This window comes from Oryctolagus cuniculus, chromosome 4 (genome assembly GCF_051225735.1).
Source record: "Oryctolagus cuniculus isolate XC-2025 breed Fujian yellow rabbit chromosome 4, ASM5122573v1, whole genome shotgun sequence".
Lineage (NCBI taxonomy): Eukaryota > Metazoa > Chordata > Mammalia > Lagomorpha > Leporidae > Oryctolagus > Oryctolagus cuniculus.
Genome location: NC_142870.1, coordinates 31,456,202 through 31,528,290, shown reverse-complemented (window position 1 = coordinate 31,528,290; position 72,089 = coordinate 31,456,202). Strand labels below are relative to the sequence as shown.

Below are 72,089 nucleotides of genomic sequence, written 5' to 3'. Positions count from 1 at the left end.
AAGTGACATCTCAGCACTCTGCTTCACTCATTAGAATTCCACATTCAATGGAGAGGTGTCATATAGGACGCACTCGTCAGGAAATTACCACTAGGGCCTTCTAGGACTTTGCCTACCACAGGACAAGCATTAAGGGGGTGGACATCTAAAGAGTGGCTTCAGTAGATTTATGAGCATCTTGGATCATTAGTGTTCTCTGACAACTAGATGAATCTTAAATGTTCATTCTATTTCTATTGGACTAATCAATACTCATTGTTCTAAGTGCATTTATCTGTCCATTGCTAAAGTCTTATCATAATAAAATTCAACAATTTTGAAATTAAAAAATGGGGTAACATTTTACTGCTAAGCACAATTTTACACAATGTATCCACAATAATATTCTACATTCATTTTTTAATATCCTAATGGAAGAGCAATATGATGGATTGCAACATTTATAATAGGTTTACTTGTGACACAGTGGGAAAGCCAGTGCTTGGGATGCCTGTATCCCGTATCCAAGCACCTGAGTTTGAGTACCACATCTGCTTCTGCACCACCTTCCTGTTAGTGTGCACCCTGGGAGGCAGCAGGTAAAGCTGCAAACACTTGAGTCCTTGCCATTCACGTAGGAGACCTGAAATGACTTCTGGGTGCCTGGCTTTGGCCTGGCCTAGTCCAGGATATTGTGAGCATATGGGGAGTGAATCAGCTAATGGATGATTTGTTTCTCTCCTTCCTTTCTTCTCTCTCTCTCTCTCTCTCTCTTTCTCTCTCCAATTACTCTTTGAAATGAAAATAAATTAAATTAAAAATAAGAATACTGAAGTATCATTTTAATATTTTCTGTTTTAGAAAATGATAAATCAATTAAAGGGAAACCCCAATAAGAAGAAAATGAAATATTTGTTTCTCCAAAAGAACGAATATATTAAATGGTGGACTGGAGAGAAAGGGATTTTTAATTATTGCTTGATATGTATATATAATTCTTTGATATGTTTGCTTGATAGCTACACGAAACACTGACTTTTAATAAAACAAATTTATAACCATTCTTGAAATTCTTCTCCAAATTGTAGTAAACTAAATATATAAATCATACAATTTAACACCTGAACCATTTGTAAGTAAACAGGTCAGTAGCATTAACTACATTCACATTGTTGTGTAATTGATTTCCAGAACTTGCTTCCTCTTACAAAAGTGAAACTACATCCATTAAACAACTCCCTACTGTCCCTTAACCTCCACCATTCAAATTTCTGTCTCTATGAATTTGACTACACTGGGTACCTCCTCTAAGTGGAATTGCAAGTAGTTTTCTTGTTGTGACTGGCTTATTCCACCTACATAATGTTTTCATTTTATCCAGGTTGTAGCATGTGGCAGAGCCAAATGACATGCTATCATGCCACATTGTATTTATCCACTCACTCTCTAATGGGCATTTGCTTGCTTCTACCCTTGGCAATTGTGAAAAATGACACTATGAATATGGATGTAAAAATATCTGTTAAAGTACTAGCTTTCACTTCTTTATGGTGTCTGTGTATATATATATGTGTGTGTGTGTATGTATATATATGCATATAGATATGAATATATGTATATATGTATAAATACATGTGTGTATATGTGTGTGTATATATATATATATAAAATGCAATTTTGGGGTCATAGAGTAATAGTATTTTTAATTTTTTAGGGAACTTTCATACTTTTTTTTTTTTTCAGGAGCCAGGTGCTTCTCCTGGTCTCCCATGCGGTGCAGGGCCCAAGTACTTGGGCCATCCTCCACTGCACTCCCTGGCCACAGCAGAGAGCTGGCCTGGAAGAGGGGCAACTGGGACAGAATCCGGCGCCCCGACCGGGACTAGAACCCGGTGTGCCGGCGCTGCTAGGCGGAGGATTAGCCTAGTGAGCCGCGGCGCTGGCCTAGGAACTTTCATACTCTTATAAAGTGATTGAATCATTTTATATTTCCACCAATAGTGCAAATGTGATCTTGATTTCTCCACATGCTCACTAACATTTGTTTTCAGTATTCTTTTTAGTTTTATAAAAGCCATCTGGATGGGTATTATGTGATATTTCATTATGGTTTTGGTTGGCCCTTCCCTTAAGACCTTGAGAATATTTTCATATGCTTCATTTTTGAGAAATATCTATTCAAAATACTTTACCTATTTTAAATCATGTTGTTCGGTTTGTTATTGTTATTTAGTTATACAAGTTAGCTGCATAGGCTACATATTAGCCCTTTATCAGACATTGGAGTTGCAGGTATTTCTTCCCAATTCATAAGTTAAAGTGTCTATTGATCTTGCCCTTTGATGAACAGACGTGCTTAAGTTTGATATTCTGGAAACATTTCTCTTAGTTCTGCCAATCAAAAAGCAAGAGTTTTCTAAAACTTAGAATATAGCAGTGTAGTGGATGCATAAGTTCAAGACTAAATCGGAGTTTCAAAATTCCTATGTATGTTTGATGAACTTTTGCCAGGTTCCCCACACATTACTTTACACAAAGGATTTTGATTTGCCTTAGCATGTATATGGCATCATAAATGATGACAGGAGGAAGAAAGTACATTGGAAATAAGTACATACTGGACTAGGAAATTCATGAGTCACATGGCCCTTCTGAGGCAGCCACGAACCACTTTGAAAGGTGCTGGGTTAAATCATACAGCATCTGTGATTCCTTTTCATTTGTCACTGGGCACAATGCAGTTGCCTTGTGTGCAGTTACTAAGTAAATATTAGTTCTTTCATTTTATATTTTGCCAATTTGGTGTCCACGCCTTGTATTGGACAGAATATGAGCTCCCAGAAGGCAAAGGCCATGCCTAAGTACCCAGTCAGATAAAGCAGTGTTTTACAACATACGGCTGATGGTAATGACAGATACAATGTTTCAGAGAACAAGGCATTTGGACAGCGTGGAAAGGTCCCTGGGAGAGCCAATCAGAATTTACAGGGGCCAATTCAAATGGAAAAGACATGGCCAAGTCAGGTAAGTGTTTGATGCCAGGGATTCTGCCTTTTTGTCATGATCCTGTTACCAACTGAATCCCTAAAGAGGAACATCTCTACTTTCTTGATTCTAGTCTCCTAAGTTCCTGACTTTGGTTTATTGATCTTGTTTTAATCTCCTTTGTTTTTTGCCTCTATGAGTTTTATTCTGCCTGTATCATCCTATTCTTTTCTTTCTGCATTGATGGCTTGAATAATTATTAGAACTTGGTATGTATCAAGAACATTATAATCAAAACAAAAAAGTGATTCTTGCCCTAATGGAACTTGCGGACTAATGGGAGATAAAAAGACAAAAATAGAAAAGTATAGTAGAATGTGACACATATTATGTAAATGAAATAAAACATTAATTTTTGTGGACACAAAAAGAGAACCAACACCCCCCCCCAACCAGTTTATAACATCAGAAAGGTTTCTTAAAGGAAGTTATGCCTAAGTGACACTTGGATAATATATATCATTTAGACAGGGAAAGTATATACACATGTGTGTGTGTGTGTGTTTGTGTGTATGTAATGAAAAACTCAAAAAGAAGAGGCAGTGGGAAGATCTGAAAGAGAGAGGGAGAGAAAGAAGGAGGGGATATAGGACGCACTCGTCAGGAAATTTCCACTAGGGCCTTCTAGGACTTTGCCTACCACAGGACAAGCATTAAGGGGGTGGACATCTAAAGAGTGGCTACAGTAGATTTATGAGCAAAAAGAAGAGGCAGTGGGAAGATCTGGAAGAGAGAGGGAGAGAAAGAAGGAGGGGATACTTGAAAGTCTAACCAAGGTGCAGTGTGGTTGAAACATTAAAAGGCAGACAGAAGACTGGCAAGGAGAGCCCACGAGATAAAGGACCATAAGAAACATGAAAAGGAAATTGGACTTTACCCTCATGGTGACAAAGAGCCATTGAATGCTTTTAGGCTTCATTGCAACACACACATCAGATTTTGGTGTTGGAAAAATCATTGCTGTAAAGTATAAGTTGAAGGGAGATCTTGGTAAAGAAATGGAGACATTTCATGAAGCTGTTGACAGCAACATGATGGACTGAAATAGATATCAGAGAAGGTGAAGGAAAAAAGTAGTACACTGCCCCATAACAAGAATACTAAAGCAAAAAAGGGAGTGGTCAAAGACGATGCTCAGATTTCCAGTTTGGAACCCATGTAGAAGGTCGAAGAGTACACGCTGATAGAGAAGATGACCTGTGTTATGTGACTGCTGACTTTGATGGACCCATGGAATATTGAAGACACGTATTATAGGAAGAGAGATTTGCAGATGTGAAAATAAAGAGAGAAATTTAAAAAAGAGATGTATTTATTTTATTTGAAAGTCGGAGTTACAGACAGGGTTAGAGGGACACAGAGAGAGAGAAAGAGATCTTCCACCCGCTAGTCACTCCCCAAATAGCTGCATGGCCAGAGCTGGACCAGACCAAAGCCAGGAGCCAGGAGCTTCTTCTGAGTCTTCTACCTGGGTGCAGGGGCCCAAGGACTGCTTTCTCAGGCACATTAGCAGGGTGCTGGATCAGAAGTGGAGCAGCTGGGTCTGGAACTGGTGCTCACATGGGATGCCAGAGCTGCAGGCAGAGGCTTAACTCTCTATGCCACAGTGCCAGCCTTGACAGATGAATGTGGGGGTCTTCAGCACACAAAGAATTATTAAAGCCACAACAGAAAAGGAGGGAGACATTTCCTAGCCAGTGGGCAAATTGAAATAATACAATCTAAGACAGAACGCTGAGAAATACCAGTATCCTTCCAAAGGATTCTGTGACTTCAACGGCGGTGAAATAGCATGGGAAGAGTGTAAGAACATGTCGCAGTACAAAGTGGAGCAGCGAGATCAACCAGGGGAAGGTTATATGGATCTAGCAGGAAGGAAATTGTTGCTGGTTTTGTCAAGACCAGCTGTGGGTGCTGAGAGCAGAAGCCAAATGGAAAAGGGTTGAAGAATAAACGGAGCTGAGAACCAGATACATTGAATCCAGTCTCACAAAAGGTTTAGTTGTAAAGTGGGTTGAGAAAGTAAAGTTTGAAGAAGGTATAGACTGAGCAACCAGTGTTAAGAAGGCGAGAGCACTATGTATATTTATGGACTGTTGAACAAGAGAAAGGAAATAAAGCCTGAAGAAAAAGGTAAGGGTAAACGTGGGAAGACAGGAAACAAGACTACGAGTACAGACACAGCGATTAATATTCACCCTAGAAAATAACTTTTCTTTCTTGGGACTTTTGTATGTCGATTTGCTGAAAAGAAGTTAGTCTTCTACTTTCTCTCTGAAGATATTAGTCAACTTAATCAGCCGATAGCAAAGATAACAGAATGAAAAGTTTGAGGGTACATTGGAGAAAGCTCATCCGGTGCTCCAGTTTCAATGCACCTCCTCCCTCCCAAAAAAAAGTGATGTTGAAATCGAATTGCTACTGTGACGGTGTTGGGATATGGGGTCCTTACAGGGTGATAAGCCCATGAGGACGCTGCTCTCATGAATGGACTGAGGCCATTATTGAGGGAGTAGGTTAATTATCAGGCGAGTGGCTTGGTTACAAAGGGACTGTGGTTCCTTGGCTCTCTCTTGCTCCTGTCTGTTTGCTGTCCTGCGTTCTTTTTCACCATGCAGTGTCCTCTGCCATATGATATTGCAGCAAAAAGGCTCTTACCAGATGCAGGCAGTTTGATGCACTTGCTTTTTAAATAACAGAGAAAACATGGAGAAAGACATTTGAAATATTCAAAGACCCAGATATTTAGAATTATTCAAAAGAAGGTCTGAAAGTATGCTATAAACATTTTTTTTCTATAAAGCAGTTTAGTCCAGTATCTATCAAACTATCCGTGACATTTTTTTTTTCTTTCTAATCCAAAGATAGATAAATTCTAATCTAGTGTTTATGGAAAAAAAGTTACTTGAAAAAGATAAAAAGTCTTTTTTTTTTACTATTAAGCTGAATAAACAATAAAATTACTCTGCCAAATTGCTGTAAAAGTCTATAAATGTTTAGTCCCCATTTCTGCAATTCAGCAAGAGTTCAGAGGATGTCACCAGACCATAAATCACACTTTGGGTATCACTGCTTAGTGTCTCCATCCAAGGTATTTACAGAAGTTCACTGCTAATTCCAGTAGAGACCTTTGTTTTGTAGAAGAGAAAGCAAGTTAACATACAGATGAAAATAAACGCCTCCCTCTTAAAAATAAAAATCATTTTTAAATGCATATTGCTTTTGTGTTGTGTTTTCTTTTACCAAGTACTTTCTCTGCATCTCTGGGAGAAGAAAGCATGAAAATGGCAGAATGAAAAATAAAGTCCTAGGAGATATGCTGTATCATTGATTTACAGTCACGTGGAATATTTACATCCCATTTTCTATCTATTTATTCAAAGCAAGCACAATTCTTTCTAGCAATCAGCCTCCTGAGAGTCAAATGGCTGGCAATATTTCCTTGGGAGCAAGAGTATTCTTTTCCTGCTATTTCTGATGATAGACCATTGATTCTTTAAGGAACGTCAAAAAACTACTAGGGATTTTGACTAAACCAGTCACGTGAACAATAAGTGTGAGAGTACTTTGGTGATTCATTCTAAAATTGGAAATAATTTTAGTGCTTTAATAGTCAGATTTTCTATTAAAAGCGATGATACTGGCTTAGAATTATATTTCCTTTTGGAGATCCAGGATGGCCCTAGGATATTTTAACGCTACAGGGTGGGCTTGGCATTTGAGGATGCTGTCACATCCTTCCATTCCTACCTATGGCAATATCATGCAGCTTGCTTGCTCTCTGCCTTGTCCCACAAGCCTTCCTTCCCTCACATGGCAGCTGTCTCTCTGTCTATAGCTGTGATAATTTGGAATTCTTCCCTTTGTTCTCACTCCCTGAATCACTTATTATCTTCCTAATTAAAGTGCCTCTTTCATTAGCTTATGATGAAGTGTATAGAGCAGTGCAGGGTACCTTGTATTGAAAGGTTCATCATTGAAGAGCAGTCTTATTAACATAAAGCAGGACTCTCTCTCCTTTTACAATCTACTTCTCTGTGACTTATAATCTAGTCCTCTCTCTTGCATTTTATTTATTTTTTATAAGTCTACAGCTTTTCTATAATTACAGTCACTTTGCAGTAGAATAAGGAAGTATGGAAAATAAAAAAAACATTAAATTGTCAATACTTTTCTATATTGGGCTTCATACGACTGGAATATGATGAGCTAATCAAGGATCAATATTTTTAAATCATATATTATATGGTTTAATTTTTTAACAACAAAGAAAAAATTAAAGTTGAAAAATGCACAATGCATGACCAAGAAGTACTATAACATAAATATAGATTATAGATCATATTTATTTTGTTCATTAAAAATATTTAGTCAGCACTTAGTATGTTCTAAGTCCTAGAGAGGTGCAGTGAACACACCAGAAAAACATATTCCAGAGGATTGGTATAGAGTATTATTAAATAATTCAGAACAGCTTACATACAGAAATAGAATAATTTCAGACCCAACATAGTAAAAACAAGCTGATTTTGTAAAATAATAATAACACACTTGGGTTCTCAGTGAATGGGGATACTCCAACTTGAAATACGGGAATCATGACATTCCGGAGTAACTAGTTAGCTTTGAATTAAATATTACTCAAGAATATTGTGCTTAATATTTTTAGAAATTTATATCTCTAATTATCTCAACGTGCTTCTAAGCATTGAGGAATGAAAATCATATTAAGAAAAATCTAAGAATCGAACATGACATAATCATCATTTTTAGTCTAAATTTTTATATTTAAAGGTTTTAGTCCCTGAGCAAGTATTTACTAAGAAAAACTCCTTGTAAGTAAAATACAACTACAAATTAAGACATAGTGCTTTTAATCACACATGAGGTTATTTTATGATGCCTGTTAGATGATCGCTGTGCCATATTTCACCAACAGAAATACAGGCACATTATGCAAATGAGAGTTTTACTTCTGGTCAGATACATATCTGAGGCAGCCAAATTTTTATAACAGGGATTGTATTCTTCTGGCCACCTAGGGAAATAAGCAGCCAGAAATGTTTGGCTTGCACTGGAAGGAGACGAATGCACTAATATTTATTTATGAAAGCATCATCTCTCCTGCTCTTCCAGGAATTATTGCGCTAAGAGGTTTACTGCAGTGTAGAGGAGGTGAAAATGGTACCTGCAACATTTCACTCCATGAAAACACCACAACCACCATCGAAGGAAGAGTAAAGGTTTGTCTTTGATTTTTTTTTTTTAATTAAAGCAAGCTTATTTTGGTCTCACTTGTTTTTTAGTTAAGATAATGGCCGTTTAGCAGGGTAATATTTTTTACATAAGCTGATTTTTTTAATAGACTGAAAGAGTGTTCATTGAGGTTGTCTGAAGATTACACAGGACTCTGGATAGACATTAGATTAACAGCATTCAGAGCCACTAGAAAGCGAAAGGCTAAGAGAGTTTAACACCTTTCATTTCCCAAACAAAATTATTCATGTGAATATCCTTGATGAGCTCATTGTTGTCAGCCAAAGAAGGCCTGTATTTTCTTTTAGAGCTATATAACCAAATGACCCATCAAATTAATTAACAGGATTTTAATCTAGTGCAGCTAGCATGCTAATTAATTTGTCAAGTATGTACACAGAGTCTCCAACAAGTTATTTTTAAAAGTCATTAAAAGCATATATGTATGATTGCAAAGGCTTAGACTTCTCTGTAGCAATACACAAGGACCCAAAAGGACCTGAGAAGGAACAGTGGCTGGCTCTGAGTGGGGAGAAAAGCTGGGGTGCTAAGGAGCGAAGGTTGTAGAAAAGCAACATTTTATTATTTTTTTAAGAGGCAGAGAAACAGAGAAAGACACACTGATGGAGAACTTCCATTTGGTGGTTCACTCCCCAAATGACTGCAACAGCTGCAACTGGATGGGGCCAAAACGGAAAACTGGGAGCTCAATCTGGATCTCCCATTTGTGTGGCTGGGACCCAGTTACTTGGAATATCATCTGCTGAGTCCCAGGGTGCCCATTAGCCAGAGGCTGGAATCAGGAGTGGAGCTGGAACTTCAACTCAGTCCTGACCAGCATCTTACGTGCTAGTCCAAATGCCTATAATGAGGCATCTTTATTTTGTCCTTTTTGTATTTCAAGTTCTATGCCATGAGCATACATTAACTATTCTAAAAAGATTTTGAAAATTAAGTCTGTGAAGATATGTCAAAAAAGAGGCAGGGGGGAGGTGAGAGAGAAACAGGAAAAGGAAAGAAAGAAGATTGGAAGAAGAGGAAGAAGAGAAGCAAGGAAAGATAAGCATTCTATCCTGTTCTGTTGCCACGAAATGTTTCTTCCTATGCTTCTCCCCCACAAAGTCAGGATGTGATTCAAGTTCTCATCTCTTCCCTGGTTGCCTACCACACAGTTCTGTCTTCCCTGATTCTGGTGTTACACTCTCAACCTATCCTCCTCCCAGCTACCCCAACAGCTAAATCTCCAGTGGCCCTCCACCAGCCACAGAAATAGCTTTCTGCCCTCCTACCCATCCCTCTTTCCCTTCTCGCTCTTTCCCTCAGTTTCCTGACATAGGAAATGCTGGTGGCACTCAACCACTGATTCTGCCAGTATATACTATTTTCTGCTTGCCATGTTCTTATTTGTGTCATTAATGCCACTTCAAAAGTGTTAAGGCCTCCTCTTCCATTTACAACAGGATTTTATAATTATCTGTTTGTGTAACTCTTTCCTTCCCGGATTGCAATATGTTTTGTTCATATGAGTGTTATCAGGATCCACTGATTGACCTGTCCCATTGAAGATGCTCAACATGTATTGACTAACATTGAAAAAGAGAGCACCCCCATCTAACTCTGTAACCCTACAAGAAAAATTTGACCTGCTAGCTTCTGATATTTTAAATGCAAAGATTACAATACCTAAAGAATTTTTCTCTTATGAGATCAATCACCAGTTACTGTTTCTACTGTACCTAGAACCTAAAGATACTAACATTCATATAATAATCATTGACTTCCTCCCATTGTTCTTAAGGAAATTTCCAAACCTACTAAAATGTAGACTGGCTAATTAATGAATCCCCTGTGCAAACAGCTTGCCTATTAAATGTTTTCTATTGCCCCAATCACATACATTTAAAGCTAATATCAATCACTATACCATTTCACCCACAAATATCTTATTATATAATCTAATCAATAAATTTTGTGACAAAATGATTATAACAATGACAATGACTGATGTTGTATCTACGGTACCAAAATCTATTTGAACATTTTTAATGATCTTATGAAGATATCTTAATTCCAAAATTATTTTTATGCTTAAATAATTAGAGCATTATTCAACTGTGTGGACATTTCTCTTGCCAGTGACTGGCAAGGGGTTGGTGAAGATTAACAATCTGTACTCTTGTAGATGGCCAAGTACTCTATGTTCAGGTCAGGCCTGAAGGGCACTGGAAGAACTCTGAGGAGGTTTTTTCAAACAAGCTGGTTGTGCCACTCAAACTAATGCTGCTAATTCTTACCTCCCTTCTGTTCATATGCATTAAATTCCTATTTCACATTTTTTTTTCCAGGTAATCTTAGTCTCCCAACTTGGTTAATCAAAGAGAATCCCAAAGCAATGAAACTGTTCCACAAACATCACAATGATCCTTATCTCACACTTTACTGTGATTGCCACCATGTGGCTCTTCTCTAAATGGACAAATTGTCTTAAATGGCTCAGGACACTAGAATCAATGTTATTTCAATCAAGGACCTTAAAGAAAGGAAAGCTGAAGTCAATAAATCTAATTATGATCAACCTGCTTCTCAGGATGAGCTGTACGCACAGCAGTTTCTCTCGGAGTTATAGGTAATCCTCTGGGAGAACACTTGTGATTAATTTAGGAAAATTAGAAGAGCTATTATATAGCTGAATTCTCTGTTGAGGTTGCAGTGATAATTTTCTTTACAGAGGGGTAAAACAATAGTCATAGTAAAGGAAATGTACAGTTTGTTTCTTTAAAAAGTAAAGTGGAAGTGCTATGGATTGGATATTAGTTTGGGTGTTCCCCAAAGGCCCGATTGTTAAAGGTTTACCCCCCTTCAAGGTGGTGCAACTGGGAGGTGTTGAAATTATTGGGAGATGGGACCTAGTGGAAGGTCCTTCGACCATTAGAAGCCAATCCTTCAAGAGCACCTCTTAAGAGAGAGTCACTGGAGCCAGTGCTGTGGTGTAGCAGGTAAAGCTGCCGCCTGCAGTGCCGGCATCCCATATGGGCACTGGTTTGAGTCCCGGCTGTTCCACTTCTGATCCAGCTCTCTGCTATGGCCTGGGAAAACAGTGGAAGATGGCTCAAGTCCTTGGGCCCCTGCTCAAGTCCTTGGTCCCTTCCACCTACGTGGAAGACCTGGAAGAATCTCCTGGCTACTGGCTTCAGATCAGCGCAGCTCCGGCCATTGCGGCCAGTTGGGAAGTGAACCAGCAGATGGAAGACCTCTCTCTCTGCCTCTCCTTTTCTCTCTGTGTAACTCTTACCTTCAAATAAATAAACAAATCTTTCAGAAAAAAAAAAAGACAGTTGTTATAAAAGCCAGAGGTTGGATTCATCCACTATTTCTGCTTCCTGGCTCAACAGGTGATCCTGTCTCCTCAAGTGCTCTGCTGTTGCATCTGTCACCCTCATCAGAGGCCAGTCCAATGGGGCTTCTCCATCTTGGACTGGATCCTTTGGATCTCTGAGTTAAATAAAGTTTTTTTTACAAGCACTAGTTACCTCTGCTATTTCACTGCCATATTGAAAAGGTAACTAACAGAGTAAATATAGCCATATATCTATATATAGAAATACTGATTATATATGAGAAGAGAATGAGTATCCATAATCTAGCTAAATCCATCAGCCATTGAAAAATATTATACTGTTCTCTGATGTTTCAATTCTGCAGATTTGTTCCAGTTACTCATGTTCTCTTTAGAAGACATTTTTTAAAAATGTGTTAATACTGACAATTAACCTTTGAGGGAAAAAAAATCAAAAACTCAAGAAATACTGTTGTAAAAGTAAGGGTAGTGGCCCTTTAAAACTAGCAAGACTACATCTTATTAAACAGAAAGCAAAACCATTTCCTAGTTGTCAATGTTCATATCTCTCTTAGTATTAGAAAATACACAAGTGATTTTTAAACTATTTAATATACAACCCAATTATGTAAGTAGCTGCTAAATTCGTAAATAGAAGCAAATTAATTATTCCCATTGCTTCTTTGAGATGTGGCCATTCAAGCCTTCACCAACAGACCATGAAGTTGAACATGAATCAACACTCTATTATTTTGCCTGGTAAATTTACCATTTAGTTATTGGAATAAACCTAGAGAAATTTGGAGAATGTGTTGGATCATGGAATAATGATAGTGGAGTAGAGTAGAGAGAGTTGATGGGCTTTTTTTTTTTTTTGGACAGGCAGAGTTAGACAGTGAGAGAGGAGAGAGAGAGAGAGAGAGAGAAAGGTCTTCCTTCCATTGGTTCAACCCCTAGATGACCGCTACGGCCTGCACACTGCGCCAATCCGAAGCCAGGAGCAAGGTGCTTCCTCCCAGTCTTCCAAGCAGGTACAGGGCCCAACCACTTGGGCCATCCTCCACTGCCTTCCCAGGCCACATCAGAGAGCTGGCTTGGAAGAGGAGCAACTGGGACAGAATCCGGCGCCCCGACTGGGACTAGAACCCCGGGGTGCCAGCGCCACAGGCAGAGGATTAGCCTAGTGAAGCGCCAGTCTTGATGGGCTTTTCAACATTGACTTCTCTAGCCTCCTCAGGCAGAGGTTGTAATAAACTCAAATAAGTTCTCATGACAACATATAATATCCTTGTTAAAAGAGTTCCTGCAAGTCTATTTTTTAAGCACTTTATTAAGTAACTTGACTAAACAGAAAAATTTTGGAGAGATGACAAAGGTACTAACTATGATTTTCCATAACTTGCATATGAATTTCCATAAATTGCAATGTTAAAGGATATTCCAGCAACTCTTTACTCATAATTACATTAAGAAAGTGTCAGTAATATGTTCAGACACCAAATGGATTGCCCAAGAGAATGAAGGAAGATGGAGCCGCCTTGGGAATCTATGAGGAGCCTTCATTCAGATGACTTCTCGTCCTTGTAAATAGAAGGTGAAAATCCATCTGAAGACAAAACACATCTGGAATTAGCCACTGTTCCATTGGAACTTTCCATAGGCTAACATGTGATATCTAGAAGTTATTGGACTTCCTGATTGCTCTTATTACTAATTCCAGATATCGATAATCAGAGGCTAGAACAAAATTATAACTTTTATAGCTTACACATACTGTCAGTTTAATGTATGTTGGTGTGAATTAGAATAATTTTAATGAAATAAATCAGACTTGCTTGCAGCTATTTTTCTTCTCATAACAACAAAAATAAACAAAAGGAATTTTTATTGGTTATTCCTTTATAGAACTGATGAGATATTAGAATATGCAGAAATGATTTTGTGCAAGAGGGAGGGAGCAGTGCAGGATGAAAATCACTTACAAGATATTCCTGGCATCACTGTCACCTTACTAACTCAATTTAGAGAAGTTAGTTAGTTTTCAAGATGAATTCTCTTTTCTACTATCATTGTTTGCATCTAATTTACTCTGTATGTTTATACAGTATAGTTATGTCTCATGACTGTCAAATATTCTCATTTGACTCTTACTCAATTTTTGCTGAAACATCCATACTTTTCAAGGATGTATCAACTAAAGAGGATGATATAGCAATCTTGAGTTGGAATTACATATGAATTGCGTATAGTACTGGCATCTGCATGAATTCTCTTGGACAATGTTCATATAATGTGGGTATTGTGATTGTAGTATTTTGTTTGCTTTTTAGTTTCATATATGCTTGTGTGAAAATTAACAAGAACAAGCAACAGTTGCTAACAGAATATCAGATTAATAAAAATTGGAATATACAGTTATAAACATTATCTTCTCCAAAGCAGAAAAAGTTCTGGCATAAACTCAAAAGCTGTATTTCCTTGGCTTTTGCCTTAAAGCAGAACTGACTGCCATGAGTTACGAAAATAATTACAGGAAAGGATGCCGAGGAAAATAAAGCAATAGAGAAGAGACATCTTAAGCCTACAAATTAAAACTTTATATGGTCAACAGTTTTCATAGGTACAGATGGTCTGACTATGTATTATCTGTGTATAAATAAATATGGTCACAGTACATGTAAAATATTTATAAATTAGTTGTAAGATGCAAGTACTTATTTATATTTGATATTTATTGCTCTTATCACCACACAATCAAGGCATTTTGGGGAAATTAAAAACACAAGTTAGTTCTAGCACTATCTGTAATAAACTCAACTCCATAAAAATAACCCTACATCTGAAATATCATTTTTGTAGACTGACTTTTTTTCCTCTACATAATGAGTAAAAGAAGCCACTGAACGGCCGGCGCCGCGGCTCACTAGGCTAATCCTCCGCCTAGCGGCGCCGGCACACCGGGTTCTAGTCCCGGTCGGGGCGCCGGATTCTGTCCCGGTTGCCCCTCTTCCAGGCCAGCCCTCTGCTGTGGCCCGGGAGTGCAGTGGAGGATGGCCCAGGTGCTTGGGCCCTGCACCCCATGGGAGACCAGGAAAAGCACCTGGCTCCTGGCTCCTGCCATCAGATCGGTGCCGTGCGCCGGCCGCAGCGCGGCGGCCATTGGAGGGTGAACCAACGGCAAAAAGGAAGACCTTTCTCTCTGTCTGTCTCTCTCACTGTCCACTCTGCCTGTCAAAAAAAAAAAAAAAAAAAAAAAAAAAAGCCACTGAACTATTACTGGTGACAATCTTCCAGGTCAGGTCAAGATGGCGGACTACAACATTTAATTCCCCTCCCATAGAATTTAATAAAATGAGCAAAGAGAAGAGAAAAACAAATAAACAGTAAGACAGTAGCAACAGCTGCCAAACAAAACAAGAGAAAAACATATTGCAAGTGAATAAACCAGCCCAAAGAAAGAAATCACGGTTCTGGAGAACAAGGAAGAAGTACACACAAAGAGCTCAGCTTCCACCCATGACCCCGCCCTCAGCAAGAGCCCGTCAGTCCTCCCTGACGTTATAGGAATGATGTTCGCAGTCAACCGTTACCTGATGATTCAACACTAGGGGAAAGGGCTCCAGGGAGATGTGAATGCAGTCGGGGACACTGAGCTGCCAGGCTCCGCTGACAGCGTGAAGGGATCTGTGCATCTTGGGAGGCACAGTGAAAGAGCGCTACCTGGCAGCTTCTTCCTCCAGGAGAAGTGAAGCCTGAAGGCTGGCAAAGGAGAGAGCGGCGTGCAGAGCTGCAGCACAGACGGCATCCCTCAGCATCTGAGCCCCCCCAGGTGCATGCCCACCCACCTCCCCGCCTCCCAGCTGGCCGGGAACTTCCTCCGTCTACAGTACTTTGGCTAGATTCTATGGTTCCTAGACTTCAGTTCGGAGGTGTGAAAGGGTGGACCACAGAAAAGGCAGTGTAGTGTCACCCACACTATATTGACGAAAATGAAAAATTTGAATAAAGTTAATATCCTATCAGATCCTGGTCACTACATCATTTCCATGCCGAATTACCAACCACCTTCAAAATCTTACGTTTTAATAATGTATGTCACATAGCAACAGCCCTCACCATCCAGATATCTTGACCCTGTGCTACCACTGCTCTCAGTCTCCTGTCACCGCACAACCTCTAGTTATTCAAACCCCAAGTCTCTGATCTGCCAGCTCTCCTGTTTCACCTGCTCTCCTTATCCAGGATAGACCCCAGGAACTCTAACCTTGCTGAAGAACAAGATCTATTCTCCTGGAACTGTCATCTGTCTTAGGTTCTGTGATCCCACTTCCTTCCTGTTTTGCTCTCTGGTGTATTCTGACTAGTTCATTCTGCTGCCATTATTTCTTTAAAAATTTTTTTAGTTAAAATCAGAGTTACAAAGAGAGAGAAGGAGAGGCAGAGAGAAAGAGAGATTTTTCCATCCACTGGTTCACTCCCCAAATGGCCACAATGGCCAGAGCCCCACCCATCCAAAGCCAATAACCAGGAGCTTCCTCCGGGTCTCCCTCATGGGTGCAAGGGCCCAAGGACTTGAGCCAACTTCCACTGCTTTCCCAGGCCATAGCAGAGAGCCGGATAGGAAGTGGAGCAGCCAGGACTCAAGCTGGCGCCCATATGGGATGCGGCACTGCAGGTGGTGGCTTTACCTGCTATGCCATAGCACCAGCCCCCTGCCCTTATTTCTAAAGGTGATCTTCCCTAGGGTTTTATCTCTGCCATCTTCAGGGTGCTCGCTCTCTCTCTCTCTCTCTCTCTCTCTCTTAGTTTTCTATTGCCACTGTGATAAATTAGCACAAATTTAGCAAAACATTTTTATTTGTCTTTAAGTTGAAAGTCAGTTTCACTAAGCTCAGTCAGTACGGCTGACTCCTTCCTGAGGCTTAGGGCAGTACCAGTTGTCTTGTCTTTTCGCGCTTCTGGTAGCCATCTGTGTTTCTTAGTTTATGCACTGAAGTGCATTACTGCAATCTCTGATTCCATCATCACACCACTTTCTCCTTTGCTTTTGATTCTTCTTGAATATCACTTCTAAGGAACGTTCTGTTACACTACGCCAACCACAGTAATCTGGGACAAGCCTAATCCCAAATGTTCTCAATCTAATCACAGCTGCAAAGTCCCTATTTCATATAAAGGAACATTTATTTGCAGATTCCAGGGTTTGGTATGCACAAGCATGTGGGGTGGGCACGGGGGGGTTATTGCACAACTGATTGTACTATTCTTATTCCTGGGGTTTTAATTCCAAAATCTCAATTAGCCTCATATACCTCTCTCTTTCTCTCTATCTCTCCCTGTTTCTCTGTAATTTTGATTTTCAAACAAAACAAAAAAAAATTTTTTAAAAAGGGAGAGGTGGGTCGGAGGTGAGCTAGCATTGTGGCATAGTGGGTAAAGCAATAGCGTATGATGCTGGCATCCCATATGGGCTCCAATTCGTGTCCCAGCTGTTCCACCTCAAGTCCAGCTCTTGCAAATGCCTGGGAAAGCAGGGTAAGATGGCCCAAGTCCTTGGACCCCTGCGCCCACATAGGGGACCTGGGTGAAGCTCCTGGCTCCTGGCTTCGGCCTGGCCCATCCCTGGTCATTGCGGCTATCTGAGGAGTGAACTGGCAGATGGAAGATTTCTCTCTCTCTCTGTCTCTCCCCGCTCCCCTCTGTAACTCTGCCTTTCAAATAAATAAATAAATCTTACAAAAAGAAAAGACTCGTATACTTAAGGGCTTATACTCTGCCAGGAACTGTGTTAGGTTTCCAGGAAAATGATAAAATCCTATAAGCACAAGTAGGTCTTGTACTTTTTAAACTGTTCTTTCAAAAATGTTGCATTAATAATTTTTGATTATCATAAATGTTATTGAGGAGCCAGCACTGTGGTGTAGCAGGTAAAGCCACTGCCTGCAGTGCCAGCATCTCATATGGGAGCTGGTTTGAGTCTCGGCTGCTCTATTCCAATCTGGCTCTCTGCTTTGGCCCAGGAAAGCAATGGAGATGGCCCAATTGCCCACATGGGAGACCCGGAGAAAGTTCCTGGCTCCTGGCTTCAGATGGACCTAATTCCAGCTGTTGTGGCCATCTGGGGAGTGAACCAGCAGATTGGAGACCTCTCTCTCTGCCTCTGCCTCTGCCTCTTTGTAACTCTGCCTTTCAAATAAACAAATAAATATTAAAAAAACTTAAAAGTAAATAAATAAACCAATCTTTAAAAAAGAACTGTTATTGAAGTTTATTTTTGTGGTATTTTAATATTTAAGAAGTTAGAGCATAAACAAGATTGGTATTTTTTCCTCTTTTGGTTTTTGATAAGGAATGCCAAGTTAAGTTTCTCTTTGTGGGAGATGCACAAATGGTCTTAGATAGAGGGTGGCAATAATTTCTTCTCAACCAACACATTCATATTTTCAGGACAAAGGACATTACAAACAGTGCTGCTACAGTAAATATTATATTTTTGGAAATATACAGAAGCTCTTTTAAATTCTATTTATTTATTTATTTTTAGTTTATTTGAAAGACTGAGAATACCTGGAGACAGACCTTCCATCCACTGGCTCACTCTTCAAATGCTCACAATATGTGGGCCTGGGCCGGGCCAAAGCTAGGGGCCAGAAACTCCTTCTAGATCTCTCACATGAGTGATGAGAACCCAAGAGCCATCATCTGCTGCCCATCAGGTGCATCAGCAAGGAAATAGGTCAGGAGTGAAGTGATGGGGACTGAAACCAGGCTCTCTGGATATGGGATGTGCGTATCCCAAGTGGAGACTTATCCCCTGTGCCACACACACACACCTGTGCAGAAACCTTAATCTCTGTGTTTTAAAGTTTTGCAGAGCTGGAGTTGTGATTAGCAAGATGCCTGCTTAAGATCACCTAACTTTGTGATAGGGTGCTAGGAAGATGGCTTTCATTATCACTCCATCTCATAGCAACTCCACATTATCAATACAAAGTCTTCAAAGTTGATTATGTAAATGACCCAAGCAGACAGGAAAGTCACTGCCCTGTCTCTGTGTTTTCTGGTTGATGTAATGACAGCAACAACAATAACAAAACCACTGATTTTTTTAAAGCTTTATTTATTTACTTGCACCTCAGAGTTTCACAGAGAGAGAAGGAGAGGCAGAGAGAGAGAGGGGTCTTCCATCTGCTGGTTCACTCCCCAACTGGCCGCAATGGCCAGAGCAGCGCTGATCCGAAGCCAGGAGCCAGGCAGGAGCTTATTATTGGTTTCCTACGCTGCAGCTGGGGCCCAAGCACTTGGGCCATCTTCTACTGTTTTCCTAGGCCATAGCAGAGAGCTGGATTGGAAGTGGAGCAGCCAGGTCTCGAACCAGCACCCATATAGGATGCTGGCACTGCAGATGGCAGCTTTAACTGCTACGCCACAGCACTGGCCCCAAAACCAGATATTTGAAACAGAAATTTGCTGAAGGCTGGGAATTCCAAGTTGAAGGTGCTAGCAGAGTAGGGTCTGGTGAGGACCCCACTTCCTTGTTCGTCCATGGCATTTCTTGCTGAGCCGTCACATGGTAACGGGGACAGACAAGCTCTTTGAGCCCAGTTTAATGGGGCCCAATTAATGGGGGTTCTGCTTTCATAATCACCCCCAGAGGCCCCACCTCTTAGCATGACACTGGGGATTAGAACTTCAGCTAGGAAATTGGGGGAAGCACAAATATTCAGGCCAGAGCTTGGCTGCAACCTACATAATTTTAGCTCAGTTAATGTTCATGATCATCAACCATTAAGACTGAAAAACAGTCTCACAAAAATGTTTACTGAAAATTTTGATTTCCTATCTCCCTTGACCCTTCTGAATATAACTGAAAAAAATATAAGGTGAGAATTACATATGTAATATATTTTCCTTGAACATTAGTGAACAACAGAGAAATTAGAGGAGAGCCTGGCAGTGAAATTGGGAAGGAAAATGCTAATCTCAACAATTTATGGAGAAAGAAAGGAGTAAATTTTTGAAATCAGATTTCAGGGTATAATAAATGTTCTTTTGTTTAAATAGAATTGCTTCTAAAAATAAACCTAATGATTCCAAACAGAGATACAATTTCCAGGGATGGCATTGTGGTGTAGTGGGTTAAGCTGCAACCTGCAAGCCCAGAGCCCCATTCTTGTCCTGGCTCCTCCACTTCCTACCCAGATCCCTGCTAATGCACTTGAGAAAGCAGCAGATGGCCCACGCGCTTATGCCCCTGCTCCCACAGGGAATACTCCAAAGAACTTCTTGGCTCTGGCCTGGCCCAGCCCTGGCTGTTGTGGGCATTTGGGGAGGAAACAAATGGATGGAAGATCTCTCTCTGACTCATCTTCTCTCTCTGTAACCCTGCCTTTCAAATAAATGAGAAGACCTTAAAATTTTTTAGGGCCAGACATTTAGCTATTAAAATCTAGGTTGGGTGCCCTCTATCCCATATCCAAATGCCTGAGCTGAAGTTCCATGTGCAGCAGGTGGTGGCCCACGTGGCTGGGTCCCTGATACCCACTTGGGAGACTTAGATGGCATTCCAGGCTGCTGGCCTCAGTCTGGCCCAACCCTGGCTCTTATGGGCAACTGAGGAGTAAACTACTAGACAGAAGATCTTTGTGTGTGTCTTTCTCTGTCTCTGCCTTTTAAATAAGAATAAATAATCTTTAGAAATAAATGTTGTTTCCACAATATTTGTATACCTCTCTTTGCCTATTTTACACATATAAGCTTCTTGAATTAAAGTTCACATTCTTAAGTGGAAAACGAGTCCAATTTAATAACATATTTTCTTTTTTTAAGTCAATTCATTCTCAAATTCTAGAATGTCTCGGGTACAGTTCATGATCTTGAACAGCTAGAAACGCACAAGACTCATATTCTAAGGGATCTGTGTGCTCTGAATGGGGTTTGTCAACAGCTGGTAGACAGCCAGCTCTGAGACCTTCCAGTCTAGAATGACTTCCCCTTCTCACTACCATTCAAGTACATCTCAGGATCTCTTTGTCACCTCACTACAGTTTTGTGCCTGAAGAACGCAGTCACGATACATTGCTTTGGAAATGAGGATCCACTTGACATCCACAGAAATCTGAAGCTTACTTCTCTTTCCCTCCCTACTGGACTACTTGAGGATACTACCAGTGGTTATTATGTCATACGTCCACTCAAATACTGTTTTATATAAATACAGTTGGGCTGCAAGATGGACTCCATGATCTGCTGCACCCATCCCATTGATGAAGTCTGTTGTTTGAATCAGAGAAACGCCGAACACAGGGACAGCTTTTGTCTTCAATTTCTAACCCATATAAACCTTTCAAGAGGTTCTGCTACAGATAAAAATGTTATACTTTTCTGGTTTCATAGCTTGGAATTAGTAAATAATGTTTTCACTTGATTAAAATGTAAAGCCAATTAATAGAAGATAGTTACTATGAAATTAGTCAGATTTCATAATTTGAAAGAAATCTGTATGTGTGATAGCATGATTAATTATTTATGAAGAATTTTCTTTGTGACTAAAGAGATACCTGTAAATGGGTTTCTAAAAATGAGATTCAGTAATTATCACTTAAACAACTCATTACCTATTTCAGAATTCTACCAGTCAAGTTCTTTATCATTCCTAAATTGGAATTAGAAAGGGGTGAAGAGAAACTGAAATCATTATCCATTTCATAATAGTGGCAGCCTACCTTCCATCAGTTTTCCAAAGGTATGAGAGAGTAATGATGGAGGTTGTTTTTGCTTTTGAAAAAAAAAAAAAAAAAAAAAGGCTTCATTTAAATTACCTAAGTTGGTACCATTTTTTAGAATTCTATTTTTGTCTTTTCCCGCCCTGCTACCACCTCATTGTTTTACAAGTAATGATAAATGTGATAATGAGTAATGACATCTATTCATGGAAAATGTGAAAAGTCTGAAGGTACCTTACTTTTCATTAGGAAAATGTGTCCCTAGCGGAGTCAGGCACCTCAGCTTCATCAGCCCAGCTCCAATTCTGTAAAAGAAATGAATTTTCTTTAAATTTCATACGGTCTCCTTCCCTTCCCCAACTCCACTTCAGTCCTTATAACTACACAAGCTTTTTCATGGTAGTTTTAAGAATAAGGAAATGTTTCAACTCTTATTTTTATCCATTCAAATGCAAATGAGGCAGGGTGTTCTGATTGTTTAATCCCTTAGGAGCTTTAGGATATGCAACACTGAGTCCATGTTTTCAAAGTGAATTCTCACACATCCTCATCTCCCTTCTAATATTCGGTACACAATGAATGATTAGTGTTAAGTCAGGCAAACAAGATGTATACAGAGATTAAAAATGTCCTTGCCTCTTGGGTCTCCCTGTGAGGTTTGCTCTAGGATGCACAGAGGTCATCTTAAAACACTCGAGGTCACACATGTTATTTTTATAGCTCTTCCAAATCAGGATTTTAAAGCTATTTTTCTCTAAACTGTCCTGGTACTTTGTTATTTGAACTCCAACTGAAAAAGTAGTACTTGTATAACTAAAGTCAGAAAAATCTACCATAAAATCTATCAATTTTAGAAATATGCAAATTGGGTTTTTTAACGAGGTTTAAAAGAGTTGTTAAACATTTAAATATCCTATGTTTATTCTAATCAATATAATATATGTATATAATGCCAAAATAATGTCATCTATATACACATATATGTAAAACAAAATATATTGCTACTGCCAAATAAAATTTAAATTGATACAAAAACAATGAATTAAGTTTATTATAGCAGAGAGGAAAGTAAGGATTTCTAATTATTTAATTAATTAATGTATTTGCTTTATGTGAAGTGTGGAGAGTCAGGGAGGGATCCTCCACCTACTGTTTCACTTCAGAAATGTCCACAACAACCAGGGATGGATGAAACTGAAGCCTGGAGCTGGGGCCCAAGTACTTCATCCATGACCTGCTGCCTCCAAGGGTAAACATTAGCGAGAAAGTGGAATCAGAGGTGGACTTGAACCCAGACACTCCCATGAGATACAGACATCCCAAGCAGTGGCTTAACTGCTGTGCCAGACACCAACCCCAAGAATATATTTTTAAAGGTCTATTTTCAACTGTTACTTTGAGAGAGCAACGTGCCTGCTTAAGATGGCTCGCTTTTATCCAAATTTCCCCTTCTTTCTTTTAGATCTATCTATCTATCTATCTACCTACCTACCTACCTACCTATCTATCTGAAATACAGACTTACAGAGAGAGAGAGAGAGAATCTTCCATCCACTGGTTCACTCCCCCAGTGGACCCAAGCCAGGAGCCTGGAACTCCACCTGGATCTCCTACGTGGGAGCCAGGGGCCCAACTCCTCAGGCCATCTTCTGCTGCTTGCCAGGCACATTCGCAGGGAGCTGGATTGGAAGGGGATCAGCTGGGACTCAAATGGGTTATGAATCTGAGATGCCAAGGTTGTAGGTGGTGGCTTAACCACCTGTTAACAAAATGTCCCCCCACCCACAATTGTCCCTTTCTGTACACAAAACACCATGATACCAATCTTCATAAGCTGTCCTTTCTTGACACTCTCCCACTTTCCACCTAGACCACAGTACATTCATCCAGACTTGATCTTTCTAGTTTCATTTCAGGATTCATCAAATTTTATCTATGTTGCATCTCATATCTTCAAGTCCCCATTCAATACAATAAATGAATCTATCTCTCATATTAGTATCTGCATAAACACACTTATTACTCCATGTGATATTTGAGGTGATGTTTAAAAATCACACACTCACCATCATGCTGAGTATGTCAGGCAGGCTAATGTAGATATTGGTATATAGGATCTCTATAAGTCTTCGTTTTGCCTCTGAAGTCCCTGGTTTAATTTGCTTTTTACTTTTCTACTACAAATTCTAGATTCTTAGAAACCATGTTCTCAAACTAATATCACACAGCCAAACCAACAGGCATATTGTCAGTTAGGACTTCTTTGTGAGGACCATTTTAAACATAGGTTCTTGGATCTGTTTTCACTTTAATTATTAACTGTAAAAAAGCTAAATTACTTTTAACCATAATATTCATTTTTGTCCCTGACAAGTGCCATTTGGGCACCACCACCATCCACAAACGCCTGCTTTCCCATATCTGGCCCAGGTTGCAGGCAAGCGATTTCAGCCACTGCCATGTGACCATCTCACAACCACTTTACCTCCGAGGCAGTAAAGGTTAACTTCCACAAATGTTTGCCTGCATCTTCCAGAGCCCCTTACAGAGTTCACTGTGTGACATCCTCCATGATTCTCTACCTGTCGGAAATATCACACTTCAAGCAAGGCTTCTGGTTCCTTCAGTCTATCAGATACAGAACCTTGCATCGTCTAGCTTCCCTGCATCTTGGCGGGAGAAGATGATACAGTGCTTTCTTCCATTTCTTTGAGTTAGAAGATTTATTTGACCTTTTAACAAAGGCAACTGAATGTGTCTTGCTTGCCATCTATCCAAAAACAAGGAGGAAATTTGCAAGACTGTCGAAAAATAAAATTGCTAGGATATGAAGATTTTTATTAAACAAACCAACTGCTTAAATACCAAAACTTTAATTGTTCCTAGAGTTTGAAAAGCATTGCTTTCAAAATATGCTATTTACTTTGAGCCAATTCATATTGCATTTTAGAAGCAACTGACCTTGAATGTAAACTAGAATGAAATAGAAATATATTCTTCAAATGAACCCAAATTAGTCATAAAATTATATAATCTTTACCTTTTATTAATTTTTCAATTTTTATTTAAAAAATTTAGCAAGTAAAAATTACGCATATTTTGGGTCTGCACTGTGACATAGTACTTTAGGCCTCAGTCTGCAGCACCTGCAAACCCCTGTGGGCACTGGTCTGATTCCCAGCTGTTCCACTTCCAATCCAGCTCCCTGCTGATGACCCGGGAGAGTGGTGGAGGATGGCCCAGGTACTTGGACCCCTGTACACAGGTGGGAAGTGTGGGGAGCAAACCGGACTAGACTGAGTTACTGGAATTAAGACTTATTCTATGCATCTGCTCTCCCACAGTATGGCGCTGGGAGAGAAGTAAACAGCTTCCGCACAGCTGCCTCCAGTTCAACCAATAAACTGTAGGACTTGCTACTGATTGGAGGAGAGCAGCGTACTCGGCGTGTGGGCAGCCGAGTTGGGATTGGCGGAGGAGGACTATAAAGGAGGAGAGAGACGGCATGCACGGAGGAACATCTAAGGGGAACATCTAGCTGAAGGAACACCTGTGCAGCCCCCGAGAAGAGCCGGCCGGCGGTGTGCCGCTCCCCTGCGGAAGTGGGGAATGTGGCCAGGGGGAACTGCCCTTCCACGGAGGTGGAAGGGATAGTAGCCAACCCGGGAAGAACCAGCAGCAAACCCGGGGAGGGCCGAGCAGACGAAAAGAACAGCGCAGGGTCCTGTGTCGTTCCTCCACGAAGAGGGGGAGCGACAGGAAGACCCTGAGGAGGCTCCTGGCTCCTGGTTCCTGGCTTCAGATCTGCCCAGTTCTGGTCTTTGTGGCCTTTTGGGGAGTGAACCAGTGGATGGAGGACCTCTCTCTCTGTCTCTTCCTCTGTGTCTGCAACTCTGTGTCTCAAATAAATAAATAAATCTTAAAAATTATGCCTATTTATGGAGTACTATATGATGCTTCATTACAGGTATACATTGTGCAACGTCTAATCACAGTAAATGTATTTAACCTAGTATTTAACATCTGTATAGAGAAAACATCCCAAATCCTATCCTTTTGATTTCTGTAAGTAGAGAAATATACAATACATTAACTTTATCATAGTCACCTTATTTTGAAATAAGAATGCCAAAAGTTCTTACTCCTATCCAGCTATAACCTAGCATCCATCAGTCAGCCTACTTCCCTCTCAACTTACCTCCCCAGACCATGGTAACCACTGTTATATTTTTAACTTCAGTGAGATCACCAGTATTTTAGACTATACCCTTGAGTGAGATCATGTGATATTTTTCTTTTTGTGCTTGCCTTATTTCCCTTAACATAATTGCCCCCAGTTCCATGTATGATGTTGCAAATGACAAATATTCATGCTCTTTTATGACTCAGTAATATTCCATTGAGTATATGTAGCATATTTTCTTTAGTCATCAGTAGATGAACGCTCAGGTTGCTGCCATTTCTAAGCTATTGTGACTGGTACTACAATAAACAAGGGCATGTAGATGTCTCTTTGAAAGATGGATTTCATTTCTCTTGGCTAAATACCCAGGAGTGGGACTGTGGGATCATTGGGTAGTTCATCCACAATGGATATACTCATTTACTTTCTCAGTGACAGTATTCAATCTTTATACAACTTACCAATTCAACTTTTTAGAACTAAAATTTAATTCTATGTCTATGTATTTTTCTACAAAAAGTATCCTACATGTTTTCAGTTCTTCATATACAAACAAAAGCTTGTATTATATATCCTAGAATGCGAGTGAGATCCCAGTGGAAAGAACAAGGCCATCAAAGAAGGAGGTACCTTTCTCTGAAGGGAGGAGAGAACTGCCACTTTGACTATGACCCTGTCGGAATAAGATCGAAGTTGGCGAACTCAAAAGGCTTTCATAGCCTTGGCAACTCATGACAAGAGCCTAGGGAGATTACTGACGCCATAAACAAGAGTGTCAAATTGTTAAGTCAACAACAGCAGTCACTGTGTACTTACTTCTCATGTGGGATCTGTCCTTAATGTGTTGTCCAATGTGAATTTATGCTATAACTAGTACTGAAACAGTATTTTACACTTTGTGTTTCTGTGTGGGTGCAAACTGATGAAATCTTTACTTAATATATACTAAATCAATCTTCTGTATAGAAAGAGAATTGAAAATGAATCTTGATATGAATGGAATGGGAGAGGGAGCGGGAGATGGGAGTGGTGCAAGTGGGAGGGAAGTTTTGGGGGGGGGGGGAAGCCATTGTAATCCATAAACTGTACTTTGGAAATTTATATTTACTAAATAAAAGTTTAAAAAAACAAATTGCGATAATGAAAATGAAAAAAAAAGTCTTTTCCTATTTGTAGATCCATAGGTGGAAGGATAAAGTAGAAATTCAAGTTTCCTAAAAATTATTCCTTATATTTTACATATTGGGAATGTGATCCAACAGCCCATCAAAAGAGATTTGTAGAGGACTCATAATAGAGAGAGACACTAAAAGCCAAGCACTTAAGGTAAATTTAATTTACCAAAATTTCAATGTGGAAAAACTTCAGAACCCTTTCCGACATTTACCAGTGCCATTGGAATGATGCATTTACTGGCACTGCACACTCATAGTCTGAAGAAATTCAGTAATATTACATGAGACTGCTGATGCATTAAAATTTCCCCTTTACTGGGACTTTAAGGTTAATATGCACTGGGTCTGTTGCCTAAACTGGTAGCCCTATCACTCTTCTGTTCATGTTTAGTTAGCATGCTATCATTTTGAACTAGTAGCTAAGTTGGTTTTGTAGTTGTTCTCAATTTGCTTTGATGTATACCTTTGATATTTCTTGAAAAAGATCTGAGCATATCGAGGGCTGGGATGGTAGCTTTTATTTCTTTGGCACTGTGCAATTGCATTAGAACCATACAATGCTCCTGGTTCAAACATCATGATGATTTTTCAGGACTGAATCAGAAAATCAAGCCATTAACTGACTCATGACCCTGTGACAATTCATTTCACCTTTTAAGACTGTTAGTGCTTCCAATACAAAGTGGAGTGATTATATTCTTTCTAACCTACTTTCCAGGTATGTATTCAATGATGCTTAATTAAGGAATTAAGTAAAGAGAGGGCACTGTATGAATCTGTGTAAAGAAGTGATACTTAAATTCAGGGCAAAGAATGCTGAAGTCCTTGATAAAATTATTGACATGGCAGGAAACCAGAGGGGAGCTTTGAGGGAAAAGGAATCAGAATCCATAGATATCTGCCCCTTAAAGACAGAATGATGTGGACCTAGTTTGGTGAGCTTGGTACTTTTCTTTGCCAAATACATACTCCAGCTATGTGCAAACTGTGGCTAAAAAGCTTGAAGATCCAAGGTTAAAGATAAACCAAACGGGCTGGAGCTGTGGTGTAGTGCACTAAGCCTCCACATGTGGTGCCATCATCCCATATGGGTGCCAGTTCATGTCCTGGCTGCTCCTTTTCTGATCCAGCTCTCTGCTATGGCCTGGGAAAGCAGTAGAAGATGGCCCAAGTGCTTGGGCCATTGTACCCATGTGGGAGACCTGGAAGAAGCTCCTGGCTCCTGGCTTCAGATAGGCTCAGTTCTGGCCTTTGTGGCCATTTGGGGAGTGAACCAGCTGATAGAAGACCTTTCTGTGTCTTCATCTCTCTTTCTCTAATTCTAATCTCAAATAAATAAATAAAATCTTTGGAGAAAAAAAAGGTAAACCAAACAGAACAACTGAAAATTACTGGAATCAAGGAAATCACCAAGAAGATGATTTGAATCTCTATTTCCTTCCGGCTGCCAGATTTTGACAGGCATATGGGAACACAAAGGGGATATGGGCCAAAATGAGAGCAGCAGCAGGAAAACTTAAGAACCAAATAGAGAGATAAGTAGCTGTATACCATGCAGAATGGGTGGTAGGTAACGTTTCCTGTTCAATTTTAGGCAACCAAACACCATAGCAAAACAAAAATCTGCAGAAGAAAATGATGAATCTAAAGTTGCTACAGTGTATCTATAATACACAGATTGAACCCAATATAATCAACAATAAAAGAAAAATAGGAAAGCATTAATGTATATGCTTAGGGCAACAAAAGTATTCTGTAGTGTGTTTCCCATAATTCATGTGAAAAATTCAACACTAGCTCTAAGTAATTGGAATAAATGTCCAAGACATTGTAATCACTAGAACAACTTTAAAAAGTACAAAACAATATGCTCATGATTAGGAACTAAGTGAAGAATTAAAATGCTATTTAAAAATTGCTTAATAGAAAAAGGAAAATAGAAAAAGAGGAAGGCAAAGCAAGCAAACACACAAAAAGTAAATTAGATAAATAAAAAAATAAAGTCAAATGACAAATTGAAATAGAAAACTGTATTTAATCACATTAAATATAAATGGATTAAACCAATCAAAAGGCAAAAATTGGGAGCTGGCATTTTGGTGTAGAAGGTAGACGTCGCCTGTGATATCAGCATCCCACAGGGGTGCCAGTTTGTGTATTGGCTAGTCCACTTCCAATCCAGTTCCCTGCTAATGGCCTGTGTAAAGCAGCAGAAGATGGCCTGGTTTGGACCCCTGAATCCACATGGGAGACCCAGATGAAGCTCCTGCCTCCTGACTTACGTCTGGCCCAACCTCAGCGGCCATCTGGGGAATGGGACCAACAGATGGAAGATCTCTCTGTCTACCTGTGTGTGTGTGCTGCGTGTGTGTGTGTGTCCCTCTCTCTCTCTAACTCTTCGAAATAAATAAATCTGTTTGTTAAAGGCAGAAATTGAAAATGATGTGTTGTATGAGAGATGCATCTTAAATGAAAAGCAGAAAAGTATGTGCTCAAATATTTTACTTCCTTTTTTATACGATTGCATTTTTATTGTGCTGTCTGAAGTGTTTACATATTCTAAACACAAATATTTTGTGAGATATTTATTTTGAACTTTTTCTTTTTTCATTTTTCTTCACACTGTCTTTTGAAAATCCAAATATTTATTTTGTTGGATTTGTCGACCTTTGCTTTATAGTTTGAATACATACCTCACTAAAGGTACATGAATGCCAATAAGTATAAATATTGGAGAGATGCGAATTAAAGCCATAGTCTAGTGCTATTACCTATCCCCTTAAATAGTTATGGTTCATGGAACTGACAATACCAGGTAATAGGGAGGATTTGGAGTAACTCCATGGCTTATACATTGCTGATAGGAATGCAACATTGTGCCATGGTTTGGAAAGCAGCTGAACTATGATAAAGCTAATCTACAACCTAACATATGACACAGCATGCCTACTCCTATACATTTAGCCAAGAAAAATAAGCAGTTATTTCCTTACAAATGCTTATAAACAAATCACACTTATAGCAACTTTATTCATAACAGCCAAATATGGAACTTACCCAAAGACCCACTAACTGGATAGTGGCTAAAATTATGTTATATCCAAAGGAAAGACATTCAGCAATACAAAGAAGCTATTTCTAAATACAGCACCAATGAGTCTCAAAATCACTGTGCTAAGTGAATGCTAAGTGGCCAAATCTGCATACTGTATAATTTCACTTATATGGAGTTATAGAAAGAAAGAAATATAATGATATGCAAACTAATACGTGACATTAGGGATGGAATGAGTTAGGAATGGAGCACAAGGAAATTTTGTTAGGAATATTGAATGTTCTACTTGATGATTATTGCAGGAACTATACTATGTGTATTTTCCAAAACTTAAATTGTACACTTAAAATTGAATAATTTTATTGAGGACAAATTATACCCCAGATAAAGAAAAAAAAATCAATGTTTAGGATTCATTAGCTTGATAGAAGATGACAGAAAAGATAGCCTGAATAGGGATCCAACCATGAAAGTTTTAAGATGTATGCTATCACTCCCCACACTTGGGAAAAATTCTAAGACATAAAAATAAAAATAAAAATAGAACACAGGTGGTTGAGGACCAAAAGAAAAAGACACACAAACATCTAGAAGAGTCCAGGCAAAAGCTTGCAAAGTTCTCCTGCCTAGGTGCCAGTTCGAGAAGACTTCATGGAACGTGTTCCTAGTTCTAGCAGCAAATGCCATGATGTATGTTTTGTGATTTTGCCCAAGGAGACCCACTTAACTGGAGTGTGGGGTTTGTATTAGAGGCGGACCACATTGGTACTTTCCTCCTACACAATCAACCATATTACTCAAGTGCCAGTCATCCAGAAGGATGTAGGAATTCACCACAAATCACAGTTTATACCATCTAGGCAAGCTGCTACAGCAGGGCTCAGTGGCCAAAGGCACACAAAACAGCCTTATTATTTGATGTCATAGGTAAAATCCCAAGGTCAAGTATTCAGGTGCCGGTCAAGGACCACCCTCACAAATAAACCCTCCAAAGAGCAACATCAGACCAGCTGTATTAACTCTTTCCTATTCTGATAATATTTCAGCCTTGGCTGAGGCACTTCCTTTCTTTAAGTGCAGTTAAATCTGGTTGAGAACCACAACCCCCTCCCCAGACTTATAAAATAGCCTCACTCCTCCTTCTCAGAGCAACCAGGCCCCAGCTCCACCTACTCAGACGCAGGCCACACCTCCACACGTTCCTTCTTCAAAGCTTCTAAATGCCAGCCTCTTTGTTATTCACCTAGACCTACCAATAGTCACTTCTGCCTGCAATCGCTCCTTCCATAACTTAGGTTTTCAGTATTTTTTTTTCCTTTTGAGTTATATTATTAAATTTACATTCAGTTTAAGAATCTTTATATTAAACTTATATCTGTCAAAATTAGGACAGGGGCTTTTACTGCACCCAGAGTGATTTGAGAGCAGGAGTCATCTCGCCTTGGCAGAAGTGGTTAACAAGCAAGAAGCAACAGTATTTGTTTATTTGTTATTCATTGCCATCCTGTCTTGGTACCAGATTTGTGGTATGAGGCAACTGCAGCCGTGACAGAAGCCATAGCAGGAGCTGCAAGGCATTGATCCGGCCCCTAATGACACCCGTGGATGGGTGATGCTGAAACTTCACTCCCAGCTCAAGCCCATACAATGATTTGTGCCTATTAAATTTTCCTCTGTGTGTACTATCTAACGTGATTTCTATTTCATGCAGGAAATTCTGATAGATACAAAAGTTATTACTCAAAAGACTACAGCAATCAATACAGTTAAGAGTGAAACCTTAAAAACTTTCTCTGTAAAATCAGAGAACGTGGCAGTGTGCATGAATATTGCACGCACTGAGACTAGCACATGGGCATTGATCACCTTGGAGAGATGAGCATAACATTATGCCAACAGAACTGATCAAACCCTCTCTTCTAATAAAAAAAGGAAATTTACCATGTCCGACTTTTGTGTCACCTTGGACACTCCGCTCACCCTGGAGCACTGAACAGAGCTCCCTGGCCACACCTAGCACACATCTCTGCGTGTTCACTGAAACAGCAGACACTCCACTAAGCCACAGAGACATAGTCCAAAGATAAAAGCCATTAGAGGAAACAACAACAAAAAAGTATCTCCACAAATGCCTAAAAATAAATACAGAACTTCAAGAAACAAGAATAAGGAAGACAACATGACTACCCAAAAGCAACACAACAGCACTTAAATACTAGAATGTAAAGATGAAGAGATTGATGAAATGCTAGAAATGGAATTCAAAAAATTAATTGTAGGGTTACTCAGAAATAATCAGAAGGAAATGCATGAATTAAAGAAATTCACAGGGGCTGACACTGTGGTGTAATGGGTAAAGCTGCCGCCTGCAGTGTTGGCATCCTGTATGGGTGCTAGATCATATTCCAGCTGCTCCCCTTCCAATCCAATTCTCTGCTATGGCCTGGAAAGCAGTAGAAGATGGCCCAAGTCCTTGGGCCCCAGCACTCACATGGGAAAACCAAGAAGTTCCTGGTTCCTGGCTATGGATCAGCCCAGCTCTGGCCATTGCAGCCATTTGGGGAGTGAACCAGCAGATGGAAGACTTTCTCTCTCTCTCTCTCTCTCTCTCTCTCTCCCCTTCTCCCCCTCTCCCTCTCTCCCCCCTCCCTCTCTCCCTCTCTCCCTCTCTGCCTCTCAAATAAATAAATAAATCTTTAAAAAGAAAAGTCCACTCATGCAATAGTTGCTTCTTTGCTGTGATAATCCACTCATACTTGCTTCCATCCCATGACCCAAACACCTCTCAATTATGCCCAACATCCCTGCAGTGGGAATCAAACATCCTGTACATGAATTGTGGGGATGCATTCACACTCCAGCAATTACTCGTTCTCCAAGTTATGTCAAGGACGAAAAATACTCAAATTAAGTCCTCTATTAGACAGCAACATCTGAGTATTTTCTAAGTTTTTAAAGGGATCACCAAAACAATCTCCATGTTTTTGTGTGTAGGTATGTTTTTAACTATGTTCTAATGTGTTTTATTTCTTTCTTTTGTATGTTTATATGACTGGACATTTGCTATTTTTAAATCTGCCATTACATGCAACCTAATTGAATGAATTTAAGTTAAATTACATGAAAAGGGGCACAAAGGAAAAACTAAGAACAGTACAAGAGAAGATATAGGAGCAGATATGACACTTATTAAATGAACTTGTTCACTCAACACCTCAGTGTATCAAGACAGGTTTCATTGTGAAATACGTTTTATTTATTTACATCTTTTTCATGGGATGAAAGAGAGATTATGGGTAAGCATTTCAGATGGACATGGTACCAGGTCACATCTCTTTATGCCTATTAAAATAATAGATCATTTATGCCTTAGAGTTGATTTGGGATTGTACCTATAATTCTGTCCACTTTAAGGCTTAATTTGGGATCAAAGTGAGAATGATCATTGCAGTCATTATAATCTTCGATTAAACATAAGTGAACCCTTAAAAGAAACCTCCAAGTGTTCACTCAGTCTGTCCTCAGGTGTTGCATTACAGAGATTACTCAGTTACTAACAAATTCAAGATTGTCTTGCAGTTTTTCTGCTTCAGAGAATGAGGTTTATCTGTTGTGACACAAGATTAAGTCTGAGCATATATGATTACAGTTGTCCACAAGGCAAATACTGAGCTTCAAAATTCAAAGTGCATACAAAGTGGAAAGGGCTCTTTTAAAAAGTAAAATGAAAACAAATAAATAAAAAGGTATTATATCTCATTTGTAGGTTGTGTTCCTTCCTCTGAAAGAAGAGACTGGAGACTTAGATCACACTGTCCTATCAAAGCATTTTCCCTTTTGCACTTCAGCAAGGCTCTGATTTAAGTGTGTGCTCATCACGATAGCACGCCTTTCATGCGGTGAGCTATTGAAATATAAACGCAACACTAATTCTTTGCAACTACTGGACTGTAAATCAAACATAGCAGTTAGTAAATGACCCTTATTCTTCATTTCTGTTCCTTACTAAAGATTACTAGCTATTTAAACAGAATGTTTTAAGGAAAATGTTTTAACCTATCATTTCCCTGTGGCAATTTACATTCTTTGAAGCTCTCTGTAATGAAAAAAAAAAAAAAAAAACTAGTTGGGAAGTGACAAATTTTAGTCAATTTTTATGGAGTTTATTTTTTATACCTCTCATAAGACCCTAAGTAATGGATATTTTTCTCCAGTTTTTGTTTGTTTTACTTGAAAGAGAGACAGATAATAGAGAAGGCTTTCACATCCACATGTTCACTCCCCAAATATCTGCAAGGGGTCAAGCTGGGCCAGACTGAAACCATGAGCAAGGAACCCAAACCAGCTTTCTCATGCCAGTAGCAGAGACCCAACTACTTGAGCCATCTCCACCGTATCTCAGGATGTGTTTTAGCTGAAAGCTGGAACTGGAAGTAGAGCTGGAACTTAAACCCAAGAATTCTGACATGGGATGTGAGTGTACCAAGCAGCATCTTAACTACTACAGCAAACACCTGCTGCTCTCCAGTTGTTTTAAGGATAATTTGATACAAAAATTCATTTAAAAAGGAGATGATCTCATAAGTGATAAATTGTAAAGATAATTCCTCTTGAGAAAAAATAAATTTAGCAATATCATTAAAAAATAATTCAGCTTAACCATAACAGTAACTGTACTCATTTACTGAATATTTGCTATGTACTGGCCACTCATCAGAATTTATCACCTCTGGCCAGCTCAGAGCTGAGAGCCAGTTGGGTTTGGCAATAAATTGTTGTTTGCCAAGATCAGCTGCAGATGAGTAGAATTGGGAGCCAGATTTCAATGGATGGAGGAAGCATGGGAAGGGAGGAAGCGGAAATGGCTATTGTGGAAACCAAAGCACCTATGAAGGGGGGAGAGATGGCCAGCTGAATCTGGTGGGGAATGTGAGCTTTTGGAAGGCAGGTTTTCTACAGCAGGAGGGAATAGAGTATATAAACATAAAACCAGGATTTGTATTATGAAGGTACAAAAGAGAGAATAATGTGATGAGAAAAGCAATTGAGAGATCAGAAAGAGGAAGAGGGTGTCAAGAGATCTCCCTTGTGTTCGAGATTCCATGAAGCTCTACTTGAGATCCTCTCTTGGGTATCCCATGTGCAACTCAAATTCTTCATTTCTACATCTACCCCAAGCCTGCCTCCTGTCACTCCTAACAAATTGCCATTACCTGGCTACATTCTCAAACCAAAAATCTAGACCTGAGGCTGAATCATGCCTCTTCTTTATCTCCTCATCCTATGACCAAGTTATATCCATTTTATTGTTTAGAAATAGGTACAGGGACTGGGGTTGTGGCGTAGTGGGTTAATTCCAGGTCCAGATTAGTTGCTTTGTTAACATTTAATACTATTAGAGAAATATTAACTATTCTAGGTATCCCAGTAAGGAGGATTTAATACAAGGAGCTAACTATGCAATTGAAGAAAGGTTTGAAAAGTTGAGGCAACTGAGGGAATAACAACAGCAGAAAACCAAGCACCATCTTTAGAGTTTAAAGAACAACTAAAAGAAGTGAAATTACTAGAACCATTGGTATACAGGTAAATTTTTAACATCCAGCTCTCTGGAGGGGAAAAATACCTATTTGTCCATTTCTCTGGTGTAAGTGCATCATTGTGGCCAATTTCAAGTGACCAAATTATCACCAAATGCGGATTGGGAAGAGATATAAAGATTCAACGCTTCTGACAGCCCACATCAGAGACCAGAAGTGAAGTCTGCCGAACAGGATTGGGAGTCATGGAAGAGACACAGCTATGTCCACAGATGCTACCTGAGGACAAGAGGACAAATATATTGACGTCTCCAATTCTCCCACCTTCCAGTCTCCCTTTACTGCCTCTCTTCAGCCAAACCCTTTCAAAACCCTGCTAAGCCTGGAAAATGTAGCCTGAAAATTCAGGTCTCCTGAGACACAGAGCAGAGGTGGAAAAATACAAGGAACAGATTCAGGAACAAATGAGTAAAGACAGGCATCCATACCTAAAAGCTCCCGGAGCATTTCTGTTTGCATCACAACTCACCCATAATTCCTGGGAGGGCTGGGACCACTACAGAGCCCAGAGTCTGGCATTAATTCCACATCGATAAATATTTTACAGAATCAATGAATGATTTATTAGCAAACATGTCAGCATTTAATAATCAAAAAAATCTATGCTTCTTTGTGTGTATATGACTTCCTATCAACCTCCGGCATTTATTGATATAGTAGAGCTACCACTTGGTAAAATAGAATTTAAAAAGTATTATGCTGCTTGACTTTTTTTTTTTATAATAATCCCCATTTGTGTCTTAGCCCTTTGTATTAAATTCTTACAGATTATTGGAAAATGTAACATTTTTGTGGATCTGGTGACTCTTAATTTAAAAACCTTCAAAATGTTTTCAAATGGACATTTTAGGAATGATCATTAATTGGGTTATCCCACAAGTTTCCCTCTCCATATGGGCATAGGTGGTTCCTCTGGCAACTACAAAGAAAAATATTCATCTCCATTATTAGTTCCTGCAGATAAGCAAACTGTTTGAATTTTGATCTATCTTCTCTGACCTCTATTTTCAACCTATTCAACAGAGTCAAATGTATTCCATTTAAGGAATTCTATGAAGTAGAATTTTCCTACAGATCTTATCCTCATGATGTCTCTGCTTTATAATACTTCCTTGGTACAAATACATATTCAGATTGATTTGTAAATCTTGTCCAAGGTAAAGCCATCAGTTAAAGTGGAAAGAGCAGGGACCGGCACTGTGGCACAGCAGGTTAAGCCTCTACCTGCCACACAGGCATTCCATATGGGCACCAGTTTGAATTCCAGCTGCTCCACTTCTGATCAAGGTCCCTGCTAATGTGTCTGCTGCCACCCAAGTGGGAAACCCAGAAAAATCTCCTGGATCCTGGCTTTATTGCAGCCATTAAAACCTATCACAATCATTTCAAGTCCATTCTGCAAATTGTATAAAAATAAAAGTTAGAATTAACAATTTAATTTTGCGGAATAGTAGAATTTTCTGTTATGGTTAATGTGGTTGAGCCCCTATAATTTGTAGAGATGTGATAGCAAAGAAAACTAGCAAAAGCCGGGAAAACATTCCTTGTCACCTTGACTATGTAAATGGGATTAATTTTGTCATTTGCCTTATGTGGAAACGAACTTCATTAGCTTTTCCTTTTTTGTTTTGGTGGAAGCATGTGCAGAAGGTATATCATCCAAATATATAAGCCATTAAAATGTTTGTGGTTTGAAAAAATTCAATAGAAAGCCTTAACAACAGACTTGGAGAGGCAAAAGAAAGAATATCTGAGTGAAAAGACAAATCTTAGGAAATTTTTGTCAGATAAAAAAGAAATTAGAAAAATTCAAAACGGTGTTGGAAATTTATGGGATAATATCAAATGACCCAATATATGGGTCTTAGGAGTTCCTGAAGCTGTGGAAAGAGATAATGTATTAGAAGGTCTATTCAGTGAAATAATAACAGAAAATTTCCCTAATCTGAGGAAAGAAATGGATGTTCAACTACATGAGGCACATAAAACTGCTAATAGACATGACCAGGAAAGATCTTCACCAAGACACATTGTAGTCAAACTTTCAACAGTAAAACATAAAAAAGATTCAAAACTGCATGAGAGAAATGCCAAATTACCATCAGAATATCTCCAAGTAGACTCAAAGCTGACTTCTTATCAGAAACCCTACAGTTTAGGAGAGAATGAAAAGACATATTCTAACTCTTAAGAGAAAAAAAAATGGCAACCCAGAATACTGTGCCCTGACAAGCTCTCATTTGTGAATGAAGGCGAAATAAAGACCTTCCACAACAAACAGAAATTAAAAAAGTTTTCACCACTTATCCAGCCTTGCAAATTATGCTTAAGGATGTGCTACACACAGAAACACAGTAAGATAGTCATCATTATGAAAGAATGTGAAGGCAGAAAAGCTCCCATTAAAAATACAAGGAAATAACAAGCAACGAATAGGAATATTTACAGAATAATGTCAGGGCCAAGTTGTTACTTATCAATAGTAACCTTGAATGTAAATGGCCTAAATTCTCCAATTAAAAGATACAGGCTAAGGGCTGGCACCATGGTACATTAGGTTAATCCTCTGCCTGTGGTGCTGGCACCCCATATGGGCATCGGTCTAGTCCCAGCTGCTCCTCTTCCAATCCAGCTCTCTGCTGTGGCCTGAGAAAGCAGTATAAGATGGCCCAAGTTCTTGGGCCCCTGCACCCACACGGGAGACTGGGAAGAAGCACCTGGCTCCTGGCTTTGGATTGGCTCAGCTCCGGCCGTTGCAGCCACCTGGGGAGTGAACCAGCAGATGGGAGACCTTTTTCTCTGTCTCTCCCTCTCACTGTCTGTAACTATCTCCCTCTCAAATAAATACATAAATAAAATCTAAAAAAAAAAAAAAGATACAGGCTGGCTGTATAGATTAAAAAACAAGACCCATCTATTTACTGCCTCCAAGAAAGTGCATGAACTTTCTCTAGGATATGCTAGGCCATAAAGCAAGTCTCTCAAATTTAAATAAAAATTGAAATCATACCATACATCTTCTCTAACCACCATGGAATGAAGCTGGAAATTGATAATAATTTCTCTAGAAAATAAGAAAACCCAGGAAGAATGATCAACATGCTCTTAAATGAACAGTGGATCATAGAAGAAATCAAAAGGGAAATAAAAAAATTTCTGGAAATGAATGATGACAGTACAACCTATTTTATATTTATGGGATACAGGAGAATCAGTGTTAAGAGGGAGGTTTAGAGCAATTGGTATCTACATCAAAAAGTTGGAAAGACATCAAACAAATGAACTATCAATCCATCTCAAATACCTAAGAAAAGCCCAAAATTAATAGGAGTAAAAAATAATTAAAATTATGGAATAATCAAAATTGAAAATAAAAAAATACAAAGATGAGTGAAAAAAAGCTTGTTTTTTGAAAAAATAAGCAAAATTGATACATCATTGGCCCAACTAATCAAAAAAAGGAGGCAGAAGATCCAATTCAATAAAATCAGAGATGCAAAAGGAAATTTAAAGACAGATACCACATAAATAAAAATAATCATCAGGAATTACTGCAAAGAGCTATATACCAACAAATTGGAAAATGTAGGAAAAATGGACACTTCCTGGACACATGAAATCTACCAACATTGAGTCATAAGACATAGAAAACCTAAATAGACAAATAACCAAGATGGAAATTGAATCATTAATAAACATCCTCTCAATAAAAAAATATCCCAGGACCAGATGGCTTCACTTATTATTTCTACCAGACTTTTAAAGAACTAATTCCAATTCTTCTCAAGTGATTCAAAACAGTTGAAAGGGAGGGAATCCTCCCAAACTACTTCTGGGAGGCCAGCATCATCTTAATTCCTAAATCAGAAAAAGAGATACAACAGAGAAAGAAAACTATAGCCAATATCTCTGAACATAGATGCAAAATTCCTTAACAAAACCCTAGCTAATCAAATCCAGCAATACATGATAAACATCATTCACCCAGACCAAGTGAGATTCACCCCTAGTATGCAGGGATGATTCAACATTCACGATTCAATAAAAGCAGTACATCATATTAACAAACTAAATAAAAACCATATAATTATCTCCATAGATGCAGAGAAAGTATTTGAATAAATACAATAGCCTTTCATGAAGAAAACCTTAAGTAATTTGGGTAAAGAAGGACCATTCCTCAACACAGTCAAGGTAATTTATGACAAACTCACAGCCAGCATCCTATTGAATGGGGAAAAGATGTAAGAATTTCTACTAAAATCCATAACCACACCAGGATGTCCTTTAGTTGTGGAAGACTTAGAGCCATTAGGCAAGAAAGGGAATCAAAGGGATACAAATGAGAAAGGAGGAAGAAGTCAAATTATCCTTATTTGCAGATACATGATTGTATATATTGGAGCACTGATAGATACCACTAAGAGACTAGTGGAACTCATAAAAGAGTTTGGTAAAGTGGCAGAATATAAAATTCATACACAAAAATCAATAGCCTTTGTATACAAAGACTATATCATGGCTGAGAAAGAATATCTAAGATTAATCCCACTCATAATATCTATAGAAAACATTAAATGCCTTGGAAAACATTTTACCAGGGAGATGAAAGATCTCTACAATTAAAATTACAAAACATTAAAGAAAGAAATAGAAAAGAAACACACAAATTAAAGAATCTTCCATATCTGTGTATTGAAAGAATTAATAGGATAAAAATGTCCACACTATGCAAAGCAACTTATGGATTCACTACAATCCCAATCAAAATACTAATGACTTTCTTCTCAGATCTAGAAAAAAAGATGCTAAAATTCATATAAAAATACAAAGAGACCCCAAGATTGCTAAAGCAATCTTATAGAACAAAAACAACTCTGGAGATATCACAATACAAGATTTCAAGACATACTACAGGGCAGTTAAAATTAAAACAGCCTGGTACTGGCACAAAAATGGAAATGTAGACCATGGGACAGAATAGAAACTCCAGAAACCAATCCATGTATCTATAACCAACAAATATTTGACAAATGAGCTAAAAACAACCCCTGGAGAAAGGACTGTCTCTTCAACAAATGTTGCTGGGAAAATTGGATCTCCACATGTAGAAGTATGAAACAGGACCCCTACCTTACATCTTATACAAAAATCAACACAAAATTGATCAAGAATCTAACTCTACAACTGGATACTATCAAATTTCTAGAGGAGAATATTAGGGAAACTCTGCAAGACATTGGCATAGGCAAAGACTTCTTGGAAAAGACCCCAGAAACAGAGGCAATCAAAGCAAAAATATATAAATGGGATTACATCAAGCTGATAATATTCTACACCTCAAAAGAAACTCTCAGGGCCGGCGCCGCGGCTCACTAGGCTAATCCTCCACCTAGCGGTGCCGGCACACCGGGTTCTAGTCCCGGTCGGGGCACCGGATTCTGTCCCGGTTGCCCCTCTTCCAGGCCAGCTCTCTGCTGTGGCCAGGGAGTGCAGTGGAGGATGGCCCAGGTGCTTGGGCCCTGCACCCCATGGGAGACCAGAAAAAGCACCTGGCTCCTGGCTCCTGCCATTGGATCAGCGCGGTGCACCAGCCGCAGCGCACCGGCCGCGGCGGCCATTGGAGGGTGAACCAACGGCAAAGGAAGACCTTTCTCTCTGTCTCTCTCTCTCACTGTCCACTCTGCCTGTCAAAAAAAAAAAAAAAATTAAAAGAAACTCTCAGCAAAGTGAAAAGGCAACTGACAGAATGGAAGAAAATACTTGATAACTATTCTACTGATAAAGGATTAATATTCAGAATCTATAAGGAGCTCAAGAAACTTAGCAACAACAAAATAATCAGTTAAGAAATGGGCAAAGGACTGGAATAGGCATTTTTCAAAAGAGGATATTCAAATGGCCAACACACACATGAAAAAATGCTCAGGATCACTAACCTTCAGGGAAATGCAAATCAAAACCACAATGAGGTTTTACCTCACTCAGAATGGCTCTCATACAAAAACTAACAAACAACAAATTCTGGCAATTAAGTGAGGGAAAAGATATCCTAATCCACTGTTGGCAGGAATGTCAACTAGTACAGCTATTGTGGAAATCAGTATAGAGATACCTTAGAAAGCTGAAAATAGGTATACCATATGACTTAGCAATCCCACTTGAGGAAATTTACCAAAGAAAAATAAATCAGAATATGAAAGAGTGATCTGTACTCCCATGTTCATTGCAGCTCAATTCACAACAGCTAAGATATGGAATCAACCCAGATGTTCATCAACTGATGATTGAATAAATAAATTATAGTATATATACACTATGGAACATTACTCAGCTATAAAAGAATGAAACACAGTCTGGCCGGTGCCGCGGCTCAATAGGCTAATCCTCCACCTAGCGGCACCGGCACACCGGGTTCTAGTCCCGGTCGGGGCGCCGGATTCTGTCCCGGTTGCCCCTCTTCCAGGCCAGTTCTCTGCTGTGGCCAGGGAAGGCAGTGAAGGATGGCCCAAGTCCTTGGGCCCTGCACTCCATGGGAGACCAGGAGAAGCGCCTGGCTCCTGCCTTCAGATCAGTGCAGTGCACCAGCCGCAGCGTGCCAGCAGTGGCGGCCATTGGAGGGTGAACCAACGGCAAAAGGAAGAACTTTCTCTCTGTTTCTCTCTCTCACTATCCACTCTGCCTGTCAAAAAAAAAAAAAAAAAAAAAAAAAGAAAGAAAGAAGAAAGAAAGAAAGAAACCCAGTCTTTTGCAACAAAATGGATGCAACTAGAAACCCTTATACTTAGTGAAATAACCCAGTTCCCAAAAGACAAATATCATATGTTTTCCACCATCTGTAGTAACTAATAGAGTACCCAAAATGCAACATATAGGAGTGAATTTGACATTTTGAGCTTTAATGGTTGTTTACAGCCCTGAACAGTATTTTTTTTTTCTTCTTACTATTTAGTGAACTCTTTACTTAGTGTAGGGTTAATCATATGAGTATAAAGGAAATAAAGTAGATCATTATAAAAATTTGGAGAGGAACTAGGAGAAGGAGGAGGAAGGATGGGAGGATGAACAGGAGGGAAGGTAGGGTAGGAAGTATCACTATGTCCCTAAACCTGTATACATGAAATCTGTAAATCTTAAATACAATTTTAAAATAAATTAATAAATCTTTAAAAAAAAACATTAAATGGTAAAACAGTGTGAACCATTATGTATAATATTTTTATTTGTTCAGTATATTTGATTTCATTATTCATATTGAATTGTTTCATTACATTTAAGATGTTCCTCATTTTAAAACTAGCAAAAAAGGGGGCTAGTGCTGTGGCACAGTGTGTTAAAACTCTGGCCTGCTGCACACACATCCCATATGGGAGCCAGTTCGAGTCCTGGCTGCTCCACTTCTGATCCAGCTCCCTGCTGGTGCACCTGAGAAGGCAGCAGAGGATGGCCCAAGTCTTTGAGCCATGCATCCATGTGGGAGACCCAGAATAAGCTCCTGGCACCTGGCTTCAGATCAGCTCAACTTTGGCCATTGTGACCATTTGAGCAGATGGAGGACCCTCTCTCTCTGTCTCTATCTCTCCTCTCTCTGTAACTCTGTCTTTCAAATAAATTAAAAAAAAACTTTTTTAAAAACTAGGAAAATAACAAGAAAATTAAACATAGTAACCATGCTATCCCATAGCTCTTGCTGAAATTGTATTTTTGCAGACATTGTTGATGTATAAAAATTCACTTAATTATAAGAAACCTATTTACATAATATATTATAATGTAACTATAACCAGATAATTAAAGTTCAAACTGTTAAAGAGAAATAAAAGCAATTGAATAGATAGCTGTGTTTTTACCTATTTTTGTGCATGTTACATACTTTGCAAATTTTTCTAAATTGGCACGATATGGCTCATACATACTAAGTTCAGTAAAAGAAATTCTTCCTTACCTGTGTATATTATCTAACTATTATTATAATAAGTTGTTTTGTTGGATGATTATTGCTGAAAATAATTTGATCATGTGGGAGGAGTCAACAAAGCTAGATCCTCCACTCCCATGCAGCCACCTCCCCTAATCCCACCCACTGTCTGCTCTAAAGCACAGCTCCTGCCTCCTATTTGGCTCTCTTCTCACTTGGGCACACTTAACAATACTGCTTTCCATACAGGAGTCAGATTGATCTTTTCAAAACAGGTCCAGTAGTATCTATTCTCCTTTGTATGACTCCTTCTATGCTTTTGCAATGTTCTTAGAATAAAGACAAAGACCCTTTGCATGCTTTTCCAGACCCCACAAGGTCTGCCCCTCACCTGTCTCTCTAGCCTGACTTCTCACTAGGTTCTCATTGATGTTGCTGCCTCATGCTCATTCTCTTCTACTTGCACACTCCCTCTCTCCACTAACAGATGTTGTTCTAATTTCTAATTAGTCCCTTTGATTTCAAAAACATATTTATTTAATTTTCTTTTTATTTGAAAGGTAGCAAGACAGAGAGACAACAGAGACAGAGATCTTCCATCTGCTTGTTTACTTCACAAGTGCCCAGGGCTGGGCCAGGCCGAAGCTAAGAGCGAGTAACCCACTCTGGGTCTCCCAACAAGAGAGAGACCAAAATACTTAAGCCCTTATCTGCTGCCTGCCAGGGTGTGCATTAGCAGAGCGCTGGATTGGAAGCAGTGGAGCTGGGACTTGAATCAGGCACTCTGATATGGAACCACTGGTCCATACACCCACCCCTACCTCTCCTCTTTGACAGGTTAATTCTTACTTGCCCTTTAGTGCATCACACAATTGTCTGCATCTTCTGAGGTTTGGTCACTGATCTCCCTTGGCAACACGATCACAGCCTCACATGGGATGTTGTGATACCTCTCCTCTCGGGACCTGTCAGAGCTGCAGTCTTATAGGTATTGGGTGCTTAGAAATGAATATTTGCTCTCTTGTTAATGCATCCTGCTTGCTAGTCATAATGTTTCCAGAGGGAGGGAGGTGGGGAGGGAGGAAAGAAGGAAGAAAGGGAAGAGCAAGAAGAGAAGGGAAAAGTTGAAGAATACAGGCAGAGAGGAAAGGAGAAACATGTGACAAAGAAACAAAAGGGCTTAGACAATTAGACAACATGTAAGCAGCCAGATGTTTGAATGTTAAGAGATAATTGGCAAACTGGATGTTTTTAATACTTCTACTGCAAATCTTCCATGAGGTATTTAGAGAAGATTAATTCACCCAATATTTATTTCGTATAATTCCTCATACAAATCCTTTCTCCAGTAATTGCTATTTAAAGTATTCATGACAAAGTTGTGGTCCAGGGGTGGGTGTTTGTTGCATAGTGGGCTAAGTTGCCATTTGGGGCACATACTTCTCTTATTAGAGTGCCTAGAATCAAGTCCCACCTCTGCTTCCAAATGTTGAGTTCCTGCCACTCATGTGGGACATCAGGATGGAGTTCCTAGCTCCTGGCTTCAGCCTGGCCCAGCCTGGCTGTTTTAGGCATGTGGGGAATAAACCAGTGAAAAATCAATCTCTCTTTCTCTCTATCTCTGCCTTTCAAATAATTTTAAAATGAATAAATATTTTTAACACATATGCCCCCAAAGTGCAAGAAAACACCAAAACAAACTAAAAGTTAAGTGGCAAAAATTGAACAAAAGTTATATCACATGTAAAGTATTAATATGCATCATATAAAAGATGATCTGAGAAATGAGAATAAAATAACAGCAGTTCAATAGAAAAATGGGCAAAAGATATTGAATGGTCCATTTCTTATTATTCTAATGAAATATCTGAGACTGGGTAACTTATAAAGGAAAGACATTTACTTACCTCACAATTTTGGAGATTCAAGGCCATGGTGTTGACATCAGTTTGGTTCTGGTGAAGATCTCATTCTGGATGGTGTGGTGGAATAAGGCCGTGCCAACATGGCCATTGGCAAGTGAGCGTCCGTTACTCAGGAATGACTTCAAAACTCACCTGGCAACTGAACCTGCCTGGCAACAGGCTGTGATTGGTTAGGGCATAAACCGTCCTTTGACCAGATTGGCTGTCTCAGCTATATATGCTGCTGTACCAACTGAAATAAACGAGTCTGCAGGCTGTTAGCCTCTGGCCCGCTTTCACCTGACTCCCAGGGTCTGTGTGGTGATTCTGTGCCTCTTGCCCCCACCGTGCTCCTTCTCTCAGAACGAATCCATGGCAATAGGATGGCATCAAGAGGATGGGAAGGCAGACAAGAGGGGATGACCACACTGCCAGACAGAAGTTCAAAGAACTGGGGATTTGCCAGGCTTATCTTATCATAACAACCTTATCACAAGACCTAATTCATAATTTCAATGAGAAATTAACTTATTCCCTTCTGAGGGCAGGTGTGCATTAGCCTAAATAACTTTCACTGGGCCACACCTCCTAAGCACCCCACTATCCCTACACTGCCACATTGGACCAAGCTTCCTAAACATAAATCACATTGAAACTACAGCAGACGTAAAGAAAAGAAAACACAAGAACATTCATTCTTATTCTGAATAAGAGAATGCAATTAAAACTACACAAGTAGGCCAGTGCCACGGCTCACTAGGCTAATCCTCCGCCTACGGCACTGGCACCCTGGGTTCTAGTCCCAGTTGGGGCACCAGTTCTGTCCCAGTTACTCCTTTTCCAGTCCAGCTCTCTGCTGTGGCCCGGAAAGGCAGTGGAGGATGGCCCAAGTGCTTGGGTCCTGAACCCTCATTGGAGACCAGGAAGAAGCACCTGACTCCTGGCTTCAGATCAGCACAGCATGCTGGCCGCAAACCGCCAGCTGCAGTGGCCACTTGGTGGGGTGAACCAATGGAAGGAAGACCTTTCCTCTGTCTCTCTCTCTCTCTCTCTCACTGTCTAACTCTGCCTGTCAAAAAAAAAAAAAAAAAAAAAAAAAAAAAAAAAAAAACTACACAAGTGAGATTGTTAGACATCCAAAAGTTTGACAACATGCAAGATAGGATCTTCTAGATCTTCTATACTTTATGGGTAAGAAAAATCTAAAATTATTCAATCCCCATGGACAAAAATTTATTGAGAATTAAATTACATGTATATTAGGGTAGTTCCAAAAGTTTCTGGAAAATGCAATTAAAAACAGCAGCTCACTAGGCTAATCCTCCGCCTGCGGCGCCGGCACCCCGGGTTCTAGTCCTGGTTGGGGCACTGGATTCTGTCCCGGTTGCCCCTCTTCCAGGCCAGCTCTCTGCTGTGGCCAGGGAGTGCAGTGGAGGATGGCCCAGTCCTTGGGCCCGGTACCTGCATGGGAGACCAGGAAGAAGCACCTGGCTCCTGGCTTCAGATCAGCGCAGTGCGCCAGCCGCAAACCGCCAGCCCTAGCGGCCACTTGGGGGTTGAGCCAATGGAAAAAGGAAGACCATTCTCTCTGTCTCTGCCTCTTTCTCACTGTTCAACTCTGCCTGTCAAAAAAATAATAATAATAAAAAATAGTAAGTTTATTTTTGTGCAAAAATTTTGAAAGGAATGCATACTTCTTTCATATTATGCATTTCCGTGAACATTTTGAAGATCCCACATAGCTACCATTCAGTATACTCCCAATGATAACCATCTCTAGAAATCCAGGAATCTGGGACTGGCATTGTGCATAGCACGTCAAGATGCTGTCTGCAACCCCAGCATCCTATATGTGTACCGATTCACAACCCAGATGCTCCACTTCCAAGCCAGGTCTCTGTTAATGGCCTAGGCAAGCAGCAGAATTTGGCCCAAGTATTTGGGCCCCTGCCATCCATATGGGAGATCTGGATGAAGTTCATGGCATCTGGCTTCAGCCTGACCCAATGCTGGCTGTTGAAGCCATTTGGGAAGTGAACCAGTGGAGGTAAGATCTCTCTGTGTCTCCCTCTCTCTGCAACTCTGACTTTAAAAATAAATGCATAATTAAAAAAGAAAAACCAAGGGATCTGGGAGTATTTCAAAGATACACTAGCACTAGGGAAGGGAATATGGAGAGGGAGAGCTCATGGGGTCCATTTTATTCCTCTCTCTTGTTTTGTGATTATTTAAAATATGCATGACAAAATGTTTTAAAAATTAACATCTGCCAGTGCTTGCATTTGATGACAGTATCCTACTGCCTTAGCCTGGGTTTCCCCAGAGCAAAGCCTGAGATAAAAAAGCTGTTGCAAAACTGGAATCTTTAAAAATGTGATGAAGGAGGTGATAAACAGGAAAGAAGGGACACACTGCTGAATTGGCCACCGCAAAGTTTGCTGGTGGAGGCACACATCCAATGCATGCATCTGAGGCTGGATCAAAGGGAGAGGTGAGACAAATTCGCATAGGAGTTGTATACTGACTGCCTCCCCAGGGATTGTTAACCCTCATTCACGAGTTGTAGAACTTGACTTTGATTTGGTACAGTGCAATGAGTCATACAACTACTTTTTGGAATTTTGATAGGAAGCAGCCAAAACTCCAAATAGGTAATTTTGTGATATTTAGCTTCCTCAGGAGAGGATAGTACATATTAAAGCTGGAAAATTATAGTATTGTTACAAAGAATTCAAATATGCACCAATTAATAAGTCAGTTGTAAATGGTTTACAGTCATTCAGGCCTGAGTATTTAAATATTTAGCATATTTAACATATTAAAGATATTCATAAGGTGGAAGAGTTACCTTAAATATATACACATACTGATGCCATAAACAGGAGTGTCAATTTGTGAAGTCAACAACAGGAGTCACTGTGCACTTACTCCTCATGTAGGATCTCTGTCCTTAATGTGCTGTATATTGAGACTTAATGCTATAACGAGTACTCAAACAGTATATTTCACTTTGTGTTTCTATGGGGGTGCAAACTGTTGAAATCTTTACTTAATGTATACTAAACTGATCTGTAAAAAAAAAAAAGAAATTATCAATTCCCAACTTGACTCTCACTGGGATTAAACATGACAATAGGTCTGATCTGATTTCATCATCATTTAAAAAATCATCTATTATTTTTTACTTTATGTTTGTGTGGGAGCAAACTGTTGAAATCTTTACTTAATATATGCTAAACTGATCTTCTGTATATAAAGAGAATCGAAAATGAATCTTGATGTGAATGGAAGGGGAGAGGGAGTGGGAAAGGGGAGGGATGCGGGTGGGAGAGACGATATGGGGGGGAAGCCATTGTAATCCATGGGCCGTACTTTGGAAACTTATATTCATTAAATAAAAGTTAAAAAAATAAAAAAATAAAAAAAATATATACACATATATTATAATATGGAACAGTGTAACATATATATACATCCATCTATCTATATATATATATTCACTCATCTATATATATACACACACATATCTATATCTATATATATATATATATGTCGAACGGGGGGAAGTAAACTGGCATTTTGTATTCTGAAGCAGTTACTGAGGCAGTGATGGAACAAAGTCCCACTTGAAGCGTTGATTTTTTTCTCTCTGCCAAACACAAGTGAGACTCAAAGATTTACTCTAAGAATTTAGACTATATTACTAAGAAATCATTTTGTACCATTAAATGATTTGAATACTTATAAAGCATGTAAGTCCCCCCTAGTGTGTTCTCTTGCATTCCTCCTACCAAACTCAAGAATTACGTGACGTAATGAAGCTGGAATGCAATTTCTGTTGGTTTCCATCACATGGGCCAGTTTAAAGGTGACTGTCTTCTCAAAGTGCTCTTTCCACCTGCAGTCATTTCCTATTGCTGCTATGTAATCACAGATGATGACAATGATAGCAAATGATCACAGCCACTTTGGTGTTTTCAAACAGCAGACATTTATTGTGACACAGTCCTGGAGGCAAGAATCCACAATCAAAGTGTCAGCAGGGTCATGATTCCTCCTGGGGTTCTGGGATGGCTCTCTCCTTCGCCCCTTCCAGCGTCCTGTGGCTAATGGCATTCCTTGGCATTCTTCCGATGTGGGCTGGACCATTCCAATAGTTCCATTCTTCTTCACAGTGTGCTCTCCTCTGTGCGTGTATCAAATACCACTTTACTTCTTTCTTCTGAGGCTACTTTGACAGCATTTAGGGCCTACACAGTTAATCTAAAATCACCTTCTCAAGAATCTTAAGTCAACTGCCTTTGCAAAGATCCTTTGCGTAAGTAAGGTAACACTTTCAGGTTTCTGGTAGTAGCATCCGATAGCTTCAAAGCCGCTGTTGTCTACTTCACCATCTATGATTTCACCTACTGAGAGTCCTGACTTGCTTTTTGAGGTTATATGATAAAATTAAAAAGGAAATTCTATACCGCCAAACCTACTCATGTGCCCACCCTAAGATTAGCCATAATTTTGTTTCTAAAGCAGAGGACTGTAACTTCCTCTGCCATGGACGAGAAAGTAAATTGTAAAGGATTTGTGGACCATATGGTCCCTGTCACAACTGTTCATTTCTGCTGTCGTGGTACGAGAGCAGCCATGGACGATGTAAATGAGAGCAAATGTCTCCCGATACAACTACATTCTTCAAAATTCCGCAGTAAGGTTTTGCCTGTGGACTGAAGCTTGCTGACTCCTATTGGAAGGACTAGGCTTTTCTTGAGGAAAATAAAAATATTCTCCTATTTTAGGGTTTCTATTTTGGGGAGTTGTTTGAGAGGGGTAGGGGCAGATAAGCTGGCGCAGACAGAAGCAGCCTGTGTCAGGAAGCAGGTGTGAAGTGAGACAGCCTCTAGGGGGCAGAGGTGTGCCACAGCTCTAGAAGCGTTAGCTTCCTGCAACTACTGTAACCAGTGAACACCAATTTCATGGCTTAAAACAACACAGATTGGCTACCTTACACTTCTCTAGGTTGGAAGTACAACAGAGGTCTCACTAGGCTAAATTTCAAGATGAGAGCAAAACTATAAAGGCGTTGTTTTTTTCAGAGAGTACATGGAAAATGCATATGATAAAAAAGTATGCATGGATTGGAAACGTCTTTGAACTAAAATAAGCTTATCTTTTGATTGCGCTTTGCCATGAACGTCTTTCCCCGTGAAGTCCGCCCTGTGCTTCTCTGGCAGCCCCAGGGGAACATCTGTTTACTTCACTTCACCAGCTTCTGCAGGCCACCCTGTTCCTTGGCTCAGGGTCCACGTCCTCAACTGCTGCTGCTGCTGCTGCTGCTGCTGGCAAAAGTTGTTTCTTACACCAAAGGATATTTTTCTTTCAATTCACATTTCTACAAACTTTTTGAAATCTCCCCATTTTCCATCAACCACAGGGAGCTTGCAACATCTGTATTCCACTCCCAACACAGTATGGGAAGTGGTGGAATTTCTGATGGAGTGGGGAGTGAATGTAGAGACCCAAAGAGGCTGAAAGCAAACACTGTGATCCCGAAAGCAGCTACAAGTATCTTGTGTCAAAAAGAGGACCACATGGGGCTGGTGCTGTGGCATAGCAGGTAAAACTGTCACCTGTGATGCCAGTGTCCCATAAGGGCACTTCTATTCGAGTACCAGCTGCTCTGCTTCCAATCCAGCTCCCTGATAATTGCTTGGGAAAAACATCGGATGATGACCCAAGTGCTTGGGCCCCTGCACCCATGTGGGAGACCCAGAAGAAGCTTCTGGCTCCTGGCTTCTGACAGGCCTAATTTTAGCCATTGTGGTCATTTGGGGGAGTGAATCAGTGAGTGGAAGATCTCTCTCCATCTCTCTCTCTCTTACTCTGTCTTTCAAATAAATCAATAAATTGTTTAAAAAAAAAGACCACATAAAGAGACATCCCTCTACCTAACCAGAGAAGCTGTGGAGCTGTCACCAGTGCCACCCAGCAACAAGAGGAACAGGAGAGAAATAGTGGCCACCTTGAACTAAGAACCAGTGACTTGCCCAGTTTTCACAGAATAATGTGAAATAAGCTATGAGTTGACATTAAATCAACGTGACATAAAGCTTCTTCTAGTTCTTGGATGAAGATAAAGGGCTAGCCCCATTGATTGATATGAGATGTCCTGCCCATCAGATGATTGAGACTTTAGACACATGTTACATTTGAATTTAAAAAATAGGAGAATATGACATCCTTATTATTCCTGGGGTAAAACAGGGCATATTTATATTCACAACATATTCTTCAACATACAGGAGCTCAATAAGTACAAGGATACTTTCAAAAATATATGGGAAATGGTATTAAAATATGTTTATTTGGTACATATTTCATTACATAGGTATTTCATAATATGTATTTCCTATAAACTTTCTCAACACCTCTCATATATTCCTTTCCTCCTCTGACTGCCTAATAATATTGCAACCTTCCTGATCAAAGGCCTTTTAAAGGTCTAGCCAACTGAGCCTCGCATTAAAGATCCCTGCAAGATCTTATCCAAATTACCTTTGAAAATTCATTACCAAATATTAACTTTTATGAATAATTATGATAGCAATTGCAATATCTTGTGTTTCTTATTATTGAGTACTTTTCACCATGCTTTTCTGCTTTGAAAAGCTTTTATTCATCCTGTCTTCTCACTTCTCAATCCAACCACAGTCAAGGTCATTTACAAATGTCAGCTTTTGTCATACATATCCCCCTGGTATTCCTCACTGAATACTGGAGAACCTCATGCTGTTTGCCTAGTCTTTTATAGTTTTCTAGTAATATATTCTTCAGGTGCAGTCAGAAAACAGAAACCCCTGGGCACCTCTGCAAAGAACATTTAATATAAGGGCTGTAAGACAGATATCTCATAGGTGAAGCAGCAATTGACAGTAATGAAGATTATCCAGAGACAAAAGACAGCTCCATGTAGTGCTGGGAGGATACAAGGGAGAAGGTTAGATTATCAGAATTTACAGTCTAATAGAGGAGGAACCTTGTAGAACAGACTGAAACTTCTACTGAGGAAGCCATGCCTGGCTGCTCTGGGTGCCTATGGAAGGGAGCAACAAACTGGCAGGGGAATTTCCACAAAGCTGGAAATTGAAACCAATTGCCACTATTAAGACAAACTGTTCTTACTGGGGTAAAATATCACTGCTGGGACAATTTGTCACTGCCAAGGTGGTAGCAATATGAACAGCAAGCAGGAAGAATAAAGTCCTGCCCTCCTTCCCCCTGTGTTCCTGTCACTCTGGTGCTTCTTGGCAGGGCCAGTACAAAGCCAGCTGGCAAATGGGTCTCTGAGAAACACAGTTTTCTGAGTCTTGGTCCCAGAATGGTAAGGCAGATACGCAAGACTAAAGGTATAATTGAAATCAGAGCAGGTGTTCTGAAAGACTAACAAAGGAAATGCTTTTAGGTAGCACTTCCTTCTCTGACTTTAAACTACCACGTAGCAGTTGACAACCCTGTCAACACTTAAGGCTGTTCCACAACCCGGTAGTACCTCTTATATTTCCAACAACAAGCTCCCTTTTCAAATGTTCCATGTCCACTGATAGTACCAAGAGAATCTCCAGACAGACCAAAGTCTTATAATCCACTAATTTTTTTTTCTTTCTGTCTCCCACTACCACACTTGTTTACTTTCTTTATAACAACCTTATCTCCATTACCACTGCCACCACACCATCCCAGTTACTTTGTATTTCATTGGCTACAAATCACCCATCTGAGCTTTTTCCAACCTCAACAGTCTTGTTGAACAACCACTGTAAGTTAACCACTATATAAAAGAGCACAGTAGTCACAGAAATAATTACGTTGGAGAGATAATGAAGACATAGAGCTTTAAATTATATGATCAATGGTAACATGTTACCATTGTCTATTTGGGAATTCATAAACAAGAAGAACCAGTAAGACCAGAGGTACCAAGAGAAGAGACAGACATTGAAGAACAATGCAAATTGACCAGGCAGAAGGGACAGGAGAAAAACCAAGGGAATGGGTCATCCCAAACCGAAGGACATAATAAGGAAAAGCAAGTGGCAAAAATAATCGTGCTGATTTTTTTGAAAACTATGGATATAAGAGACTGTTTTAACTAAGCAGAATATCGGGTGAGCGTAAGAAATACCCAGTCCTTTCTTGAAATGGCATCCGCTTTGTGAATAAACACAAGTGAGCAACTGTGATGCATATCCACACTATTCTGGAAGGATGACTGCATATTGGTAAGGTTTCTATTTCACAGAGCTCGACATGACAATGGGGTCAGTATGGGTCAGTATGTCCATTATGCTGACCATAATCCCCATCTCTGAGATCACAAACTGATAGTGTTAGCTTTTATAAAGTCCAAACAATTTTGTTGACTTCTCTGTACCCCAATTTGCATTATTCTTCATTACGACACTAAGTATTTTTATATCAACTTCAATGAAGTTGTATCTTCTTCAATTTGCACAAGATTTCTGTCTAAAACATAAAATGATCAGTTAGGATGTTTTTGTACACAAGAAAGGGAAGATTTTAAAAATGGATTGAATCAACAAGGGAAATGAGCTGAGTAAAAAAGAAAACCTAAGCAGGTATTTCCATGGTCAATTATTGTAGCCACCCAGCTATGTTTCAGAAAAACTCAAATACAAGAACTGCCCACCACAGCTGGAGAGAGGTGCCATTAGACCAGGAAAGAAGTGGACAGGAAGGACTTCCGCAGCAAGAGCCTGCGGTCTCAGAAATTTCTCCTCCAGGTTCCGGTTGGTATATTCCTGAGTTGTGGTATGTATGTGTTTGTGGAGATGGTGTGCATGCCAAGCTGTCCCTGGCCAATCAGGACAGGCTTATTTGCATCTGCTGTGTGTACTTAAATACTAAGAAAACCCTTACAGAGTGGAGGTAGATATCCATCAATAAGTCTATTGAAAATCCTATAGCTACTGAGATTCATGATATATGCTTAGGAGTTGGACATAACGCATTTCTTGAAAAAATAAAATGTACTCTAGAGAACAGAATCATGACATTCAATACAGAAACAGAGGAGTCTGGGTCGGGCTCAAACAGGAAGAAGGCAGCCTTTGTCTTGTGGAACTCCCATCATAATTCAGCAATGTTGTATGCTGTGGAATTGATACTGAAACTGAAAACAAGGATGTGCAAAGCAGGAGGCGGCAACCCAGGTCTTCAATAAGGAGAAAGGAGAGAGAAGTAAAAAAGGAAAAGGAAAGAAGTGACCTGGCGTGAGGTTCAAGTTTATGTGATGCCACTGAAAGGGCCCTGAGTGGAAACTTCTAATGTGTACCTGAGGGAAACAAGCTTTTTGCCTGCATCATTTAACTGTGAACATCAGTGCATCTTCATCATCAGACGTGATGGTAAAATAAATGCACATCAGAAGTTGCTATCTGATTTTTACACAGTATACAGAAAGAATTTGCTTTGTCCTTCAGTGAAGATTTTTGGTGGGAAAAAAAGAATATTGTTGAATGGACAAGGGACTATACCATAATTTACTTGAAATTCTATATTCCTTTTGTCCTCTAGGTAAACATGTTTCAGATAGGTTTAGTAAGATTTGAAATACACATTTTGTTCCCCTTGTAAGTTAATGAATAAAATTTTAAACTGAATAAAAGAAATGGACAAATCCAGGAAGTACACAGGTTATAAATTTATTAGGGACATTTGCACTTAAGAATGCAAAATGAGAGTATTCCTGTATCATGAAACAGGAGGAAAATTATTTTTTAAGATTTATTTTATTAGAGGCTGGCACTGTGGCACAGTAGGTTAAAGCCCTGACCTGCAGCTGCAGCATCCCATATGGGCACCAGTTCAAGTCCTGGCTGCTCTACTTCTGATCCAGCTCCTTGCTAATGTGCCTGGGAAAACAGCGGAGGATGGCCCAAGTCCTTGGGCCCCTGCACTCGTGTGAAAGACCTGGAAGAAGCTCCTGCCTCCTAGCTTTGGCTCAGCTCCAGCCATTGCATCCATTTGGGGAGTGAACCAGCAGATGGAAGACCCCTCTCTCTCTCTCTCTCTGTATGTGTGTGTGTGTGTGTGTGCCTCTCTCTGTAACTTTTTTCTTTCAAATAAATAAAATGAATCTTAAAAAAAGATTTATTCTATTTGAAAAGCAGAGTTACAGAGAAAGAGGGATTAATCTTCCTTCCTCTGGTTCACTCCTCAAATGGCCACAATGGCCAGGGATGGGCCATGCAGAAACCAGGAGCCACAACTAAGGTTCATCCAGATCTCCTACATGGATGCAGGGGCCCAAGCACTTGGGCCATCTTCCACTGCTTTCCCAGGTGCCTTAGCAGGGAGCTGAGTTGGAAGTGGAGCAGCCAGGAATCTAAACACGTCTACGTGGGATGCCAGCGCTGCAGGTGGCAGATGAACCCACTATGCCACAGTGATAGCGCCAGAAAACGGTTTTATAGGCGAAGAAGGCCCACGGCCAGCCAGAATGCACCTGGATTTTCTCAAGAAATATTAACACTCCAGACATAGAGCCCTGCTTATCTAACTGACTCTGTATCTGACTTTCCTGACTCTGTATAACCGTAGACTTTGGGACGTCTTCCAAGGACAGCTAGAGGGCAAGATGTTGGTTATGACCAGGATGGCTACAGTCATGCAAACTGTATCTCTACAAGCCGCATCATCAAGGCAGGTTTGCTGCTCTGCAACCAATGGCAATGACTCCAGTAGCTCTGGGCACCCCCACACTTAGCATCCAAAAATCCATAATAGAGGAAGGGGCACCTCTCTTCAATGTCTCTTTTTAAAACAGGAAAACACTTTAACTCCTCAGACATGATTTTCCTTCATGTCTCTTTGGCCAAAATGATGTCATATGCCTATCCCTAAATCAGTCCTTTAAAAAAGTAATTATAATCGATCGCCCGGGTAAGTTCAAACAAATAAAGATTCATCCCCCGGGGTTCAGGAAGGGCACATATGCCTGGAAGCTTGGAGCCATTCAGTATCTGAAGAAAACGAGGGTCCTTTGGCACAAACAGGGAGTGAATTTGGATGTGGGATTCCTATCGATAAGAGCATCTGCTCAGTCTTCCTGGGTTTGAATACCCGCTTCGTGAAAGATGCTTCACTCCCTCGCAGGTTTCTTTTTTTTTTTTTTTCTCTTTTCTCTCTTTTTTTTTTTTTTTTTTTTTTTTTTGACAGGCAGAGTGGACAGTGAGAGAGAGAGACAGAGAGAAAGGTCTTCCTTTGCCGTTGGTTCCCCCTCCAATCGCCGCCACGGCTGGCGCGCTGTGGCCAGCGCACCGCGCTGATCCGAAGCCAGGAGCCAGGTACTTATCCTGGTCTCCCATGCGGGTGCAGGGCCCAAGCACTTGGGCCATCCTCCACTGCACTCCCTGGCCACAGCAGAGAGCTGGCCTGGAAGAGGGGCAACCGGGACAGAATCCGGTGCCCCGACCGGGACTAGAACCCGGTATGCCGGCGCTGCAAGGCGGAGGATTAGCCTAGTGAGCCGCAGCGCCGGCCCCAGTTTTGTTTTGTTTCTTATTTTCCAGTTTTCGTTTTCCTTATATAACATTCAATATATAAATAAGCATTGATTGATTGTGTGTAAAGGTCTTTCTCTCTCTCACCCATTAGCCTTAAATGATTCTCCCGCCTTCCTGGTTCCACCTGCAGTATTCTTCCTCATCCCGCAGCCTGAGAATCGTGTTGTCCTAAGCACCTTTCAGGAGCAGAGGCAGCATTAGCGGTTCAACTACCTGACGTGCTTTCTGCAGACCTGCACGCTTTTACACGTCTCTTAGTGATTTCTGTCTCTCACCATCTTCTTACATACTCCTGCCAAATCTGCACTTAGGAGAGGCCTTTCTACATCAGTGGAAGCGTTGTTTTAGGAATGTCTCTTTTTTTTTCTTTTTGCAGTTTTGTGGCTTGTCAAAATTCAACCTTTTGATTCTTCTAAGAGCCTTTTTAGCCATCTTCCTGTTTAAATATTTCAAATTAAAATTATTTTTATTTGAATTTCCTCAAGTTCAATTTTTGAAAGCTTATATGACTAAAAATTGAATATAACTATGTTCTGGGTGACACTGCAGCTCACTAGGCTAATCCTCTGCCTGCGGCACCGGTACCTCGGGTTCTAGTCCCGGTTGGGGCACCAGATTCTGTCCCAGTTGCTCCTTTTCCAGTCCAGCTCTCTGCTGTGGCCCGGGAGTGCAGTGGAGGATGGTCCAGGTACTTGGGCCCTGCACCCCATGGGAGACCAGGAGAAGCACCTGGCTCCTGCCTTCAGATCAGCGCAGCGCCGGCTGTGGCAGCCATTTAGGGGGTGAACCAATGGAAGGAAGACCTTTCTCTCTGTCTCTTTCTCTCACTGTCTAACTCTGCCTGTCAAAAATAAATAAATAAATAAATAAATAAATATCTTATATATTCTGTTCCTCATCTCTGCGATACTTGCAATGGAACAGTCGCTTGCTTCTAAAACTCTGATTATGTCTCCAAGAAGCTTAAAGAAGAAAGAATGTATATAATAAGGGTTGCAGGGGCTGGCGCTGTGGCGTAGCAGGTAAGCCGGTTCGAGACCCAGTGCTCTAGTTCTGATCCAGCTCCCTGCTGTGGCCTGGGAAAGCAGCAGAGGATGGCCCAAGTCCTTGGGCCCCTGCACCTACATGGAAGACCCAGACAGAAGAAGCTCCTGGCTCCTGGCTTCAGATCAGTGCAGTTCCGGCCATTCCGACCATCTGGGGAGTGAACCAGTAGATGGAAGACCTCTGTCTCCCTCTGCCTCTCCTTCTCTCTGTGTGTAACTCTGACTTTCAAATAAATAAATAAATAAATCTTTAAAAAAAAAGTGTTGAAATAGAATCCTGGATTTCCCTCTTTGTAGTGGAAGGAATGACTTAACTTCTCCAAGTCTGATTTTATATATACTGGGGATAAAAATCTCTGATTCAAAAATAGTGAACATTAAATGATCCTGCGTACATATGTGATGAATTACTGTACATAAATGTGTACCATATACATGTATGTGTATATACATGTGTCAATATCATCAGTCCTTACAATTTGTGAAACAGATATTTTTATCCCTGATGGGGTTTAGGCACAGTACATGCACATATTTCTCAAACTAAAAGAATTTGATAAAACCACAAAAGGTCACTCTCTGGCCTTCCTCCACCATTCTGCCTTGAAGTAGGTCATAAAATCTAGCATTTCCTAGAAGTTGCCGAATAAACAGGTCGTGCCAAGTCCCCTCCCCTTGTTGTTTATGACCACCAGATTACACCCTCTTTGTCCAATTATTCTTTTCTGCAACTTTCCTTGTGATCATCAAACTTGGCAAGAAAAAAAAAGTACAAGCTTGCCCATTTCTTTGGGTCTTCATTGCCTTATGAAAGTGCCTATAAAATGTAAAACATTAAATAAACATCAATGCTTTTCTCTTGTTAATCTGTTTATAGCATCATCAGCCATGATCCTAAGGCTGAGTGAGGATAAGATGTTTTTCTTCCCTTATATCCTCATAGCTAGATAGACCAACTGACCATCGTGTAGGTTCATCATTTCAAACCTCTCAATGTGAGAATGTGTGTATAGCCTCACTGTCATATTCAAGCTTATAAGGGATTGAAATGTGAAAATATGAAGTGCTTCAGAGCTACCATGAAGTAGGAGTTCAGTTCAACAGGTACTTGTGGTAACTGACCTTGTGATCAGGACTGTCTTCTCCAAGCTACCGTTGAAGACCACAAGAGCAAGTTCGAATTGAGTTTGTACAGCCGGGCCCAAATTTGTCAATCTTTCTCAGGACCTTGGAAATGTCAGACACCACAGGGGCAGAGACCCCGCCGCAGACACTGAAACACCTTTGAAAATCACATCAGTTACTTCTCTGTCCTCTTGGGCTACTTGGTTATTTCCTGCGTCATTCTAAGTCTATGGTTTATTACGCAATTTAATTGTGGTTTTGTTTTTTTTTTTTTTTTCATTTCCCAAGAAGAGAGATCCCTCTAGTGGTTCCAGTGAGTCCCTGCTTTTTAGTAACCAAATGACAGCAGGAGAAAGAAAGCTCCTTTCATTTCTCCATAAGAGCCAGTAGTGCTGATGAGCTGGGAGGAGAAAGCAATGGGCCACGGCGGTAAGGGATGTAGAGAAGTCTGACTTGATGATGCTTGTAAGATATCTTTCTTTGCTATGCTGGCAGCAATCCAAGGATTTTGTGGACCTTTTGAGAAGTGCTAGATCCTTGCTATTGACTTATCAAAATCTTTCTGATTATTAATTAGGATTTATTACCACCTTCTTCTTCCTGGTATTTCAGCGAATTTCTCTCCTACCTGCATTGACTTTAGAGGATTCAAATTCCTCTTAGGTAAATACCAAGTCTACATACACCACCCATATGTACTTCTAGGTGGAGGTGGTTTAAAAAAAAAAAGAAGTGGTTACCATCCTTAGGTTTTTATTGAAAGGAAGAGTACTGAGGATCCACTTGCATCTCCAGTTTTGTGACTTTCACCTCATTAGAATGAGAGAGGCTGGCCTTGGGGTTGATTTAGCTTTCTTTTCTATTCTGATGAAGCAGTTTGAAAGATCAAAAAATCATTCTGCATAGTCAAAACCAATTAAAGAGGAATACTAGCAATCTGTAATTATCCACACTATAAGAAATAGATGACTGAGAGTTAATTGGAAATAAAGTCTCCCTATATTTCAATAACATTTTAACCAATGATTCCATTGCAGACATTTGCCAAAGTAGCTGGTGTTTGGAATTCTGCCCTTGAAGCATGTGCTGGTTAAGCCTGATCATGCTCTTGTGTCCCCTCCAACAATGGCCACATGGAAGATATTAAGAGTGGATGACAATCCATAGCCATGGGGCTGGTTCTTGAAGTGACCCTGACAAATAGAAAAGACAAATCTCCTGTGTTCTGGGAGCCTTTGTTTAACAGCTGAGCTGCTTCCAGTGGCCCAGAGAGAACAGGACTGAACATTGTTCATGCAAATGATCACTTATCTAAAAACTATGGTCATTGGTTACAAAGCATTGTTTAGACGCTATGGCAATAAATCATTTTCATGAGTTAATGTGTTGAAACATATATTGTCCTTCAATATGAGTAATCAACGGTGATGGTGTTTTTTGTTCCACTTCAAACTGCTGGTCCCTGGGAAATCTAGAGAACAAAATGTTTCAATGTCACTGTGTATTGTGTGTTTCAGAAATTCCCACATCTCCCTCTTCAGTTCATGTTGAATGAATAAAAAGACAGTCAATAAAGGAAAGAGCCCTCCCTCTCACAAAAAAAAAAAAAAAAAGATAGAAACTGAGTAATTCACAAACTAGGTAATATGTGAGAAGTAGCAGATTATGCCACTACAAAATATAACTCTTTGGCATGGGAATTATTTTGAGCTAATGGCAGTTGAAAACCAGGAGAAAAAAAAAAAAGAGCCCTAAAATCAGAACATGAGTTCTCCTTTTGTAAAGTAAACTTACAAATGTGGCACACAGAACTCAGAAAATAATTTATTTTGGCCTACTGGTTTATGGTAAAGATATTATAAGGGACATAGATGAACAAACAGATGAGAAGATGGATGGAGGTATACGGGTGGGCAGTCCTCAGTCCCATGCCCTCTCTGGGTGCATCTACAATCCAGAAGCTCATCAGATCTTATTGTTCAAAAGTTTTTATAGACCTTAATCTCCAGCACCATCACGCCCAGGTTAGTAGCTGGGACTGAAAGTTCCAATCTTCTAATTCTCTGTTCCTGTGATTGTGCTCCTCTGGTTATTGGCTCGATCCCGAGGTTATCCAGTGGTCACGCACTGAGTCATCTTATTACTACAAACTCAAATGTGATCAAAGGATCCCATTATGAATAACAAAAAGTTTCCATCACTTGGGAAATTCTAGGGGTCTTAGGAGGTTGGTAATAGGAATTGGGAACAAAAATCAAATATTTTCATATTTGATACCACAAATACTATATATGGCTCTCCATGGTTTTTTTTTCTGTATATAAAAATTATTAAGTCTAGGGGCAAATGCTATGGTGCATTGGTTAAGTTGCCACTTGGGATGCCCATATTTGATATCTTGCCCTATATCAGAGTACAGGTTTGGGACCCTGTTCTTCCACTTCCTATCTAGCTCCCTGCTAATGTGTCTAGGAAGCAGTGGATGATGGCTCAATACTTTGCCACCCATATGGAAGACCCAGATGGAGTTCCTGGCTCCTAGCTTCAGCCTGAACCAGTTCCAACAATTGCAACCATTTAGGAAAATAAAAATCAGCAGGTGGAAGATCTCCCTGCCTCCCTCTCTTCTGTCTGTCACTCTGCCTTTCAAATACATAAAAGAAATCTATTTAAAAATTAAGTTAATCTAGTGGAGTAGACTGTATACATTTGTTATGGCTCCATAGCAAAATACTAGAGTCAGATTGGCCTAAACAACTTATATCTATTTTTTCACAGTACTGGAGGCTAGAAATCCAATGTCAAAGTGTCAGTAGGTTTAGTTACCCTGTAGAACATCCTGTAGATGGTTGCTTGCTTGCTGTGTTCTCACACAACCTTTTTTCCATGTGTATGCAGCTGTGGTATCTTTTCCTCTTCTTATAAGGACACCAGTCCTACTGAATTAGCGCCCCACTCTTATGACCTCATTTAACCTTATTCATCTTTTGGCCCTGTCTCCAATTCTCTCACCTTGAGGCTTAGGGCTTCAATATGTGACTTTGAAGAATCATGAATCTTTCCAAAACAAGGACAAAGAAGTAAACAGGAATGTACACTTACATGTAAAAAAAATGCTAAATGGGGAGATTCCAAGATGGCAGAATAGAGAGGGAACTTACTGCTCTAGGCTAGGGGAAGATAGTTAAAGTGAAGAGAGTGCAATCTCAAGGAACACTTAGAGAGGGAAGTGCAATCTCAGGAAGTAGTTAGGGAGAAAACTGCAGTGGGAATTCCATGAAAGGAAGAGAGATGCTGTGGACCTACATGGAGGGTGCGAACACACAGCATGAGCGTGGAAAAAACACAGGACTGGATGACTTCAATGATGAATTCTACCGGACATTTAAAGAAGAAATAATCCTTATGAGTATAAAGTTAATTGAAAATAGATCTTTGCGAAAAATAAGAATGGGTATAGTAGAGGAAGAAGTGTGGGAGTGCAGGCAGGAGGGAGGGTAGGGTGAAAAGAATCACTATGTTCCTAAATTTGTGTATATGAAATGGATAAAGTTTGTATGCCTTAACTAAAAGGTTTCTAAGTAAAAAAAATGCTAAATGTGATTAGAATGTCATGCAAGAATATAAGAAAGGTATATAAAATAGTTCGTGGGTTGCAGATTCAAAGACAGAGTGACTGTATAAAGTAACCACACTGGAAACTCTTGTGAAAATTAGGAGATATAATAATAGATTAAATAGCACACACTAACTGATCTTTAGGAAACATAATGTAGAATTGACCCAGAGAAACCCAAAGACATAGGCACCCTGTGACGAGAATACTGTTTGGTAGAAATAACACATAAGCTGAGACCTACAGGAAGAATGGAAGTTAAGGAGACCAAGCTGAGAAGGTGTAGGGAGTACTCCAGCAGATCAGGAAAAAGGTCATTATAAGCCAGAAACAAGCTGGAGAGGCAGTGACACGTTTGGGATAACTGCAAGAGATTCCACATGGCTGAGTAGGAGAGCCTTTACTCGCAGTCTCCTCAGATGTACACCTGGAGGGACGAAGGGGTCATCTTCCAAAGACTTGCCCTCACCAAAGGTGGGACCATATCTGTGCCAATAATGATAATAACTACAGCAGATTGAAACACATCAAATAAGTTCCAGTCTATAAATCTGTAATGACCCTTTAGTCAAACAAATAAAACTAATTTGTTATCACTGACAAATATCAATAAATTATTTCAAGATTGTTAAGTAAAGTGAAAGAATCAAACATTCATCTTGCCTTTCTTATTTGACCTGTACCAAAAGGGAACAAACACTAGATTAAGGGATTTCTTTTTGTACAAATACTCTAGCTAATAGACAGGGAAGGAAAGATTTAATAAGTACACCATCATTTTTCAGCTATGAATGAGTTAATAGAGGTAGGTATAATCAGCAATAGCTATTAAAACCACAGAAGAAAAGCTACTAGATATTATGTGCCTCCTGATTGAAGAATATAATACCACCTATGAATTGGTTTCTCTAAAAGAATAAAAAAGAATGCAATTTAATCAATAACTGATCGAATCTCCAGACCAATTCCTACCGTACAGCACATTTAGAACACATCAGATACAATCAGCAAAATTGACAGGACAAAATGACCCACTTCTCTGAAGATATAAATTACAAAAATAAAAAGTGTAATAAAAAAAGACAATAAATTAGAAGAGTTATCAGGGCTATCACTACCCATCACAATGTGTAGACCTTATGTATATCATGATTCAATGAAATAAACTGTAAAGTGAATATGTCAGAATTGCAAACCTAAATACTGAGTGAATATATGACGACTGAATATTTTGAGTTGGGAACATATGAGAAAATTGTCAAAGCTCTGGAACCCATCTAGACTAGGGATATAAGTGTGGGAGTTTAGAGCATCTACGGTATTTGCTAATTTTTAGTAGTTGGTGATATACAAAGCTAGGTATAAACCAGGGTTTGTGATCTCTGGAATATTGAGATTTGGGACCCCACAATTCTATGCTGTGTTTAGATGTTTGAGTACATCCATAGCTTCTACCCAACCAGATGTAGAGCATTCTCAAACATAACTGTCGCAATGAAATGCATACTGAGACATTGCCAGTGTCCCCTGCATGACAAACTTGCTCCTTAGCTGAGAACCAGTAATGTAGAGTAAAAGAAGAGGGTATAGAACAAAGCCACAAGGAGTTATACAGACCCATGATTCCATTGCAACTCTATCATTACTCACACTGACCAGCTCTCCAGGCCCTAGTTTTCTCATCTCTAAAATCTAAGTGACCTACAGGTGGGTGTTACAATTCTTCAATACTGAAATCACTTCTAAAAATGAGAATATGTTCAAAGTCCTGTAGTTATAAATTCCCGTTGCTATTACCGACTTTCTCCCTCTTCCCTTCTTCCTCAAGGTCTTGGTGTAGTTTAGCTCCACAAAACTCTAGAACCCCACTTCTCTTTTTCTTCTCTCTCTCATAAGAAACCTGGATTTTTAACTTTGTAGCTACAGCAACTAAGCAATCCTACCTCTGTGAAGCTACTTAATGATTTCCCCAGTGTCATCCCTTTTCCAGCCCTCCTATGAAGAGACTTTGCATAAGATAAACTGGTAAACAAGTTCAAACAGACAAGACAAGATGTTCCTCCTGGAGCTCTGGATCAGAGCCCACATTTACGCCTCCCCAAGACTTCTCTCAATTTGATTTAAAAATTAACTAGTCACCTGTTTGTTATGTAATGAAATACCTGAGGCTGACAATTTTATACATAAAAGAGGTTTATTTGGGGTCATTCTCCTAGAGATGTAAAATCCAAACAATATGGTGATGCCCACATTACAGCAAAGGAACACTTCTCACTCTGTGTCTCTCTATAAAGCCAGCAGAATTCAATTATGGGTACCCCACCCGAACAATCTGATCACTTACCAAAGGCTTCACCTCTAAACACAATTGAATTAAGGTTCCACCAATCCTAAAATTGGGGGGATTAAACTCCTACATGAATTTGGGGGTGAAATAGCCAAACCATAAAAAAGAAAATCTGGTCTCCCTGGAACTTTCTGGTTGAAAAATTAGAGAAGAGTGTATATTCCCAATAAATGAAAAAGATTTGTTCAGGGGCAAGTTACTGTGCCAAAAATGAGGCTCCATTTCCTATGCAGGCTTTGAAGAGGGGGCTTGAGCTTCATGCTTCACCACTAATCACTTAACATGATTTCCTTTTAGCAGTCTTTAATTCTTTATTAACAGCTTTACTGAGATACACTTTTCATAAGATACAATTCACTCGTTTAATATATAAAAGGCAAGGATTTGTAGTACACTCACAGCCATACACAACCATCAACACAGCCTATTTTAAAATGTTTTCATCACCAAAAGGGAAGACTTATACCTTCTTGCCATAACCTCCCTACCCTTATTCCCAACCCAAAGTAACAATAATTTCTTTCCCTATAGAATTGCCTATTCTAGATATTTCTTGTAAATGAAATCACGTATTATGTGATCTGTTGTATCTAGTTTCCTTTATTTTTGAAATTTTGAAAATGCTCATCTGTGTTGTAGCATGTATCAGAATTTCATTCTTTTTAAAGACAAAGTGACATTCTACTGTATGGGTAGATCACATTTTGTGGATATCCATATTCATATTCATCAGCTGATGCACATTTGGATTGTTTCCATCATTTGGGTATTATGAATAATGCTGGTGTAAGCATTCATGTACAGATTTTGTTTAAGATTTATTTTTTATTTACTTGAAAGGCAGAGTTACACAGAGAGGAGAAGAGACAGAAAGAGTAATTAGAGAGATCGTCCATCTGCTGGTTCACTCCCCCAATCCCTGCAATGGCCAGGGCTACGGCTGGGCCTGGCTGAAGTCCGGAGCCTGGAGCTTTTTCCTAGCCCCCACTTCGGTGTAGGGGTCCAAGTACATGGGCCATGTTCTGCTGCTTTCTTAGGCACATTAGCAGGGAGCTGGATCAGGGGTGGAGCTTCCAGGTCTTGAACCAACACCCATATTATATGCTGATGTCACAGGCTGAGGCTTAACCTGCTACAACACAATGTCGGCCCCCATGTACAAATTTTCATTTGGCATCTATCGTCAGTAATTTTACCCATATACCTAGGGTTGGCAGTGCTGGTCATGTGATAATTCTATGTTAATTTTTTGAGGAACTACAAAGTTCTCTTTCATATTAGTACAGTCGTTAACTGTTACTCAAGAATGTTATCTCAGTAAGTAAAACATCACTTCTCCACACTCCCAAACAGGGCATTGGTTGCATTCTTAAGCCAAGTGCCTGAAGAAAAGAAATGCTCTACTTATAATATGGATGTACAATCCTTTTAGGCTGTTGTATAATTACAGCGTCTTCTCATCTGTTTCCTTTGGGCCATGATTTCTAATGACATTGTGTAGGCAGCCCATAAACAAGTCATAGAAAAGTCAAGGTCAATCTTGGCTTGTGGAATTTCTGGAATGAGAAAGTCCCATACTCCCATGCTGAAGGAGAATGATCAAACAAGAGCACTCCGCTAAAACTATGTTATGACTGTGTTGCAGAAAGCCTGAGAAGTTGCTTGCCTGTGTTGTTAACTTCTGTGTTGCCTTGAGCTGCAGCTGGTTATGTATAAAATATCGCTGAGACACTGGAATAAATGAGCCTTGATCAGACCTTTGTCTTGGCTCCATTCTCTGTGACCTCGTCCCTCTTTTCATTCTCACTCCCTCCTTCAGGTTCCGTTCAACAGGTGCGGCTGGCCCACATCAACGTTGTTCAGAATGCCATAATCGCACATTGCAAAATCTAGAAAGATCATAATCTCTAACATCTAAAATCTGAATTCCCAAAATATAATTCTGAAAAAGGTGATTTTAAGACTTTCTTTTTAGGCCAGCGCCGCGGCTCAATAGGCTAATCCTCCACCTAGCGGCGCCGGCACACCTGGTTCTAGTCCCGGTCAGGGCGCCAGATTCTGTCCCAGTTGCCCCTCTTCCAGGCCAGCTCTCTGCTGTGGCCCGGGAAGGCAGTGGAGGATGGCCCAAGTGCTTGGGCCCAGCACCCCATGGGAGACCAGGAGAAGCGCCTGGCTTCTGCCTTCGGATCAGCGTGGTGCGCCAGCCGCAGCGGCCATTGGAGGGTGAACCAACGGCAAAACGGAAGACCTTTCTCTCTGTTTCTCTCTCACTATCCACTCTGCCTGTCAAAAAAAAAAAAAAAAAAAGACTTTCTTTTTAAATCATCTTTTCTGTTACCATTTTTCTTAACTTTGTTATATTTTATTTATTTATGTATTAATTTATTTATTTGAAAGAGTAACAGAAAGAGCGAAGGAGAGACAGAGGGGCCTTCCATCCTCTGATTGACTCCCCAAGTGGCCAAGCCAGGAGCTGGGAACTCCTGCCTGTTCTCCCTCATGGATGGCAGGAACCTAGGCACTTGGATAATCTTCTGCTGCTTTCCCAGGCACACTTGAACTGGACCAGAAAATAGAACAGTGGGGACTCAAACTTGCACTCCCACTTAGGATGTAGCACTATAAGCCATGGTTTAATGTGCTGCCCCACAGCTCTGGCCCCTTAAAAATTATTTAAAAGATATTAATTTATACTTTTAAAGAAGATTAATTTTATAAACATAACATGTTATAAAATAAGCTTTGTAACCATGGCCATCTGAAATACCATGACAGATAACGTGAGTATTTTTGACAAACTCAGTCAAAAACTGGAATGGGTGACCACTACATATACCTTGGCCCAAACAGCTGAGATATCAAGAAATTTTACCTTTCACAAAAGCTGATATACAAAAAAGCTATGCATTTGTTGAGGACGTTTATGTGTTCTTACAGATACAATGCTGACACATAAAGTCAGTGCTGTGATAATGTACTTTCTTAGAGTCGTTTGCCCAAAAATGCAAAAAAAAAAAGAGTTGGAACTCTCTAAAATCTTGACAAAATTTATCTCTTCAACTTTGAAAAAAGAAAAGAAACTAAAAAGGAAGCTTGGCATGTGAGAAGATATATTACAGGGACAGATTATAGGCAATTGCATGGGGGGAGTCCTTAAGGAGGGCTGACTTTCATGAACATTAATTCTACTTTGAAGTCTTGCATCACAATGAGTAGTAGCTGCTTTTTTTGTTTTCTTTTGGGGCATTTCTCTCCTTAGAGAATACACTTACATTGATTTTTCTACATGGCTCTGTTCTTTGTGAAATTCTTCTATGCCTGGATATACAAAAACATGGGGATTCTCTGGGGCCAGTGTTGTGGGATAGCAGGTTTAGCCATCACCTGGGATGCCAGCATCCCATAGGAATGAGCACCAGTTCCAGTCCTAGCTGCTCCACTTCTGATCCAGCTCCCTGCTAATGTGTCTGGGAAAGCAGCAGAAGATTCCGGGCTCATGGCTTCAGCCTGGCCATTGCAGCCATTTGGGGAGTAAGACAACAGATGCAAAATCCATGTGTGTGTGTGTGTCTCTCTCTCTGTAATTCTGACTTTTAAATACATAAATATATCTTTATTTTTAAAAATGAGCATTTTCTATCAAGTTTTCTCATCTTCTGTTCCAGACCTGTATGCTGTTTTGGACACAGAGATTACTCCATGGGGGCAAGCCTGTGGTACAGGTTGGGATGTTACTTGGGATGCCCACATCCCATATCAGAGTCTGCTTTGAATCCTGGTCCTTTCACTGCTAAGCCAGCTTCCTGCTAATGTGCCTGGGAAGACAGTGGATAATGGCCCAAGTGCTTGGGTCCCTGCCACTCCAATGGAAGATTAAGATGGAGTTCCTGGATCCTAGTTTTGGCCTGGTGCAGCTCTGGATATTGTGAGCAGTTGGGGAAATGAACCTGAGGATGGAAGATCTCTCTGTCTCTTTTTCTTTCTGTTACTCTGCCATTTAAGTTGATGAAAATAAATAAACATTGGGGCCGGCGCTGTGGCATAGCAGGTTAATGCCCTGGCCTGAAGCGCCAGCTTCCCATATGGGTGCTGGTTCGAGACCGGCTGCTCCACTTTCAATCCAGCTCTCTGTTATGGCCTGGGAAGGCAGTAGAAGATGGCCCAAGTGCTTGGGCCCCTGCACCCACTTGGGAGACCCAGAGGAAGCTCTTGGCTCCTGGCTTCGGAAAGGCACAGCTCCAGCCGTTGTGGCTAATTGGGGAGTGAACCATCGGATGAAAGACCTCTTTCTCTCTCCCTCTGCCTCTCCTCTCTCTGTGTAACTCTGACTTTCAAATAAATCTTTAAAAAAAGAAAATAAATAAACATTAAAACAAAAAAGAAATCTATTCACAGGTACTCAAATACAGAGCACAGATTTGGTAGAAACAACACAGTTGCTCTAAAAATGTTGCAAAAATGTCTTATCCTTTCACACACATAATTATTTTTGACATAGTCTACCTTCACTGGCCTCTTCAGGCAATGACAGTCTGTTAAATTCCCTTGGAATGTCACCAGTTGAAAGCAATGCCAATACAGATAAACGGCACTTTTTAAAAGATTTATTTATGTATTTGAATGAGAGTTACAGGATGGTGTAGGGGATGGGTGGAGAGGAAGCTTCCATGTGCTGGTTCACTACCCAAATGACTGCACTGGCCAGGGCTGGCATTCACAGCTAGGAGGCTGGAATTCCATCTGGATCTCCCAAATGGTGACTGGGGTCCAAGCCCTTGGGCCATAGTCCCCTGCTTTCTAAGGCATGTTAGCAGGGAGTTGGATCTGAAGTGGAGCAGCCACGCTTATATGGGATGCTGACATTGCAGGTCAACCTGCTGTACCGCGATGCCAGCCCCATCTGACATATTTTAAAATAGTTTTCATCATTGCCATACTGCATGACCAATCCCTTCCACAGAATTTGACTTTCATATTTCTTTTGTAGCCCCCCCCCCCTTTATTTTTTTCATGAGAATTGCCGTTTTCAGGATCTTGGCGTTCAGGATTTTAACACTCAGGATTTTAATCTTCCAGCATTGTGATTTAGGGGACGTTAGACTTTAAGGATTTTGATCGTTTTTTGGATTTAAACATTTGGTGTTACATTTTGGTTGACTGTCTTTTGGGATTATTATAAACACTGGTTTCTGACCTAGTAACTTAATTGTTTACATTTTTGTTCCAATAGAGAAACATGTTCTGAGTGAAAATGGGAAATTCTAGAAAACACACCTTCCTGGTCCCACACAGCATCTGGGGACCCTCCTCACCTTGCTCAGGAGCATCAGAGGACATTTAACACGTACAAGGGCCCATATCAGCCCTGGAATTTCAGGGCCAAATGAATAGTCATCATCCTCTCCATTTCTTTCCCCACGTTAACAAGCTCTGGGCACCCAAAAAACTTGCAGGCATATACAGACGTAGATCTGATTCTGTAGAGATGTCCCTTTCACTTTTCTTTCCCTCTTGCAATGAATCATGGGCCTTGGAAAGATATACAACATTCAGCAGGCAAATGTTCAACAATCAGGGAACATCTTGACTCCAGGCCAGTTGCTCTGGTTGAGATAATTTGAGTAGGGAAATTGAATGATTTCATTAGGCCAAGATTTTCAGCAACCCAAGCCATGAAAGATCACCAGGAGTGCTAGGCCCATGATGCGGAATATGGTGAAATCACAAATAAAATAGGAGCCAGAATTGTGGCACAGCAGGGAAAGCCTCCATCTGCAATACCAGCACCCCATCTGGGCATTGATTTGTGTCGCTGCTGCTCCTCTTCCAATCTAGTTCCCTGCTAATGACCTGGGAAAAGCAGAGGAAGAAGATACCCACATGGGAGACCTGGAAGAAGCTCCCGGATCCTGGCTTCAGACAGCCTTGGCGGTGTCAGCCATTTGGGAAGTGAACCAACAAATGGAAGAACTTTGTCTGATTTATAAGAATCAGACAGGTTGTGAAGTAGACTACAAAGCAGGTCAAGGTATTTAAGACAGAGGCTAGGGTGTCTACGAGACAAGATTCTAAATACTTCTCCTATAGCCCTGCCCCTGGTGTACATGCCGTATTCGATCCCCTTTGCAGAATCTCTGATTATGATGTGAGTAGGTTACATTGTAAGCAAGGTTAAGGGATTTTACAGATATAATTAAGGTGCTAACATCAATTGACTTTGAGTTAACTAAAAGCAAGCTCATCCTGGGTGGGTCTGACCTAATCAAGTGAGCTTTTAACGCTGGTTGTATTCATCAGCTTTTTGTTATCTCAACAAAAATACCTGAGAGGACATAACTTATAAGGAAAAGATTTCAACTTACAGCTTTGGAGATTCAGAGTCTAAGATCAAGTGGCTCCATTGGTTCCGGCAGCTGAAGAGAGTGGCAGAATGTACACAGAGGGAGAATCACATGATGAGGGAGAAAGCAGAGAGAAAATCTAGGTTGAACTCTACTTAAATACCCAACCTTCTCACAAGAACCACCAAGGGCCCGCCCACAATAGCCTGAAGAGCTCCTACTGAGCCCACCTCCTAGACACCTTGATTAGATCAAATCTTTACCCTTATTCTATCAATCACGAACATTAATCCATTAACCATTAATTTAGGACTTTCGGAACCAAACCCCTAATCCATGAGCCTGTGGTCGACATTCAAACTAACGTGCGAACCACAACACCGGCCTTGAACAAGCAAGCTGCAATGCTGTGGGAGTGGCTATGTGGGGAGTCTTGTAGGTTATGGAAAGGAGCTGCTAAGAGCTGGGAGTGGTCACCAGCTGAAAACTAGCAAGAAAACAGGATTTCCTCAAGCAACTGCAAGAAAATGAATGCTGGGGCTGGTGCTGTGGCGCAGTGGGTTAACCCCCTGGCATGAAGCACTGACATCCCATAAGGGCGCCAGTTCGAGACCCGGCTGCTCCACTTCTGATCCAGCTCTCTACTATGGCCTGGGAAAGCAGTAGAAGATGCCCAAGCACATGGGCCTGCACCCTCATGGGAGACCCGGAAGAAGCTCCTGGCTCCTAGCTTTGGATTGGCACAGCTCCAGCTGTAGCAGCCAACTGGGGAGTGAACCATCGGATGGAAGACCTGCATGTGTGTGTGTGTGTGTGTGTGTGTAACTCTGACTTTCAAATAAATAAATAAATCTTTAAAAA

The 72,089-nt window shown here is 40.2% G+C and overlaps 1 long non-coding RNA gene and 1 pseudogene across 1 annotated transcript; one reads left to right on the top strand and one right to left on the bottom strand.

Moving 5' to 3' along the window:
• Window positions 1–13,050: 13,050 nt before the first annotated feature.
• On the bottom strand, window positions 13,051–71,386 carry LOC149126944 (uncharacterized). The gene is made up of 3 exons (XR_016232073.1): window positions 71,250–71,386; window positions 21,582–21,647; window positions 13,051–13,223 (listed from the first exon to the last, which is right to left on the bottom strand). It is a non-coding gene; the product is annotated as an uncharacterized LOC149126944 (long non-coding RNA).
• On the top strand, window positions 53,840–54,499 carry LOC100348084 (signal recognition particle 19 kDa protein pseudogene; annotated as a pseudogene).
• Window positions 71,387–72,089: the final 703 nt, after the last annotated feature.